Source organism: Helianthus annuus, chromosome 10 (assembly GCF_002127325.2).
Source record: "Helianthus annuus cultivar XRQ/B chromosome 10, HanXRQr2.0-SUNRISE, whole genome shotgun sequence".
Classification (NCBI taxonomy): domain Eukaryota; kingdom Viridiplantae; phylum Streptophyta; class Magnoliopsida; order Asterales; family Asteraceae; genus Helianthus; species Helianthus annuus.
In genome coordinates, this window is record NC_035442.2 from 106907362 (window position 1) to 106979450 (window position 72089).

Genomic DNA, 72089 nt, shown 5'->3' on the forward strand with positions numbered 1-72089 from the left:
CTCTGAATAAGGTATCCATGGATTTGTAAAGGAAATGTGTCATTTATCTGACACAGGCAAAGATAGATGAACCAGAGCTTGAGATTTGGAAAATCTCCGTAATCTCCTTGTGTCTTGATTATCTTCTCCTAGGACTACCCTAATTACCTCCTGAAAGGTAAGTAGAGTTAAGATTTATATCCCGCATAGGACTACATTATTTTGAAATCTCCACGACGATTAGCACCATCATTATTGGAAGAATTGGAACCCTGATTAAATGAGTTTTTAAGATAAAGGTTCGTAAAGCCTAACTCAATATTTTGAGGATTCGGTATTGTTAATTAAGAAAGACGGTTCGTTTTGCTTATGTAGTGAATACCGCAACCCTATTTAGGCAGCAATTAAGAACCGCCATAAGCTGCCCAGGATCGTCGATTTGTTCGACTAACTGTAAGGATTAGCTATTCCTTAAGATTGGTTTTAAGCTGTAGCTGGAATAACCATCTCACCTTAAATAAGCTATTTTATAACTAATAACTAGTATGTAAGCATCAAGGCTGCTCCCTTGGAGACCTTGTATAGATGGGATGTTAAACATCTATTGTTAGACAGAAATTCGGTAAGTCCGAATTAGTAGGACCTGAAATTACCTGGAAAACGACGAATAAGATCATACGAATTCGTAATCATCTATAAGTTGCCAGTAATCGGCGGAAAATCAAGGATTGATGAAAGTCGCAACCCTCTTAAGTCCTTAAAAAGGAAAAGGGTTCAATTGAAGGTATCGCCCTAAGAAGGGTGTGCTGAATTTTAATTTATCAGGGTAAGATAAGCTCTGAATATATAGAATCATTCGAGGAAATCGAATATATCAAGATCAAGTAGCTTATAAGTTAAAACTTACCTGCGGAGCTTGATGAAAATCAATGTGACCCACACTAGTGATTTAAGGATATGTTTCGCCGATAAGTCGAGAAGCATTATCACATAAGGATATGCAGATTTATGATTTAATGAGAAACCAGTATCGATTAAGGATCGACAGGTTAAGAAGCTCCAAAAGGATACATGTACCTATTATAAAGGTCACCTTGGGTGCTTGGAAAGGCCCCAAATATGCTTTGGAAGTTAAGTCCATGATACGACAGAAAGTACTTCCATTACTTTAGCAAATCTCGAGGTCGAGATTTCTTTTAAATAAAATTCATAAGTAATGATATAAAAGCAATAAAATCAGTTTTGTCACTTTAATAACTTGGTAAATATTAATTGAACATGTCTAGGCATGTTCAACCCGACAATTCTGAGTTTAGGCTCGGTTCGGAACCGAAAGTCGCAAAAGTTGACTTTTGCTTTGACTTTCAGTTCTGACCCGATTTAGCTTAGTTTAAATATGCTTTAAGATTCCTTTAGGACCATGTTATAGGTTAGTATAACCCTATGAGGTTATACAACTTGGATCCTAATTTATCCAATTCATTTGCATGTTTCCGTTATATGCCTAAATGTTGACCATTATGCCCTTTTGACCTTAAAACGAGAATTTTGAAAATGTGAAAGGACAATAACCTTTGTTACTGAATTATAAACATGTCCTTAAGTTTTTACATCAGTTTGAGGTCTAGATTAGGAGTTATGCTCAATATCGTAATTAAGAAACTTTTTATTAATTAAACGGCGTAATTAACATAAAGCCTATCTAAACCCAAATTTTGACACCAAAATTTTTACCCACTGATGTAAAATAATGTTTTGGGATTTTTGAAGATTTTTATTTATTTTTAGACTGAGCCTAACATAGGATTCTGGCTTTGATTCGGTAATTATCGGGTATACCTTTTCTTGCATAAAATGAGTTTTTCATAATATTTTGATACCAAACTTTTTGCTACTGCTTTTATATGATGAATAAAATATTTTAAACTTTATAAACTGATCAAAAACTTAGATTTCCTATTTTAACCCGAAAATCGCTTAAAACCGGCTTTTACGCGTTTTAAGCGCATAGTATGAGTTAAAACTATTTTCGGCATATGAAAGTTAATACCTACTGATATTTTAAGTAAATTTTTGTAATTAAACAGTAAGCAAAAGTTTTAAACTCAAATTTCAAGATTTGACCTTTAAAGCTTATGTGAAATTACCAAAATGCCCCTACGGTGCATAGTTTGGTTATAAATGATAAATTTCACATATATGCAATACCTTACTGATATAACTTATTAAATTGAGTATTTTTACTGATTATATCAGACCTGAATCTCAGATTAATATTTAAACTCTTTTATATACTTTAAAATGACCAAAATACCCCTACGGGGCATAATTTGAGTTTAAATCTATTTTGGGCATAATGGAAGGTATCCTACTGATATCACAATATATTTATGGCATATTAACCTAGGAAACCTGTTCATGACTCATTTGATTTCCCGTTGCGCATATTTCGTGTTTGGTGCGGTTTATGTAACTAGTTTGCATGAATTAGCCGAAACGGGTCAAACGTTATCATTTTTATCTCAAAATCCAGAATATGTTTAGTTTACCCATATTATACAAGTATACAAACTTGTTGGGTCTAAACCACATTCTAATCCGGTCTGCGCTTAATCTTGCGTTTCGAACCGTAAACCCTTCCTTAAAACTAACCGGTCTAAGTTACGACTTAAATAAGACCCGTTAGAAATCTAATAGGTTAATAAAACCTTCGTTCCAGATTAAGAGCCCCAGTCGAGGTACTTGTGCTTGCTGATTTGAATATACGGCTGAGAATAAAATTACATTTTAGCTCAGGTAAATACTCTTAACTTATTTTCCTATACGGGCTTGGGATACGGTATTATAATGATACCGCTTGGTCGGGTATTGAATGTTTAATCGGGTTGTTATTAAATTATTGAGGTAACCCATTTTAATCTGTATTGTTTGAAATAAAAGCCTTTTGGGGTTAATGACCATGTCCCGGATATCCTTGGCATCATTATAATAAAATGGCCACGTCTTAAGCACGGGGTGTAGGCATACGCCTGACAGTTGCATAAGGGAAACGGTATCTCACTCTCTTGTGGGCCTATACTTGTGGCGTGTCTGTTAATCTTGACTCGGTTTCTAACATCGGGCCCTGAATGTATAACGAACATGTAAATCTGTATACAAGATTATTTTTATATAATTGTCCCAAGTTATAAAAGAATATTTGTGCCTTGTGCATTTAAATCAATTTTCATAAATATTTTCAAAAGAGTCAGTTAATTGTATTTACCAGTGTAAACTGACGTATTTTCCAAAAAGATTAAGTGACAGGTACTGTACGAAATTGGCTAGGAGTTCAGGGCGTTAATAGGGAATCTTGCAAGTTCTAGACGTTTAAAGTCTGTCGAACAGTGTTATCTTTCTGTTTTAAGATCCGCCTGTGGATCCATCTTTCACTCCGTTGTAATATTTGATATTACTTTTGAATCGGTTTGTAATATATTTACTTCAGACTTCCGCTGTGTATTGAACTGTGATTATTTGACTATGATGATATCGACTACGTCACGATACTCCCCACCGTGCCGACCGGTAATATGTGGAAATATTGGGGTGTGACGTGGTCGTCCGCCAGAGGTAAGCGGGATGTCCTCGTCATCCGATGGAGAACAGCGGAGCATGACGGTAACCCGCCAGAGGTAGCGGGAGCGTATAGGTGATCCACTGAAGGTGGCCGGGATGTGTTGCATGTGGCGGTGACAGGGGGCACACGCGTGTGAAGAATGTAACAGGGTTGTCAATGGCAGGTGCGTAAACACGCCGGTGACACGAAGGCGGGTGGCACACACGGGTGTGGAACGAAGGCGGTCAAGGCCTTAGATGGCGGAACGAGTTGGTTCACGCGGGCATGCAGGTGTGAGCCGTCCGCTGGTGTGTTTATAAAACTTCCTTGTAATATTGAAAGGAAATGGTGTATCTTCGGGATTTGCTCGCCTGGATGTGGCGGCATGCAGGAAGCAAACCATTCGCACGACGCATATGTTGGCGGCAAAGCGGGTTGCGCGAAGGCAGAAAAAACTTCAACAAAGTTGCATCATAATGGTTCGCTACTCGGCGCCGCTATCGACAGTGTGAAACAGGTAGCGCGGGCGGGCTCTAATGATGCTTCATTATTATTGTGACAACCCGAGCTTTCAAGGTCTTTCCTCCACACGTTGCTTGTTTCACAACTGTGTTTTCATAATTCGTTGCATTGTAACGGGTGCACGTTTGCTATATGATTAATTTAATGGATATGATTATTGTATTATTGTTTGGTCTTATGATTTATGAATTTGATTAAGGTATTGAAAACTCATTAACTGTTTGAGATTAGATAGACTTAACCCTTGCACTCTCACATTTGACGAAACACTGGATTCTCGTCACAAACCTCTACTCGACGAAACATTGTTTTTCGTCATCATTCTTACTCGACGAAACATAGTATTTTCGTTATCACCTATATCGACGAAGGATTACTTCTTCGCCGGGAGGGTAATTCGCCGAGATAGGCTTGTGGCCCAGGTGAGGCCCATGTTCGAATCAGTTATATTTACCCTATTCGCATAACATTACGCAAAATCATAATCAACGAAACCCTAGACTCTCCTGCACTCGGCAGCAATCATCATTCCTCTCAAAGTTTTACTAATCACATCTCGTATCCGGTTAGTATGAGATAACCCGACTCGATTTGCTCGTTACACTGTTTGTATGCTTATCCGTTATCGTAATTGATTTCATATGTTAATTGATTATATTGCGAATGATTGTATTGAATTGAAGCAACAACAAGTCAGTATGTGCATGATAAAACTTTTATAAATCTGTCTGTGTGAAGGATTGGACGTGTTTAGGGTCTTGTAGATCGAAGTTAATGTTGTGGGGTAATAGTTCAAGTCATGAACGACTATTAGGATTGGGATGAACACGTAGAATAACTACCGTCAACTTAATGAATTATACCTAAAAAGGAAAACTGTTGTTGTGATCTCATTGGAGAATCAAACTTGGAAACCTGGTTAACTGTTATGGCAGTGACGAAGGTCCCCTCCCCACGAAATACCCCGTCGACGAAACACATTAGTATTTCGTCACACGGCATGTCGATGAAACACCCTAGTATTTCATCACCCAACATGTCGACGAAACACCCAAGTATTTCGTCACCCATCATGTCGACGAAACACCTTAGTGTTTCGTCGTTTGAAGTTTCGCCGCCCAGTGGATGGTTCACAGCAAACTGTGGTTTATCATGTGTATGAAACTTGAATGATTATTACCTGCCTGTTAATGATGTTAATTATGATTGAGGAAACACGAATTGCTTATGATGAATTGTTCACTTAACTGTTAAGTACTATTACAAAACATGCATGTGAATTGTGGATTTGTATGAGTTGGAATAGTTGTTATGTGTTATTCAATAACCGTTGCTTGAATGCACGCCATGATTATAATTTATACGTGAACCAAGCGAATGTAAACTAATTACGTATACATGAATACTATAGGCTTTGATTGATTAAGTGTGAACGAATATCTAGTCATACCGAGCAAATCAAGGTGAGTTCACTTCTCTCAAAACAAGCATGCATCCGGTGGGGACAATCAAACTGATAAAACTTGTTAACGGATTTTCGTAAACCCATATCCTTGTAGGGGATATGAGGCGCTTTCAAATACCCACATCCTTGTAGGGGATGTGAGGCGGATTTCACAAACGCATATCCTTGCAGGGGATATGCAACAGTTTTCAGTAAACGTTAATGTTGGATAATACACTCACTCTCTATCACTTAAGTCCCATCATACTATCGGGTTAGTTGCTTGTAGGGCAATGGGGTTATTAGTTGAAAGAAAGAAACAAAAGTAATATTTTTGGATTTTTTTTTATGCAAAACGAAAACAAACAAACAAAAGTAAACAACTACTAAGCGCACTAGCTCCCCGGCAACGACGCCATTTTGATGAGGCTGTCGTGGGCCACTCAAAAAATAAATAATAACCTAACTTTACCTATAGACAGGGTAAGTCGGGTGTCGAATCCACGAGGAGCATGTGGTTAGTGTTACACGTTTTGTTTGCAAATTTTACTAAACTAACTGATGATTATAAAACTGATATGAAATTAAAAACACATGAAACAAGTTGCAATTAAGAAAGAGATTGAGTTGTAACAAACAATGATGAGAAAAGATGATCACTTCGGGATTCAGATTCTGTAATTACTAATAACCTAGTTCTGATTTTTATTGAATGCCATTGATTGAATAGTAAATCTGTCACATCTACCAATTGCCTATGCAGTTCAAAATCTTAATATTAATTGATCAGATAAATATTAAAACAAACATACATAGGAATCATTCAATCAACAAAAGCATAACTGGATTCAATACATAATTATATCTCTGACTGTCACTTAGGATTTGTCTGTCAGACAAATTATATAATCACGCAAATAGTCGGCTGTCACCCGACTACAAATCCAAATCTCAATACAAAACAGAAACTAGAATTAAAAGTGTCTCACAAGAATCATTCACCCGAAGTGTCCACTAGAGATTTAGCCGCTCATGATACTCGTACGACCTTCAAAAGCCTGATGCGAGATGGAGTTCATGATCGAATCGCGGGAGATGTCTGCTGAATAGTGGTGTTCTGATGAGTTGGAGTTCGAAATCGTCCTGTACTGCTGCCCCCCCCCCCCCCCAATTTTCAATGTATGCGTGTGTATTGCTTGGGCTTCCTAACGAAACCAAGATATCGGCCCACTCTCAAAAGTCCCCTTGTGATTTTGTATGACAAAACCCTCTAGTCCACGTGATGTTTTGTTGTGTTCCTAACTGCCGTCGCATGTGCCTCTCAAAAATAATAATAATCCAAGATGATTCCCTCTGTGGCGGCCCAATCCAACATGATGTCTCACTTTTGTGTGGCGGCCCAATCACAAGATGATGTCTCACTTTTGTGTGGCGGCCCAATCACAAAAATCCACAATCTCCTTTAATTTGCGTGACTTCTTATGTGCCTATTTCGGCCCAAAAAAATCCACATGCAGCCAATCCAAGTTTGCGTGTAATGATGTGATGATATGTTGACTTTTGTGCCTCCAAAAATAATCCAACAAGCAGCTCCTTAGTCACGTGAATAAGAGCTGCCAATATTGTCATATGTATGATGTGATGATTTTTTTCTTTAGAAACCCTTCACGTGAGTATTCATATGATGATGATACTTTAATATTAAATTCTTAAAATATGATGCCAATTACTTTTGTGATCACGTGTTCTCTATGCCAGCCGCCACACCCCCTTTAATCTATGCATCTCCCTCCAAGATGTGCCGTCAAATGATGATAATTATTTGATGTTGTTGATTTTTTCCCAAAGCATGTGCCGCCATATATATTCACCCGTAACCTACGGATTAAAACCGTAGGCTACGGTACAAACCTGCTGTTAACTTTAATTCTGCTTCACATGAACCGTAGACTATATATCTTGGACCGTAGATTACGTTTTTTTTAATTCCCTAGACTTTAATACTTCCACATCTTGCGTGTTTCCAAGCTAATTCTTGACTCGACAACTCCCGAATGATATGATATCTCTCGCTAATCAACCTTGCTTGTTCTATTCCTCGTCGAACACTCTAACTTTGCCGGTATAAGCCATTTAACCTGCAACATCACAAGTACGCATAGTTATCACATTTGACGCATGTAATCAACTCAACGTTAATAAATACGTAATATAACATGCTTTAATAACCGGGTATCACACACTCCATCACATCCCCACACTTACCTTTGATTGTCCTCAAGCAAACCAATTTAGAACAACTCACCACAGTAACAACACTTCTAAATCCCTTAACCAATGCAACAATTGAAGTCCCAAGTCATACCCGTCCCATAGACTAACACAATCAAGATTGACAATCCAACAAGCAACTGGTGCAATTTCTAAAACTTAAGATTTGTCTATTCAAAACTAACATGCTTAGGAATGTAACACATGCTACACGCCCCTCACAATCAACTCTCCTCTCGGTTTAAAAACTGAACTAGCGTGTAATGTGCTAGTATGTATAACACTCAAAACCAAACATGAAATTCTGTAATCATATGCTTGTATAACAATCATACCTTCACTGTATCATCTAACACGGCACATATCAAAAGAACTTTTGGTTTTGGGCTTAGGCTAAAGGTAGGAGATTTTTTTTTGCTTATATTTATATTTTTTATGGCGAACAAACAAACAACCAAACCGTAACAACTTTATTTGCAAAACACATAACATACTTTTGGGTTGGTTTCTACCCAAGAACATAAACAATATTCACCAAACTCTGTTTTTTTCTTTTTTATTTCTATTTCCTTTTTCTATATTTTTTTTCTTTGTTTTGTTTTCTCTTTTTTTTTCTTTTTCAATTATTCATAAATTGTCGTTCACGGTCGGTATCAAACAATTCACATTTGGTGGAAAAATGAAAGGGCAAATAGGCTCAACAGGGCTACTAAGGGTAATGGTACGGTAAACATAAACAAACAAAACTGGTGTAAGGTATATCCTAGTGCCTTTATCATTTACGTGCACGTATTAAACCACAGTCTCAGCATGCATCAAATCACACAAGTTCTAACACAGAATAACATGCGGCCTGCTCTCAACAAATGAAATCATAATGTAAATCATTCTATCATGCTACAGGCTCAAAATTCTCACCAAAGAAGGGTAAAAGGCTGCCGACATGTAGCATATGCAATCTAAAGCATGTTACCCCTAAATAGACATCTCTTTTCAATTCTTTTTTTTTCTAAAAACACCTGTCGGACCTACTCTCATGAAACTTAAAGGAGCGACCATGAAAAGGGACTACGTTAGTTTACTACCGGCAAGGGACTCATTAGTGATTGAAACATTCGGTTTTCGTATCCATTTAGTTAACTTAAGGCGATGAAATTCTTTAAAATTTTTAAAATTTTCAATTTTTTCAATTTTCATCGTTATCAATCATTTTTCAACCTCTTTCAAACTCTGTCCCAAGCCTTCCCGGGTTTCCATACCCCCACACTTGGGCGACATTGTCCCCAATGTATAGTGCTTTTAAAACAAACCTGGGAATAACAACCAAACCATCCCATAAGCGGCCAATCCCTAACACAAATAACTAAAACACATTCCCTAACACATAGCGTTTAACACCACCAAAAACACGAATAGAAATGCAATAATAAAAGTGGAACATACTCCCCTGGTTTAAAGCATAGAAGCCTCATACGTCATGTTCCACCACGACCGTATAGCATTTCATTCGCGGTCGTGTCCAATAAGTACCCGGGTCAATCTCTACAATTAATGTGCAAATCATCCCCGTCCAAATGGAGATTGAGTATGGACAGTTCTGACTGAACTCTAATCCATGCATTGTCCGCAATTGCAACTAGAATGTACGGGGACTTCACCAGACATCCCCACACTTGGACCATTGCATCCGTAGAGATTAATAACCTGGTAACCTGCAAAAATACTCACGCAAAACAAAACAAAACAAATATACACTACTCTACATCCTCGGGCTGCCTCCCGAGAGCGCTAAGTTTATAGGTCTTCAGCCAGACCATACCTGATATGCTCAAGGTGGTTTAAATGGCATCTCCCATGCAAGGAACACTTGTACTGGTGAATGGTTAGTATCCCACTGCCATCCTTCATTCCATATGGCATCCAAATGATCCGGGTTATCGAAATCTATCGACTGTGAGAATTCACCCTTATTCACCTCAAGTGGTCTCTTCTTGGATTTGGTCGCATCCTTTGGTGACTCCTTTTCTAACTTGACTGAACGCTTTTTGTTTCTCATCTTGAGCCACCACGGTGATTTGACCACTTTATCCTTCACGACCTTTTCATCATTCGACCTGTCAATCATAGCAACACTCTTTTTTGGGACATCGTCACACATTGGAGAATGGTTCTTGTTAGTAACAAAAGACCATGGACAAGTATTTATAAGAGAATAATCAAAAGAATGTGAACGAAAATCAACAGAAAGCTTACGGCTCCCATAGGTCATATCAACTGTACCATTCCTGCAACTGATTTGAGCAGCTGCAGTGGCCAAGAATGGTCTACCAAGTATCACTCTCGGTTGTTCCTTCTCTATATACGGCTCAACATCCAACACAACAAAATCTTCTGGGTAATAAAAATCACCCACCTTGACAGTCAATCCCTTCAAAATCCCCCGGGGTCTCTTTCGTGAGTATTCAGCTAACACCATCATAGAAGCATAACATGTTGCAATGGACCCAATTCATATATGTCATAAACATACCCTGGGATAACACTCACTCTAGCTCCAAAATCCAATAAAGCGTTATCCGTCTTGAAATCCCCAAGTTGGATTGGGATAAGCGGTTCTCCTAACTCTCTATCTTTCTCTAATCTAACATCCTCAACCATACTAATTGTAGCAATGGAAATATTCTCTTTGAACCCTGAAGCAACATCATCAACCATTGTTATTACCGGAGTTACTTCCTCAACTTGCATTTCTTCTAATGTCTCCAACCTCTCGGATTTTCTTTCTAAAAACTCATTAAACTGGTCAGTTAGCTGTCCAATTTGTTGGGCAAGTGATTCATTGATCTTCTGTTGCTCATCGAAAGACTGGTAGATTTCCTTTAAACGCTTGACGACGGTGTTGATTACTTCTAATATCCTATCTACCTCGTTTGGGGAGTTTTTAGCGAAACCTACTTGATCACGTTCTTGAAAATAATCACTGCCCCCGTAACCATACTCTTCCAAGAAATCTGAATTTGGGTTACGATTGTGCCTGTCCCTGACTTTATCGGATTGATTGTAGTTTTGATATCCTCTGGTGCCATAATCCGGTTGGTAGTACCCTTGTTCAGAATGTGGACAATCTTGAGCCCAGTGATAATAGCTCCCGCAACATGAGCATGGGTCATAATCATATTTCGATGCCATTATTTCTGCACAAATAACAAACTAACAATAGTACTGAACAAAACAAAAAAAAATAAAAATAAAAATAAAAACTAACTAGAAAGAAAGAAAGAAAAAAGAAAAAAAAATATTTTTGGATTTTTTTTTATGCAAAACGAAAACAAACAAACAAAAGTAAACAACTACTAAGCGCACTAGCTTCCCGGCAACGGCGCCATTTTGATGAGGCTGTCGTGGGCCACTCAAAAAATAAATAATAACCTAACTTTACCTATAGACAGGGTATGTTGGGTGTCGAATCCACGAGGAGCATGTGGTTAGTGTTACACGTTTTGTTTGCAAATTTTACTAAACTAACTGATGATTATAAAACTGATATGAAATTAAAAACACATGAAACAAGTTGCAATTAAGAAAGAGATTGAGTTGTAACAAACAATGATGAGAAAAGGTGATCACTTCGAGATTCAGATTCTGTAATTACTAATAACCTAGTTCTGATTTTTATTGGATGCCATTGATTGAATAGTAAATCTGTCACATCTACCAGTTACCTATGCAGTTCAAAATCTTAATATTAATTGATCACATAAATATTAAAACAAACATACATAGGAATCATTCAATCAACAAAAGCATAACTGGATTCAATACATAATTATATCTCTGACTGTCACTCAGGATTTGTCTGTCACACAAATTATATAATCACGCAAATAGTCGGCTGTCACCCGACTACAAATCCAAATCTCAATACAAAACAGAAACTAGAATTAAAAGTGTCTCACAAGAATCATTCACCCGAAGTGTCCACTAGAGATTTAGCCGCTCATGATACTCGTATGAACCTTCAAAAGCCTGATGCGAGATGGAGTTCATGATCGAATCGCGGGAGATGTCTGCTGAATAGTGGTGTTCTGATGAGTTGGAGTTCGAAATCGTCCTGTACTGCTGCCCCCCCCCCCCCAATTTTCAATGTATGCGTGTGTATTGCTTGGGCTTCCTAACAAAACCAAGATATCGGCCCACTCTCAAAAGTCCCCTTGTGATTTTGTATGACAAAACCCTCTAGTCCACGTGATGTTTTGTTGTGTTCCTTCCTGCCATCGCATGTGCCTCTCAAAAATAATAATAATCCAAGATGATTCCCTCTGTGGCGGCCCAATCCAACATGATGTCTCACTTTTGTGTGGCGGCCCAATCACAAAAATCCACATTCTCCTTTAATCTGCGTGACTTCTTATGTGCCTATGTCGGCCCAAAAAAATCCACATGCAGCCAATCCAAGTTTGCGTGTAATGATGTGATGATATGTTGACTTTTGTGCCTCCAAAAATAATCCAACAAGCAGCTCCGTAGTCACGTGAATAAGAGCTGCCAATATTGTCATATGTATGATGTGATGATTTTTTTCTTTAGAAACCCTTCACGTGAGTATTCATATGATGATGATACTTTAATATTAAATTCTTAAAATATGATGCCAATTACTTTTGTGATCACGTGTTCTCTATGCCAGCCGCCACACCCCCTTTAATCTATGCATCTCACTCCAAGATGTGCCGTCAAATGATGATAATTATTTGATGTTGTTGATTTTTTCCCAAAGCATGTGCCGCCATATATATTCACTCGTAACCTACGGATTAAAACCGTAGGCTACGGTACAAACCTGCTGTTAACTTTAATTCTGCTTCACATGAACCGTAGGCTATATATCTTGGACCGTAGATTACGTTTTTTTTTAATTCCCTGGACTTTAATACTTCCCACATCTTGCGTGTTTCCAAGCTAATTCTTGACTCGACAACTCCCGAATGATATGATATCTCTCGCTAATCAACCTTGCTTGTTCTATTCCTCGTCGAACACTCTAACTTTGCCGGTATAAGCCATTTAACCTGCAACATCACAAGTACGAATAGTTATCACATTTGACGCATGTAATCAACTCAACGTTAATAAATACGTAATATAACATGCTTTAATAACCGGGTATCACACACTCCATCAGCTATTAGGTTTGGTACCCACACGATGTACCTGGATAGGACGGGCGTGTACTAATAACTTTAAATCATGACCAATGTTTGATAGAGCATTGGAGAAGGGCAAATAGGGCCGTGTGCGGTATCGAGTTATTATCAACATATCATGACATTACATATCATAAGTCACTACTTGGTATTAAACGGTTAGAACAAACTGTGAACTCACCAGCGTGTCTGATACACTTTTTCTGGATGCTTGCAGGTCCTTAGGTACACTGTTATGGAACTTGCTGTTTGGGAAGCTGGAGTGGTCATGGATCGTGGCATTTGGAAGGCTACTCAATGTTGCATTGTTGAACACTTTATTTAAACAAACTATTATGCTTCCGCCGAACATGTTGATTTTATTAAATGGTGTTTGAATTATACATTTACATTTAATGAAAGGTTTTATTTAATCTTATATATCTATGGTTCAATGTGATTAATGGCTAGATCCTGGTACGTCACACGCCTCGCGAGGGTTTCCGCTTGTGGTATTTTTGGGGATGTGACAGTTTGGTATCAGAGCCACTGGTTATAGTGAACTAGGTTTTAAAACGTTTTCATAAAACCAGACTATAACCAAACAGTATCGAAAACGACCATGACACTCAGCTCCAGATTGCAAGGTTCATCCTCCGTTTACTTTATGCATTACTTGCTTAGTAGTTACACACACACGACTTGCATGAAACAGCATATTAGATACCCTGATGTGATTACCTGCGCTGCATGTCTTAGTGAAGCTAGATAGTGTGGCACTACCCTTCGACTCCTGTGATTCTTAATCCTGTAATGCCTTTCGTTGTGCTATTTGAATGTGGGGAACCTTTTAGCACGAGTTAAGAGGCACTGAGATAAGCATGCAAATTGCCTTATTATTATGGGTGCACACATAACAATAACGTGGGGTGCATGTGAGTCCCAGTGAAGCTTAACGAGTGTGAAAGGGGTTCCGCTCTGATGTTTCATGTAAACTTTGTAGTTTGTAGATGTCAACGTGAGGTTTGACTCCTACCTTATCTCGATTCTTAAACTTTTTCCTCTTCTTATATAGAATCATGAGCGGACGAGGCCATGGACGTGGTCACATTGCGATGACTCAGGTTGAGTTGACAAACTTGATTAACACACGTGTGGCTGAGGCCTTGGCAGCCTATCAAGCTGGTACGATATGTGCCAATTACTCTTTATTCTTGTATCGCGCACCCAATTCTTACCCGTGTGCTGTAATTTCATTCGTCCTTTGGTCTCCAAGCGAATCAAAACTAGAACAATCCACCTGTGTGTACGTTCAAAACGTTCATGGATTGCAAGCCCCAAACTTTCAGTGGAGCTGAAGGTCCCGTGGGACTGCTCCATTGGTTCGAGAAAGCCGAATCCGTTTTTGCTATGTGCAACTGTCCAAAGGGGGACAGGGTGAAGTTTGCTTCTAGCACCTTGGAGGACGGTGGTTTGACTTGGTGGAATGCTCAGGTGCAGATGTTGGGCGTCGAGATGGTAAACACGACCACTTAGGATGATTTCAAAGAGCTGATTCGAGAAGAGTACTGCCCTCGGGATGAAATTCAAAAGTTGGAAAACGAGTACTATAACCTAAAGATGGAAGGATCTGAGATCGAGGCTTATACGAAACGGTCTCACAAGCTAGAAAACATGTGTCCCAATTTATCCCGACCACCACCTCGTAGGATCGAACTCTACATTAAGGGATTGGCACCACAAGTCAAGGGATTAGTCACTGCAGCAAATCTCAACGACCTACCCCGGATTATCAGATTGGCTCACAAGATTACTGATCAGGAGGTGGAGCGTGGCTCACTGCCACCCCGTATTGCTGCTACTACCACTGCTGCTACCCTTACCACCACCACAGATAACAAGCGTAAGTGGAACGACACAGATAAGACAACAAACTCGAATCAATCGCAGAAGAAGCTTGATAACAACAGCAGCCGCAGCTTTAGCCAATCGTCTTCGGTTAATTAGAATCAGAACCACAGCCAGACTTCCGGTTACGCAGGAAAATAGCCGAAGTGCAATAAGTGTAGTTTTCACCACTATGGCCAGTGTAGCCGAGCATGTCAAAGGTGTGACAAGCTGGGTCACATGGCCAAGGATTGTAGAGCTCCACATCCCAAGCAACAACAGCAACAATCTCAACAACAGCAACAGAGGCAACAACCCCAGCAGAATCGGGGTAATCAGAGGGGATGCTATCAGTGCGGCAGTGAAGGGCATTTCAAGAAGGATTGCCCGCAATTGAATCAGAATACCAACAACAACAATGGGGGTAATCGCTAGAACAACTACAACAATGCAGGAAATAACAAAAATGGGAATAACAGTGGGAATGGCGCTCGCAGTAGGGCGTTCACTATTGGGGCAGGCGATACAAGGAACGATGGCAACGTCGTGACCGGTACATTCTCTGTTAATGGTATTATTGCTTCTGTGTTATTTGACTCTGGTGCCGACTGGAGTTATATGTCTTTGGGGTTCAGTCATCAGCAAGGATTGACTCCCGCATCTCTTGTGAACAAGCATGTAGTAGAATTAGTTGATGGCAAGTCGATAGAAGCCACACATGTATTCTTAGAGTGTAAACTCGATTTCTAGGTCAAGTGTTCGACATTGACCTTCTTCCTATCACTCTTGGTAGTTTTGATATAGTCATTGGTATGGACCGTTTGTCCAAACACGGAGCAGACATATTTTGCAAGGAGAAGATCGTGCGTGTACCTCTCCCTAGCGGGGAATCACTATCTGTCCAGGGTCATCGAAGCGGTGCAACCGTTAACATCATTTCATCCATGAAAGCCCAGAAATGTTTACGGAAGGGCTACCCTGCTATTCTTACGCTTGTTACTGATATTCGGCCTGAAGAAAAGAAAATTGAAGATCTACCTGTTGTTCGTGAGTTTCCTGACGTTTTTCCCGAAGAACTTCAAGGTTTACCTCCACATCGTCAGGTGGAGTTCCACATTGATCTCACACCAGGAGCAGCTCCGATTGCTCGCGCACCATATCGTCTTGCACCTGGGGAGTTGCAAGAATTGTCCAATCAACTCCAAGAACTGTTGGATAAGGGCTTTATTCGACCCAGTTCTTCACCTTGGGGAGCCCTGGTGTTGTTTGTAAAGAAGAAGGACGAATCCTTTCGCATGTGTATTGATTATCGGGAACTCAACAAGGTGACGGTCAAGAATCGTTATCCCTTACCACGCATTGACGACTTGTTCGACCAGTTTCAAGGGTCGAGCTTCTACTAGAAGATTGATCTAAGATCGGGCTATCACCAGATGAGAGTTCGAGAAGAGGATGTTCCAAAAACAGCTTTCCGCACGCGTTATGATCATTACGAGTTTCTGGTCATGCCATTCGGGTTAACCAACGCACCAGCGGTATTCGTGGATCTCATGAACCCCGTATGCAAACCATACCTTGACGATTTTGTCATCGTGTTCATCGATGACATTCTGATCTATTCTAAGAGCAAGGAGGACCACGAACGGCACCTACGTCTTATCTTGGAGCTCCTAAGGAAAGAGCAGCTTTACGAGAAATTTTCTAAGTGTGACTTCTGGATTCGAGAAGTACACTTACTCGGCCACATCGTTAACGAAATGGGAATACACGTGGATCCTGCTAAAATCGACTCTATCAGGAATTGGGCAGCGCCAAAGAATCCTTCAGAGGTGCGACAATTCCTTGGTCTCGCTGGTTACTATCGAAGATTCATCGAGGGTTTTTTCACAGATCACTGAACCTCTCACTGCCATGACACAGAAGGGTGTAGTTTATACCTGGGGGATGAAACAGGAAGACGCTTTTCAGCTTCTGAAGCAAAAGCTTTGCAGTGCATCGATTTTGTCTTTACCTGAGGGTACCGAAGATTTTGTAGTGTATTGTGATGCCTCTATTCAGGGTCTCGGTTGTGTGTTGCGTGTTCCACGTGCGCGGGATGATGTATCCATCCAGAGTGCGCAACTTGTATGCCCCTTTCCCTAGCACCTCGTGTATTAAGTATGGGCCTTCCCATTTGGGTGCTAGCTTTCCTGGGCATTTATCGTTTGAAGCTTCATTGTCTCTGAAGACATACTCTACTGGAGTGAAGGTACAAATGCGCACTCTTGCATTGTAATACCTTTCCAGTTGTGTCTTGTACTTGGCTTCTTTAATTCGCGCAATTTCGCGCCTTCCTTCTAGTAAATCCAAGTCAAGACGACGCTCTGCCTCGTTATCGATTGTGTTGACTGCTATCAAGCGCGGCGAGGGCAGGCCAATTTCAACTGGGATAACCGCCTCTGAGCCGTAGACTAGGCTAAATGGGGTTTCGCCAGTGCTTGTCTTCGGCATGGTTCGATGAGCCCATAGGATGCTCGGGAGCTCATCTACCCAGCCTCTTCTCCTTGTGCCCAGACGGGCTTTTATCCCTTCAACGATACTCTTGTTGACACTTTCCACCTGACCGTTGCCTTGTGGGTGCGCAACGGAGGAGAAAGTGTGCTCAATATTCATTTCTTTCATCTATTTCTGGAGATCTTCGGAAGCAAAATTGGTGCCGTTGTCTGTTACGATTTTGAGTGGGAGACCAAACCTGCAAATGATGCTCCCAAATGAACTTGTGCACCATCGTTGCAGTAGTTGAGGCGAGTGCTTTGGCCTCCACCCATTTTGTGAAGTAATCTACGGTGACAATTATGAACTTCACAGCCCCAGGAGCTTCCAGGAAGGGTCCCACCATATCGATTCCCCACTGCTAGAAAGGCCATGCAGTGGACATAGGAATGAGATCATTCTTCGGGCGCAGGGTCTTAGGGGCATGCCTTTGACAGGAGTCGCACTTGCGCAATTCCTTTAGAGCGTCAACGTGCATCCCTGGTCAGTAATATCCAGCGTTCATTATCTTCGCGACAACCATGCGTGGGCCCGCATGTATGCCGCAGATTCCTTCGTGAATCTCCCTGATCAAGTAGCTTGCATCTTGGGGGTCCACACAGCGCAAAAATGGCCCCAAAAAAGATCTCTGGTATAAGATACCGCCATTCCCTCTTGCAAAAATTGGATTATAAGGGTCATCCAGGATGGCTGCCCTATCTCAATCACGTTTACTTGACGTAGCAAAACAGATGGGTTTTTTAGTACTTCGATTCGTACATCTTTGGCAAGGTGTTGGAAAGAAGTTGAAGCGAGCTTGCTCAAGGCGTCCGCTGGTTTGTTCTCTGAGCGATTGATGTGCACTAGCTTGTATGACTTGAATTTTTGAAGCAACTCTTTCGCTTGGTCTAAATACAAAGCCATAACTTCGCCCTTTGCATCATAAATTCCGTTGATTTGACTGGCGATTAAGAGTGAGTCGACATGTGCCTGTACGTTTTGAGCACCCATTTTGATGGCGAGGCGCAAGCCTGCCAAAAATGCTTCATATTCTGCCTCATTGTTGGTATTCTTAAAATCCAACTTGATGGCGCATGTAAATTCATGTTTCCCAGGGCTAACCAGGCGCAATCCAGCTCCTGCGCCATCCTCATTTGAGGCCCCATCAGTGTACAACAACCATAACCCATCGGACGTGTCTTCTCTAGGAGTCTCAACAACCTCACAATCCTTGATTTTGTCTTCTGGGACTTCGGTGATGAAGTCCGCTAAGACTTGACCCTTGATCGCTGGGCGCGGCCTGTAGAGAATGTTGTGGCCCCCCAGTTCGATTGCCCACTTCGCTAAGGTGCTATTTGTTTTTTGGCCAGAAGTACTTCTGGCCACTTATGTCTGCGCCGCGCAGACGAGGGCAGACGTTTGGATGCTGCAGATTGTTTGTTTTCTCGCAGACCTTTCATTAAAAAAGGTCTGCGAGACCTCTTCACCACGCAGACAATGACCCATGTCTTCTTGGAACCTCTTCACCACGCAGACCTCTTCTTCCCTGCCAACCTCTCCACCACCACATCCCTGCCACCACCGCCACCACCACATCCCTGCCACAACCTCCGACACCATCTGTTCCACCTCCACTCCGCCACCACCTCTGCTGTCCAGCCCCAAATCGACATCACAAACAAAACCCTAAATCGAAAACCCCCAAATCTGTTCCACCTCCACCTCCACCTCCACTCCGCCACCACCTCTGCTCCACCTCCACTCCGCCACCACCTCCGACATCCTCATCAACATCACAAACAAAACCCCCAAATCGAAAACCCTCATCATCATCAACATCGATCGCAAACAAAACCATAAATCGAAAACCCTCATCATTATCATCATCATCGACAACTGGAACGAAGAGAGAGAGAGATCGTAGAGAGAGAGGGGCGGCGGTGGTGGTGGTGGGTTTTGATGGCGATGGTCGATCTGCATCATCATCATCATCATCGATCTGTGGTGTAGTGGTGACGGTGGTGGCTGTGGTGCAGTGGTGACGGTGGTGAAGTGGTGGCCGTGGTGAAGTGGTGGCGGTGGTGACGGTGGTGGCGGTGGTGAAGTGGTGGCGTTGGTGAAGTGAAAGCAGAGAGAATAGTCTGGTGTGTGTTGTGTGTGTAATGTGTGTGAAGAGGTTTATGTATAAAAAAAACAAACCCTCTTCTCCTTGCCGACTGCAGACATTTGGTCCACCTCTTCTCCTGCAGATACCTGCAGATGTGGTCCGCAGACTGCAGACCTTTTCCCGCAGAAAAAACAAACAGCACCTAAGCGACCTGACGTTTCTAGCTTTTGTAACATAGTGCCGATGTGAAAGTTGGTGAGTACTGTGACCACATGCCCTTTAAAATATCTGCGCAGCCTCCTGGAGGCATGTAGCAGCGCAAGTACTAACTTTTCCATCGTTGAATATCTCGTTTCTGGATCTGTAAGCACCCTACTAACGTAATAAATTGGAGTCTGCACTCCGTTTCTCTCCACAAGCAATAACGACCCCACTGCCTTATCCGAAGAAGATAAGTACAGTATGAGTGGTTCTTTTTTGAACGGCGCAGTCAGAGTAGGGAGCTTTATCAAATATTCTTTCATTTGCTGAAAGGCGACTTCTGCTTCAGGAGTCCACTTGAATTCTTGATTTTTTACGCAGTTGCGCACGGTGCTGATAAAACGATATGATTTTGCGGCGTATTTTGATACAAACCAATTAAGCGCGGCTAGGCGGCCGGCCAATCGTTGCATTTCTTTGATTGTTCGTGGTGACGGCATCCGCTCTATGGCTTGCACTTTTTTTGGGTTAACTTTAAAGCCACCATTTATGACCACGAAACCCAAGAACCTTCCCTCTTCCATACCAAAAGAGCATTTGGCTGGATTTAATTTCATATACACGCTTCGCAGGGAGTGAAAAGTCTTCTCTATATCCTTTAACATCTAATCTTCCTCGGGACTTTTGATTACGAGATCATCAATGTAAACCTCGATGTGTTTCCCAATATCTTCGGCAAAGATTTTATCCATCAGACGCTGTATGTTGCGCCAGCGTTTTTGAGGCCGAAAGGCATCTTTGTATAACAGAAGATCCCGAGATCGGTCCGAAAAGTAGTCTTGTCTTCGTCCTCAAGCTTCATTTGAACCTGATGGTACCCCTTGTAACAATCTAAGAAGCATTTCCATCTGTACGGTGCGGGAGAGTCTATCTTTTTGTCGATCTCGGGCAAAGAGTAGCATTCTTTAGGGCATGCCTTGTTGAGATCTGTATAATCGACGCACATTCGCCATCCTGCGTTTGACTTCTCAACCATGACAGGGTTCGCGACCCAACTCTGATAGCGCACCTCTCTTAAGATCCCTGCTTTTAACAGCTCACACACTTGCTCATTCATTGCTTTCGTCTTATCCGCCCCTAAACTGCGCCTTCTTTGCACATTTGGTTCAACGGAGGGATAGGTGTTTAGACAATGCTCGGCAACGTCGCGCAGGACACCGGCCATGTCTGCCGGAGTCCAGGCGAAAATGTCCATATTCCTGAACAAAAGTTGCTTGAGGTGCATTCTGATGTTTGGTGAGATCGTGTGGCCTATCGTCACCGTTTGCTCTGGGTATTTGCGATTTAAAACCCACTTTTCTGGCTCGACCGCTGAAACCTTTGCCGCTTTGGTCGGGCGCACATCATCTGCTGACATTACTTCCTTCTTTGCATATATAATTGCCACACCCGTCTCGGTTGGGAACCCGATCGCTGAGTGGGGCGTGGAAGTTACAAAGTTTAGCTCTCCTTGGGTTTCTCTCCCAATCAAAACATCGTGCCTTGATTTGACAGGCATCACCATGAAGTTGACAGTTGTGGTTCTTGAATGCTTCCTGTCAGACAGCGTGACGGGGATGCTGATTTGGCCTAGTGGGAAGACCATTTCGTTGTAGAATCCTGACAGAGGGTAGTCGACTAGCTCGAGTCTCGTTTTATCTTCATCGTCAAATTGATTAAAGCATTGCTCATAGATGATATCCGCTGTACTTCCCGGATCAATGAATACGTATTCTGTTTCGTAATGACCGATAATACTGGTAATGACGACGGGGCGTGTGGCGCGCGGACCCCCTCGCACTACCGGGAAGATGACCTGTTGCTCTTGCCATGCCGGTTCGAAAGGTCACTTGCCTTTATCTCTTGCGCTATATCTTGGTCCATTCACCATGTGTGTTTCCAAGCGTCTAACCTTTTTCTCTGTTCCATCATCGTTGTGCTGAATTTGACGTGTCTCTTTGCGCACGTTCTTTACCAGATGACTTGTATCCTTGTGGAAGTCACAGTACTGGTTGGGGTCTTGCCCCTTCTTGTTCGTCAAAGGCCTGGGAGCCTTAAAATCATGGTTCTCCGTCATGAGCACCTCTTTTGGTGTCTTGATGAGCGGAGTCCAGTGTTTTTCTCGATTCTCGTTCCTGACTGCCTTTCGATAACCAATGTGATCGATTGTGTCCCACGCGTCCTCTCTGTAGTGATGTTTCTCATCATAACCGCTGGAGTGGCTGGCTTTCCACCCATGGTTTTTGCCTTTGTTGCGCCTGATATTATCGCGCGAGCTTCCTTTGGAGAATCGATATTCAGTGTAAGAGTTCTTGTTACCGGCCAATGACTCTTCAGTTTGCGCAACTATTTTCGCAGCTTCCATGAGCTCATCCCATTCTTTAGGCATTCCATCTTTTCCGGTGATAGTCCTAATGAGGCTATCACAGTGAATGGCTTTCTTGAAGTGAGCGCGCATGAGCTATTCGCTTACACCACCGATTTCCAAACACTCCTGGTTAAAGCGAGTGATGAAATCTTCTAAACCTTCGTTCTCTTTGCGCCAAATGTCGGTTACCTCAGCTGTGTCGCGCTGGTAACATCTTTGCTGACTGAAGTGGTTTACAAACTGCGTTCTGAAGTCAACCCACGACTTGATCTTTCCTAGTGGGAGGCTGTCGAACCAGGCGCGAGCAGCCCCTGTGAAAGTTTGGATAAACAAATGGCACCACATAGGCATATTCCATCCTCCCATGTAACCGACGCTTGTGAATACTCTAACGTGATCATCAGGATCAGTCAGCCCATTAAACTTTCCAACTGTTGGAGGCAATTTTTCTCTTGATAGCGGCGCTAGAGCAATCTTTGGGATGAACTTTGAATGTTCTGCAGCTTCAGCTGGCCGATAGGCGAGGCGGAAGTCTCGCTCTGCCTCTTCGCTGTATCCGACGAGCTGCCTTGGTTTGTAATATTCATGGTTCCTCTGTAAGCGGTTGAAAACTGAAGACCCTTCATCATCTTGCCAAGTTGGGTCGTTAGGGTTTGTGTCATCCCATTCATAGGTCGGGTCTGAACTGGGCCTCTTTGGACATTTGACAGATAGTCATAATAGCTTTCTGTCTCTCCCTGCGTGTCGCGCGTCTCATGCACGCATGGCCTTCTCGTGGGGGGATGTCTGTTACTTCTTCCTTGGAGGTTTTGTTTTATGGGGGTATCTGGCGTGCCCCCTAACTATGACCCTGAGGTGTAACCAAGGAAGGTTCTGCTTGTAAAACTGCTTGTTGTGTGCTCAAAGATTGATATGCAGCATTGATGGTGGCAATTTGCTTGGCGTACCAAGAGGCTGGAGTTTCGCCTTCAGGTAGCCCTAATAGCGCTGAAATGTTCTGAGGTGGAATTGGATTTGAAGGTCGAGCACCATTGTTTCCTGGGGTTACCGTCTGAGTGATGCGAGTGATGCTTGCGCGGGGTCCTCCAGTGTTGGTTTCTTCGATTTCACCGATTTCTTCTACATGTTGGGCTTGGACGTTTTGATTGTCCTCCCCCAGCACTGCATTAGAGTTTGTTCCAAAACCAAAATCAGAAATGATTCCTTGACCAGCCATGATCGAAGGACAAACAACTTAGAAAACTCAGAAAAAAAAAAGATGAGAGCGATTTTCAAAAAACCGGTGGGCGCCAATGAAGAAACAAGGAACTAATTTTAGGGTTGGATTAGTTTGGTTTATGTTTCTACCACAAGAGTTAATCTTCTTATCACTTTCTGAGCTTCTTAATGATCTGCTAATCCTGCAAAACAGAACACCATTAGCTCGTTAAGAGGGGAATATGAGGGTTTCCCTCTTAACCAGACTCTGGCCTGAGAATAAGTATCTGCTTTGAGGAGATTAAAGTGTGTAAAGAGTGAGAGTAGAGGGAATAGAATGTTTTAACCTGTGAACTGAGGTCTCTATTTATAGCCGGAGAGGTGTAAGAGGATGTGGGCTGATGGGCCTTGGGCCGGAAGGCGACAACATAGAGGATATGCTCCTTTTCTCACTGGTGTCGACCGTTAGTGGCTTCTAGAAGTTCTCCGGTGTTGGCGCACCATGATTGGAGCCACGTGTCATAGTTGTCGGCCTAGCCGTCCTTCTGCCATCAGCAGGTTAGTGGAGATCGTGGGGCAGGTGCCGCTGCCCCGTGATTGGTGCTACATAGGCGTCCTTGTGTACTCTCTGTCTCCTGCACGTCAGACGATCATGGAGCACGATTGAGCACTGCGTGGAGGACGCTGATTGGCTCTTTACTTCTGCCACTTGTACCTTTCGTACCTTCTGAAGTGGTCATGCGCCATAGCCCCGCGCGACCCTTGCTGGACACGTAACTAGCCCGCGCAGGGTATGGGTGGTTGAAGGCTCTTGTTCAGAATGCTAAGTGTTGAATGTGGTGTTTTCTCTTGTTGAGACCTCGCGCGAGATCAATGCATGATGACGTAACCCGCGCGAGGCTGGCTGTAAGCAACTTGATCAATAAGGAGTATGGTCCTGCGCGCGTCCTGAATGAAGGTCTGCGCGGCTTTTTGGGACCATACCCCTTCAGAAAGTGATAAGAAGATTAACCCTTATGGTAGAAACATAAACCAAACTAATCCAACCCTAAAATTAGTTCCGTGTTTCTTCATTGGCGATCACCAGTTTTTTGAAAATCGCTCTCATCTTCTTTTTCTGAGTTTTCTAAGTTCTTTGTCCTTCGATCATGGCTGGTCAAGGAATCATTCCTGATTTTGGTTTTGGAACAAACTCTAATGCAGTGCTGGAGGAGGACAATCAAAACGTCCAAGCCCAACATGGAGAAGAAATCGGTGAAATCGAAGTAACCAACAATGGAGGACCCCGCGCGAGCATCACTCGCATCACTCAGACGGTAACCCCAGGAAACAATGGTGCTGGACCTTCAAATCCAGCTCCACCTCAGAACATTTCGGCGCTATTAGGGCTACCTGAAGGCGAAACTCCAGCATCTTGGTACACCAAGCAAATTGCCACCATCAATGTTGCGTATCAATCTTTGAGCGCACAACAAGCAGTTTTACAAGTAGAACCTTCCTTGGTTACACCTCAGGGTCAGAGTCAGGGGGCGCGCCAGATACCCCCACAACAAAACCTCCGAGGAAGAAGTAACAGACCTCCCCCCACGAGAAGGCCAAGCGTGCATGAGACGCGCGACACGCGGGGAGAGACAGAAAGCTATTATGACTATCCGTCAAATGTCCAAAGAGGCCCAGTTCAGACCCGGCTTGGGCCGCACAACTTGAACAATGAATGGGATGACACAGACCCTAATGACCCAACTTGGCAAAATGACGAAGGGTCTTCAGTCTTCAACCGCTTACCGAGGAACCATGAATATTACAAACCAAGGCAGCACGTCGGATACAGCGAAGAGGCAGAGCGAGACTTCCGCCTCGCCTATCGGCCAGCTGAAGCTGCAGAACATTCAAAGTTCATCCCAAAGATTGCTCTAGCGCCGCTATCAAGAGAAAAATTATCTCCAATAGTTGGAAAGTTTAATGGGCTGACTGATCCTGATGATCATGTTAGAGTATTCACAAGCGTCGGTTGCATGGGAGGATGGAATATGCCTATGTGGTGCCATTTGTTTATCCAAACTTTCTCAGGGGCTGTTCTCGCCTGGTTCGACAACCTCCCAATGTGAAAGATCAAGTCGTGGGTTGACTTCAGAACACAGTTTGTAAACCACTTCAGTCAGCAAAGACGTTACCAGCGCGACACAGCTGAGGTAACCGACATTTGGCGCAGAGAGAACGAAGGTTTAGAAGATTCCATCACTCGCTTTAACAAGGAGTCTTTCGAAATCGGTGGTGTAAGCGAATAGCTCATGCGCGCTCACTTCAAGAAAGCCATTCGCTGTGATAGCCTCATCAGGACTATCACGGGAAAAGATGGAATGCCTAAAGAATGGGATAAGCTCATGGAAGCTGCGAAAATAGTTGCGCAAACTGAAGAGTCATTGGCCGGTAACAAGAACTCTTACACTGAAGATCGATTCTCCAAAGGAAGCTCGCGCGATAATAACAGACGCAACAAAGGCAATAACCCTGGGTGGAAAGCCAGCCACTCCAGCGGTTATGATGAGAAACCTCGCTACAGTGAGGACGCGAGGGACACAATCGATCGCATTGGTTATCGAAAGGCAGTCAGGAACGAGAATCGAGAAAAGCACTGGACTTCACTCATCAAGACACCAAAAGAGGTGCTCATGACGGAGAACCACGATTTTAAGGCTCCCAGGCCTATGACGAACAAGAAGGGGTAAGACCCCAACCTGTACTGTGACTTCCACAAGGATACAGGTCATCTGACAAATGACTGTATCAGCTTAAGGCAAGAAATCAAAAAAGCATTGAAAAGTGGAAAGCTAAGCCATCTGGTAAAGAACGTGCGCAAAGAGACACGTCAGATTCAGCGCAACGATGATGGAAGAGAGAAAAAGGTTAGACGCTTGGAAACACACATGGTGAACGGACCAAGATATAGCGCAAGAGATTAGGGGTGTTCAGGATTCGTTTCGAATTCGAAAAATTCGAAATTCGTTTAAATTCGATTCGATTATCAAGAATTCGTTTCGATTATAAGAATTCGAATTCGAGTCAAGTAAATCGAATACGAATCGAATACGAATTTATAATTTCAAATTCGATTCGATTCGAAATTCGAATAAAAATTATACATTTTTATTTATTATTTTTATATATAATACAGATATAACTTTTATTAAGCTATACTATAAATTATTTTCAAATTTTTTTCCAAGTATTAAAATTACCCATTACCAAACCCACTACATGACCCATAAGTAAAACCTAAGTATCTATCAATAGATTTCTAACCATAAAAATATTAACTTGTAATGTGGAGTGATTATTCCCGACTTCTCGTTTTGAAATTTAGACTTGTGGTACTTTATTTGAAAACTTTTAATGTGATATCGTGCTTTATGGCTGCTTTAAAATTTATGTTTCATTTTGATAGTTTTTTACATGTTTTAAAGAATCTGAATTAAATCGAATTTATTCGAATTCGATTCGAATTCGAAACTTTAATCGAATACGAATCGAATACGAATTGGGTTTTTTATTCGAATACGAATTCAAATCGAATTCGATAGGTTTTAATCGAATTCGAATCGAATACGAATTCAAGGAAAAATAAAAATTATTCGAACAATTCGATTCGAATAATTCGAAAATTCGATATTCGATTCGATGAACACCCCTACAAGAGATAAAGGCAAGCGACCTTTCGAACCGGCATGGCAAGAGCAACAGGTCATCTTCCCGGTAGTGCGAGGGGGTCCGCGTGCCACACGCCTCATCGTCATTACCGGTATTATCGGTCATTACGAAACAGAATACGTATTCATTGATCCGGGAAGTACAGTGGATATCATCTATGAGCAATACTTTAATCAGTTTGACGATGAACATAAAGCGAGACTTGAGCCAGTCGACTACCCTATGTCAGGATTCTTCAACGAAATGGTCTTCCCACTAGGCCAAATCAGCTTCCCCGTCACGCTGTCTGACGGGAAGCATTCAAGAACCACAACTGTCAACTTCATGGTGATGCCTATCAAATCAAGGCACGATGTTTTGATTGGGAGAGAAACCCAAGGAGAGCTAAAGATGGTAACTTCCACGCCCCACTCAGTGATCGGGTTCCCAACCGAGACGGGGGTGGCAATTATATATGAAAAGAAGGAAGTAATGTCAGCAGATGATGTGTGCCCGACCAAAGCGGCAAAGGTTTCAGCGACCGAGCCAGAAAAGTGGGTTTTAAATCGCAAATACCCAGAGCAAACGGTGACGATAGGCCACGCGATCTCACCAAACATCAGAACGCACCTCAAGCAACTTTTGTTCAGGAATATGGACATTTTCGCCTGGACTCCGGCAGACATGGCCGGTGTCCTGCGCGACGTTACCGAGCATTGTCTAAACACCTATCCCTCCGTTGAACCAAAAGTGCAAAGAAGGCGCAGTTTAGGGGCGGATAAGATGAAAGCAATGAATGAGCAAGTGTGTGAGCTGTTAAAAGCAGGGATCTTAAGAGAGGTGCGCTATCAGAGTTGGGTCGCGAACCCGGTCATGGTTGAGAAGTCAAACGGAGGATGGCAAATGTGCGTCGATTATACCAATCTCAACAAGGCATGACCTAAAGGTTGCTACTCTTTGCCCGAGATCGACAAAAAGATAGACCCTCTCGCACCGTACAGATGGAAATGATTCTTAGATTGTTACAAGGGGTATCATCAGGTTCAAATGAAGCTTGAGGACGAAGACAAGACAGCTTTTCGGACCGATCTCGGGATCTTCTGTTATACAAAGATGCCTTTCGGCCTCAAAAGCGCTGGCGCAACATACCAACGTCTGATGGATAAAATCTTTGCCAAAGATATTGGGAAACACATCGAGGTTTACATTGATGATCTCGTAATCAAAAGTCCCGAGGAAGATCAGATGTTAAAGGATATAGAGAAGACTTTTCACTCCCTGCGAAGCGTGAGTATGAAATTAAATCCAGCCAAATGTTCTTTTGGTATGGAAGAGGGAAGGTTCTTGGATTTCGTGGTCACAAATGGCGGCTTTAAAGTTAATCCAGAAAAAGTGCAAGCCATAGAGCGGATGCCATCACCACGAACAATCAAAGAAATGCAACGATTGGCTGGCCACCTAGCCGCGCTTAATCGGTTTCTATTAAACCACGCCGCAAAATCATATCCTTTTATCAGCACCCTGCGCAACTGGGTAAAAAGCAAGAATTCAAGTGGACGCCTGAAGCAGAAGTCGCCTTTCAGCAAATGAAAGAATGTTTGATAAAGCTCCCTACTCTGACTGCGTCGTTCGAAAAAGAACCACTCATACTGTACTTATCTTCTTCGGATAAGGCAGTGGGGTCGGTATTGCTTGTGGAGAGAAACAGAGTGCAGACTCCAATTTATTACGTCAGTAGGGTGCTTACAGATCCAGAAACGAGATATTCAACGATGGAAAAGTTAGTACTTGCGCTGCTACATGCCTCCAGGAGGCTGCGCAGATATTTTAAAGGGCCTGTGGTCACAGTACTCACCAACTTTCACATCGGCACTATATTACAAAAGCCAGAAACGTCAGGTCGCTTAGCGAAGTGGGCAATCGAACTGGGGGGCCACAACATTCTCTACAGGCCGCGCCCAGCGATCAAGGGTCAAGTCTTAGCGGACTTCATCACCGAAGTCCCAGAAGACAAAATCAAGGATTGTGAGGTTGTTGAGACTCCTAGAGAAGACACGTCCGATGGATTATGGTTGTTGTACACTGATGGGGCCTCAAACGAGGATGGCGCAGGAGCTAGATTGCGCCTAGTTAGCCCTGAGAAACATGAATTTACATACGCCATCAAGTTGGATTTTAAGAATACCAACAATGAGGCGGAATATGAAGCATTTTTGGCAGGCCTGCGCCTCGCCATCAAAATGGGTGCTCAAAACGTACAAGCGCATGTCGACTCACTCTTAATCGCCAGTCAAATCAACGGAATTTATTATGCAAAGGGCGAAGTTATGGCTTTGTATTTAGACCAAGCGAAAGAGTTGCTTCAAAAATTTAAGTCATACAAGGTAGTGCACATCAATCACTCAGAGAACAAACCAGCGGACGCCTTGAGCAAGCTCGCTTCAACTTCTTTCCAACACCTCGCCAAAGATGTACGAATCGAAGTACTAAAAAACCCATCGGTTTTGCTACGTCAAGTAAATGTGATTGAGATAGGGCAGCCATCCTGGATGACCCCTATAATCCAATTTTTGCAAGAGGGAATACACCCTGACAACAAAGCAGAGGCAAGGAAAGTACAGAACAAGGCCCTGCATTATGAGATGAATGGCGGTATCTTATACCGGAGATCTTTTTTGGGGCCACTTTTGCGCTGTGTGGACCCCCAAGATGCAAGCTACTTGATCAGGGAGATTCATGAAGGAATTTGCAGCATACATGCGGGCCCACGCATGGTTGTCACGAAGATAATGAACGCTGGATATTACTGGCCAGGCATGCACGTTGACGCTCTAAAGGAATTGCGCAAGTGTGCCTCCTGTCAAAGGCACGCCCCTAAGACCCTGCGCCCGAAGAATGATCTCATTCCTGTGTCCACTGCATGGCCTTTCCAGCAGTGGGGAATCGATATGGTGGGACCCTTCCTGGAAGCTCCTGGGCTGTGAAGTTCATAATTGTCGCCATAGATTACTTCACAAAATGGGTGGAGGCCAAAGCACTCGCCTCAACTACTGCAATGATGTGCGCAAGTTCATTTGGGAGCACATCATTTGCAGGTTTGGTCTCCCACTCAAAATCGTAACAGACAACGGCACCAATTTTGCTTCCGAAGATCTCCAGAAATGGATGAAAGAAATGAATATTGAGCACACTTTCTCCTCCGTTGCGCACCCTCAAGGCAACGGTCAGGTGGAAAGTGTCAACAAGAGTATCGTTGAAGGGATAAAAGCCCGTCTGGGCACAAGGAGAAGAGGCTGGGTAGATGAGCTCCCGAGCATCCTGTGGGCTCATCGAACCATGCCGAAGACAAGCACTGGCGAAACCCCCTTTAGCCTAGTCTACGGCTCAGAGGCGGTTATCCCAGCTGAAATTGGCCTGCCCTCGCCGCGCTTGACAGCAGTCAACACAATCGATAACGAGGCAGAGCGTCGTATTGACTTAGATTTACTAGAAGAAAGGCGCGAAATTGCGCGAATTAAAGAAGCCAAGTACAAGACACAACTGGAAAGGTATTACAATGCAAGAGTGCGCATTTGTACCTTCACTCCAAGAGAGTATGTCATCAGAGACAATGAAGCTTCAAACACTGAACGCCCAGGAAAGCTAGCACCCAAATGGGAAGGCCCATACTTAATACACGAGGTGCTAGGGAAAGGGGCAAACAAGTTGCGCACTCTGGATGGATACATCATCCCGCGCACGTGGAACGCGCAACAACTGCGCAAGTGCTATATGTAACTACTCTCGGCCTTGCGCCTTTACTCACTCATGTTGGCCACGCGCCTTTTTTTTCCTATATTGGCTAAACGCCCTTTATGTTACTTGAATGTGTTGTATATTGGCCTAAGCGCCTGTTTCTTAATCAATGAAAGCATATGCCTTATGTTTTCTTTTATCGTGATGACTTCTACGTTTCAAATACATGTTAAACTTTTGATTAGCACAAAGACACTTCAGTAAATTACGAGCTCTTGAGTTATGCCTCCAAGGTCCTCCGCAAACATAGCGCGAGACCGGGCAGTTACACTCGCACAAGAGCCACACTTACATTTATTAGCTCTAACTTAACCAAAGTTTCTAACAACAATGCAATAATTGTAACTGGACAAAAAGAAAGCAAACATAAACATCGTATTCAGCAAGCGCAACCGCGCAATGATTACATGACAAAATAACAGAGCATTATCAGTTCAAAATAAAATAAGCGCAACCACGCAACAGGTTACATTTAGCATCTAAAATTATAAGGCACAAAGCCTGTCAATACTACCTACTCGTAACCGTCACCACCATCATCATCATCGTCATCACCATCACCGTCATTTCCACGGACACTGGAGGGTCAAGAATCTGCTTCAGCCGCGGGCACTAGTCGTCATGCTCCAGTGCCTTTGCGACCAGGTCCATCACAGGCAGTGATAGATGGTCATAAGCCTTTTCAGCGCGGGCTAACTCAGGATCCGCTTGATTGGTCACTGAGCTTCTTAATGATCCGCTAATCCTGCAAAACAGAACACCGTTAGCTCGTTAAGAGGGGAATATGGGGGTTTCCCTCTTAACCAGACTCCGGCATGAAAATAAGTATCTGCTTTGAGGAGATTAAAGTGTGTAAAGAGTGAGAGTAGAGGGAATAGAATGTTTTAACATTGAACTGAGGTCTCTATTTATAGCCGAAGAGGTGTAAGAGGATGTGGGCTGATGGGCCTTGGGCCGGAAGGCGACAACATAGAGGATATGCTCCTTGTCTCACTGGTGTCGACCGTTAGTGGCTTCTAGAAGTTCTCCGGTGCTGGCGCACCGTGATTGGAGCCACGTGTCACAGTTGTCGGCCTAACCGTCCTTCTGCCATCAGCAGGTTAGTGAAGAACGTGGGGCATATATCGCTGCCCCGTGATTATAAGATTTTATATACACAACTTATTTTGCTTCTTTTTTTTTGTCTTTTTCTATAATGAATGAATTGTAGCATGTAAAATTAACTTGGATATTTAGATTATTGACGAGCAAATCGTATCAAATCCTATAATCAAACCAGTATCGTATCGGTACCAAATTTACTGTACCAAATCATTTTCGGTACCAATTTGGTACCCACCTTTTGGCGTTTTCAGAATCTTTACTTTCGGTTCGACACCGGTCTAGCACCATACCTGTATTTATTGATTTTTACCTTCAAACACCATACCGTATTGCACCGAGCATTTTCGGTGCCGATACCTAATTTCGATGATTTTCCGGATCAGTACTTTCGGTGCTGTTACCGGTACCGAGCTCATCCATATTTTAATGTGATAGCACCGTAATAACTGAATCGAAAACAACCGAATTTCCAACGTGTAGGACGTGTGGGTCCTATTATTATATATTAGGTTATTTAAAATTGTTTTTTTAGGATGGAGTGACTATCGTTATCACGTCATTTTTATTTATGTTTTGATATTCGGTATCTGCTTACCGTTGCTGACACACGTTTTATAGTTATTAGGTCCCTGCCGCAACGCACGGACGGAAAATCAACCAGTTTTATTTATACATAAATATTTTGATCACCAACAGAACTTCATTCTAGGGTTTTTTAGCCTCATGTATTGTATTATGATTATTAGAGAGAGAGCATAATAACATGTGGGTTTTTTTTTTTTTTTTTTTTTTTATCCAACTGTGTTTCTTAAACACCCATCATCAGTCCATCACTTACCTTCATTTATTTATCATATTTCTAACTTTAAAACTAATCCTCTACATATTTAAGGTTTTGGTTTGGTCAGCTAGTCTTATGAGAGGTGCTGTTGCTATATGGCCAATTTTTATAACCTGGTCAGTTGTTGCAATCTTTGAAGGTTTTATTATTATGTTTAACAAAATCACATTTCAAAGATTTACGATATGATTTCACCTTTACTAAACAAGTTTATTTTCTTTGCATGGCAGTTCACAAGGTTAGGTCACACAAAACTACATGGGAATGCAATCATCACAACAAGTACCATCAATCTTGTTCTGTTTAGTTAGTGGTAACTATTTTTATATTGTGATATAAAATGTGATAAGCATATGGACATTTTTTTTTGTGATATCTCAATTTTTTATTTTTTCAAACAACAAAACCGATATCACAGTAGCGGAAATCAACGTGTTGGTTGAAAACATACTGCATCGGTTTTTTGCTTCGGTATTTAATGATAAAATCAAGAAATAGAGTTAGCTTAGTATTTTATTTGAACAAGTTTTGTAAACTATGTATGTTAATTAAACAAGTTTATTATATTTGGTTTGTTAGGTTTTGGCATGAATATTCGTAGCTAGTTAATTTTGTGCAATTTAATAAAAAAGATTCGTTATTTTATCACCATATTTTGTGGTTTTCAATTTTGGTGGGTCCTGGTATTTATATTGGTGTTTTCATTTTGGGTTGTTTATTTATTCATATTTATTCATTTTGGGAGATATTATAGGATCATTATTTAAAAAACTAGCAACTACACCCATGAATATTTATATATGTATGTCGACATCTTTATCAAAAAGTAAATACTCAAAGATTAACCATTTAAAAAACTAGTTAGTTTCATGAACTTGATAATAACCATAAAAACACCTACTTGGGTGAACTTGTACATGAGAATTTAGTGCAAGTAGAAGTGTTTACTTACAAAAAAGCAAGCAAGGAGAAGGATTTGAAACTAGAACTTGAAACCTTGCACTTGAACCCTTGAGCTTAACTTGAATTCTAGTATGTGTGTGTGTGTATGTGGGTTTTGGTGGTTTCGGTTCTTGAGAGGGAAAACCGAATATGAAAGAGATGGAGGTTTTGGTGTGAGTTGAAAGTGTGGACCATGGGGGCTATTAATGGGCAGCAGTGAAAGGGTGAAGTGATATACTTGTAACTATGGGGTTTGAATGGTAAATTGGTGTGGTTTAGTTGGGGCTGATTTGGTACAAGAAATAGGGGTTCGGTTTGGGTCCAATGAGGGGTGTGAGGGTGGTAGATTGATGAAGTTGAGGTAGTTAATTATCACAAGTTTACACGGGGGAAAGTGGTTTACCACTTTGATGATAAGCATGTGGTTTCCATTTCCATGCAAAGTTTGTAAGTTGACTTTAAGAAAGTGGGTGTGTCTTTATATTAGTTTTAGGATAGATCGTATTTGAATGCGGATGGAAAACAAGGGCATTTGTTTTTCTTAGATATTAAAAAACAACGATAACTAGTTGCATGTGTGTATGCTTATCATGAAAAATAGTGATTCAGTTAAATAAAACATCCATCTAGAAATATATATAGAGATTAATTTATATATATAATTTGTATACATGTATACATAAAATTACTTATAGTTTGGGTGTTTGCCAAAATTTTTAATATGGTCATGTATTATATTAAATAAAAAAAATGGTGATATTGTTTTCTATGATTTGCATTTCGTGTGATGATAACTGTTGCTATGCGCAAAGCATTAATTTCTCACATAGAATGATGGCCCTATGTGTGTACATGTCTACGTGTACCATGACCTTGTTGGCATAAAACCAAGTCTAGAATGCTACAAACGCATGAACTTAAAATCTATATATATTAATAAATGAGATGATTTGGGCTATTTGTCATTGAATGGTGGAGCAATTTTGCTTATGTGACATCCATTGGTTGAGGGGAGTGTAATTTTAGGAGGGAATTCATTCTCAAAGCTCAGTACACAAAGAAACATACATTGGACGCGGGATCCGTTTTGATTTCGGGTTATCTTATACCCGTTCATTCGGATCTATATAAAAGGCACTACCCAGTAATTCAGACCACTTTCTTTCCTATTCCCTCTAAACCCTAGCCGACAAGTTCATCGTATTATTCGTTCTTCTTTGCCGATCTGAAGATGAAGATGAGCATCAGTCTTGATGTAAACTCCATGGCGTCCAGACATGTTTCCTTCCTGAATCTTGAATTTGATGTTTTTATTTTTTTGAATCTAATTTCTTTTTTCTTGAATAAACACTATGTTTTGAGCAAAAAAAAATTACCTGTAAAAGATGTAACCATCATGTGAAAGATCGACCATCAGCTAATCTTGATTTTGGTTATTCAGTCAGATCCCTTATAACCTTTCATCTCAATAGTTCTCATTCTCACTTTCCCCTTTTCAGCAAACCCTGACCGAAACCATTGTTGTATCCTCTTTTTGAGAGAAATTATTCCAATTAATCGAAGCAATGGTATGTTTCTTTGGATTTGATTTGTTTGTTTTATGATTCTAATCACATGAATTGTTTTTTTGTTTCCTTCTCAGATCCAATAATCACATTCTACAGCAAACAAAAAAGAGATAGATCGCATTCAGTTGCAAATCCGTCTTCGATGATGGCGCTGATGTATGTTTTATCCCTAATTTCGGTTACATTTCATTATTAATTTGTGTGAGTTTATTGTTGATAGTTTATGTTGTGTGTTGAATTAGGGTTATTTGTTGGATGCACATGTTTATGCTTTTGTAGACTTCTAACAATGTCTGAAATTGAAATAAAGTTTAGTGTTGGCCTTTATGTTTTATTTTTGTTTGTGGGTATTTTTTTTAATTTTATGGTTTTTTTGTTATCGGCATGTCACAAGTGATTTTGTTGTTGGATAGCTCCAGTTTGTTTGCTGGATAATTGGTTAGTGGCGAACCGTTATGTCATTTTATGATTGATTCATAACTTTCATTCAGTTGATTTGGTTTACATTTTTTTGGCTTCATTTTTATTGGTGTTAACTTCTTAGCAGTCTAATTGGCTATGAGGCCTTTTATGGGGTTTTTTGAACATGGTCTTAATCATAAGCCCTTTTATTATATTCTTTAATCTGAGGCAATTTTTGGGGTGTTTTGTTTACTAATATTTGATTTTAGTTTATGTGCAAGGTCACCATTAGAGCCTGGACCTACAACAACCTTGCCAGATAGAAAGTTGTTGGTGTTCATTCTTGATAGGCTTCAAAAGTGTGTCATTTTTGTTTTTGCTTTTATGAATAGAATACATCTTATTTGTTGTATTGTTTCTTGATACATAGAGCTTTATTTATGGTTATTTAAACTCTTATGCAGGAAGGATACTCATGTTGTTTTATCTGAACCTGTCAATCTGACTGAGGTGCGTTGTTTTGATAGTTTACAAGTGTCATTCGTTGTTTTTTATTTAGATTTTTACGTATCTGAAGAGGTTTATTTTTATGCAGCCCATGTACTATGTGTTTTAGAATCGCCACTCTTCTTTTGATTCTTGATTATAAATGTAGAATTGGTTTGTAGTTCATGACTTCTTTAAGAATAACATAAGCATGTTCATTCAATTCAATTGTTCTATCGTTGAACTAATTTAGTTTTTGGATTTCTATTTTATGCATTTGTAAAAGACATGAGAAAAGGATTTGGACAACCCGACCCGGTTCGTTTCGAGCAAAAAAATTACCTCTAAAAGATGTAACCATCATGCAGTCATCCCGCAGGTACCTTAATGACCTGAATTTAGACCCTTTAAATGAAAATGACAAGTTTCACTCAAATCCAATTTTTGTTAGGGGTTAAACTGGAGGCTCAAGAAAACAAAGACTTATCAAGGAATTCTGCGCGCGAATATAAAGCGTCAATGATGGTGTTTTGAAGACCAAGGCGCCGCCTCCGGCGATGACGTTAGATTTACGGGGACGCTCCGGCCGACTTTTGGTTAGTCCCATCTTCACTTGCATGTTCCATTTGTTGTTAGATCAGTTTCTGCAGTCATGATTGCAACTGTTTCCGGTCGTTATAGTTTTCCAACAACGGATCAATTAAATATTTACTAAAGTTTCATGTGTTTAGATAGTGTTGATTATTAATATGAGGTGATAAGGCACGGCCTGTGTTGGCATTCATTGCCTCAAACTTGCAACAAGAATTGGAGAAAATCAACTCTACAATAGGTATACTGTTTGGTTTATCACCACATATATTTACAAAAGTTTTATGTGAGTTGATATGTTTTTGATGTTTGAAGTTGTAAGAAAATTATTACTGTGAACCAGACCTACCCAAGACATATAGCATTTCATAATATTTTATTTATTTAACATTATATCTACTTCTAAAGGTAGCATCTTTAGATCACCTTCAAAATATCATCCACCTGTCCCATGAAGCACACAGGTCAAATGCAAAACAAAGCTAAAAAACACTTTATAAACCAGTGATTTTCTTTTCTCCTTTTGGTCATACCTAATTCAACTTATAATTAATTAATTGTGTTATATTTGATTAATCATTCCAACATTGATTTGGGTAGAGCCCTAAAATGTGTCAAACATGGAACATGCCTACATTGGGTTGAACAAAGCAGTGGCTATAAAGTATGTGTGTTTTACATGCTGCAGCATGTTTTTCTCTTTGTATATTACTTCAAAGTAACTTAACTAACATTCATACCTTTTATTTTGTAGAGGATTAGTTGTCATACCTTTTATCATCCTTAGAAATACCTTCGTTGTTGCACTTAGCAATCACCAGGTATACCTCATTTGTTATTTTTTCCATTTTAAATTAGGTTCAATTTTCTTTACCAAAAAAAAAAAAAAAATAGGTTCAATTTTAGAGTAAATTGTTTTTGAAAATTTTTAGAGTTGTATATTCCAAGTGGCATCTCACGTGATATTTAAAAGTTATTTTTTAATATAGATTATAAAATAATCGTTATTTCTATCTATTAAATAATCTATTATAAAATGAATTTCACATAAACATTCTTAGAACATGTAGCTACTGTACATATAGAAATTTATAGGTGCTACAATTTTAATATCAGGTATATTTAGAGGGTTATGCTTCGCTTGCGATATGCTCATGTAATGCATATATGTGTGGGCGCTCGGGGGCAAAAGTGAAAGTGCTCTAATTTTAACGTTATTTTACTAATTTCGTGAAAATAACGTTAACAGAGGGGATGGTTAATCATGCATCATGTGGTGGTGCTGATAGCCGAAAGACAAGGGGTACATGCACTAATCGGCGTTTGTCTCAATTGCTGAGTGTTATGTGCCTTATGTCCAAGGCTTGATACAAAACTACTATCGAGCCGGAGGTCTCACTGGAAGCAGCCTCTCTATTCCTACGGGGTAGAGGTAAGGCTGTCTACATCTTACCCTCCCCAGTCCCTGCCTTAGCTTTGCTATTGGTGTGATATATTGAGTATGATGTTGATGATTAAAGAAGCCTAAGCTCAACAAGGGTCAATTAAACAATGGCCTGATTTCATTGTGCTTCTCATTGCTCTTACTTATTGTTGTAAATATGGTTCTACTGATGTTAAAATTGTTTTGCATTAAACAGGTTATGGTGAAGCTGTAAATAATTTGGGAAAGTGGAAACCAACCAAGGCCCACACAAATGACTTCTTTAACCATTCTTCTTGCAATTAGGGATTTCCCAGGTTTGTATACAATATTATGTTCTCAATTCCCTGCATCCTAATAAAGTCCACATTTTGACTCTCTGGTGACCCTAAAGCGTTTGGTTTACTTTTTCTCAAAACTATTTTAGCAAGTCATTAAAACTTTAAAAGAGTAGGTAAAAGGAGATTGGGTCATATTGTCATACTTTGGAATGGAAGACCCATAAAGTCTATTTTTATGCATATTTCAAGGTTTTGATAAATATTTCAGCAATAGTGTTTTATAATCATAATTCTTTGTTTAATAAAGTGCGAGGTGTATTGAGATGTTTTGGTCCAAAAAAAGACAATGTGCATGAATAATCAAGCAACCCTTCTGATTAAAATTAATACTAACAATTGTTTCTTACATTTTTAGGGACTGGATATGAATCAAAGAGACATTATTACCGCTAGGTAGATCTAAAGGTATGAGTTCTTTTAACATTTAAGTGTATTACATTTATGATAACAGTTGTGGACAAATAACTGTTACTATTACTGTTAAATATGTTTATGATTGTTAATTGGATTTGTATTTGATATATTTGATTTTATGTGTTAGGTTATTAGTGTGTAAGGTGTGGTTTTAGGTTATTAGTGGTTGAATAATGGTTGTTATTGATGTGCTAAAGTTATATGATGTGCTATAAGGATTGGAACTGATGCAAGACACACGTGAACGATAAATGAAAGTAAGACTGTTTCTTTTGAAACTTCAATATTTTTAGAATTATTTTAATAATGACATGTTTGAAATTCTTTTTTTTTAAGATTGTTTTTCATGTTTTAATGGGGATACTGTTTATTTAAGTTTGTTTGATGATAGGTAATTAGTTTTAAAATTAAAACCTAAGAAAAGGCCTAAGTTGTGTGATAGAAACCTCACCACTTCAAATCATAATGGGTTGAATCTGTTTAGGCCGAATTGGAGGAGCCTAGAACGTGGATCTGAAATTTTAAAGGGTGACAAATAATCCAACTAACCCAGATAACCCAGTCAATTAGAAGTCAACAACATGGGAAACCGTATTAGTGGGGAGGGTTGTTATATGGGGTAATCAGTTAGACATGGTTTTATTTAATAAACGTTGTTAGATTAGGGTGGCGATGTTTTATTATCAAATTAGGGTTCTTTCCTAAACATTGGAGATCAAGCCTATATTGACGCTAATTGGAATCGTTCTTTCACAATCAAAGATTTCAATTTCCGATTTTTATCACTGTGTTCTTTAAAAATCAACTTTTAATTTTAATTGTATATGTGATGGTTTATTAAATCTATGGGTCGGCGGATCGACAACCGCGAAGGCGGCGCTGTTACACTCATGAAGAAGCTTCTCAAAGAACCTGTATTCCCAATCTGCCCTTTGACTATTAATTCTGAGTGTGTCTCGAAACTGAAGGAGGAGATGCAAAGTAATTCATGTGAAAAACAATACGAGTCAGCTCTGATATTGTTTGGACCATCTCATATATTTTCAAGTTTTATGTGATCCAATTAATCATTGGTATAAAGGTCTTTTTATTTTTTTCTTTATATTGTTATCTTTTTAGTAAATGATGAAGTCAAGTATAGGCTTTAAATTTATAATATGCTATAGTTAATTGGAGTTGCGGTCTCATATTTTTTTGTTTTGTAAGTGATGTATTCAAGTGTAATACCTGACATAACAACTTCATTTAAGAACAAATTTCGCAACAAGGTTATGTTTATGTTTATTATATGAGATGTTTAAACATTATACATTGTTTGCCGATTTATATACTGTCCGACTAAACTCAGTTATGGTTTTGGCGCACTTTAAATTTATCATCGGATAATGGTCACCGTCTCTCTCTCTCTCTGGTAATTTTTTTCTCCATGGTTATGTATAAACTTTGTTAAAAATTAGTTTTATTCAAGATAATAGCGTGATGAACCAAGTTAAATAGATACTGAGATCGCTATCGGTATTGTTATAATCGGAACCTATATTGGTATTCGTTTTTTGATTAGTATTGTTATTGTTATTTCATTTATACATTTATGATTACTTTAAATTAAATTTTCCTGCCCGGGAAGTTCCCGGGTTATAACCTATCCTTTATATATACAAAAAAAAACATTACATATACTCATCTTGCTTTTATATGTTTTTATGGCTCTTTACAACTAGAAAAACTTCAAGAAACCGAATTAAAAGTTCCCGGGTTATAACCTATCCTTTATATATACACAAAAAAACATTACATATACTCATCTTGCTTTTGTATGTTTTTATGGCTCTTTGCAACTAGAAAAACTTCAAGGAACCGAATTTAAAAATTTGTGGTGGAGATAAGGGAAAGATGATACGTTAGAGGTTAAAAATCTTATTTATATACTTTTATTTATTGTAAATTAAATTTTCCTACCCGGAAAGTTTCCGGGTTATAACCTAGTGTTTATTATATGGATAATGACCCGAAATAGGCGGTTGTCACACCACTCGTATCTTTCAATGTGTAGTACCAATTTTTCTTTTTTAAAATTTTTAATTTAACCCCTTATACAATTTTATCTAGAGTAAATTACAAAAATCGTCCTTTATGTTTGTCACTTATTGCAAACTATGTCCTTTATCTTTAAACATTACAAAAAACGTACTCGATGTTTGCAAACGCTTGCAAATTATGTCGTTTAGCCTTAACTCGGTTATTTTTTATGCTTAAATTCGACCTAGTAGACCCCACATGAGGGTATTTTAGTCATTTTACTCTAATTATCTCTTTCTCTATTTCAACCTGCCACTCCCCTGTACCACTGTCAACCTCATCACTAGCGGTCTCTTATCTCTCTCTATTTCAACTCTCTCTCTCTCTCTTTAACTTATGGTGGTCCGGCTGGTGGTTTCAGGCGACCACGGCTGCAGACTCAACCACGAGTGCTGACGACGGCCCACAGTTACCGCATTCACGACGTTAGGGTGGTTCAGGTGGGCGGCAGGTTAGGTGACGATGGGTGGTAGTGGTTGTGAGCGGTGGCAGCCGATAATGTTTTAGGGTTCCGACTGCAGGTGGTGGTTCAGATGGGCGGCATGTTAGGTGATGGTGGATGGTAGTGGTTGTTAGGGTTTAGCGTTTGTGAAATGATATTTATCCAAATTTTGTTCTCTGTGATGGCTTCTGATAAAACTCTAGGATGGAGTGGTGATTGCTTCGATGGAATATAGGTATGCATGCTTCAATTTGGATCAATTTTGAGTTTTGAATTTTTACTTTTGAAAACAAACATCGGAGAAATGTTGCTGGCATCTGGAATCGGGGTAGCGGTGTTTCTGGTCATGGGTGACACAGTGCTTCTAGGTCGTCGCCGCTTCTCCGGCGATGATTTTTTACGAGTGAGACGGCGTTACGCCACTTCTTCAACGCCGTTTCCGACAGATGTTTCACCGGAACATCAAAATCTTTCAGGAAGTCGTCCATTTCTGTACCGCCACTGTAAGGTAAAGGTTGTGGTTATTTTTATAGTCATGATGACAAAAGTACAAGTCTACAAATCGAAGAAATGAGGTGCAACCTTTACTTTTGATCGGTGAATTTGATGGGTTCTTGTGGTGGTTGTCGGATTGTTGTTGTTAGGTGGTCGCCAGACTTAGTGGTTTTGGTGGTGGTTACAGGAGGTGATGGTGGCATGAATTGGTGGTGGCTGGTGGGGGCAAAAGTTAGAGAGAGAGAGAGAAGGAGGTTGGGCTGAAGTTAGAGATAGGGGTTTTGTTTTGAGTAAATAGGGTAAAATGACCAAAATACCCTCATGTAGGTTTCACTTGGTCAAATTTAACCATAAAAACTAACTGAGTTAGAGTTAAAGGACATAACGTGTAAAGGTCTGTAACCATAGAGTGCGTTTTTTGTAATTACTGAAGACAAAGGACACAGTTTGCAATAAGTGACATAAATAAAGGACGATTTTTGTAATTTACTTTTTTTATCTAACTTAATTTTATGTAGAGTTAACTTCCACTTTGCTCCCTGTGATTTGGTCATTTTAACGGTTTTGGCCCAATAGTTCAAAAATAGCCGTTTTCCTCCCTGATTTTTCTAACTTATTTTGCTCCCCGCCTCTAACTCCATCCAAAAAATCCATTAACTAGAAGGTTATTTTGGTAATTTTAATAGATAAAAGCAAGGGGGTAAGTCTTTTCATCTAAATAAACCTATAACTTGTTTATTTACATGTATATAAGTAATTTTTTTCTGATCCCCCATTTTTCCAACCACTCTTTCTACCGGCCACCACCATCCACAACTATCCATCACCACCTGCAACTACCACCTGCCGACCACGAATACTGCGACTTTTAACTAAACGTTTTAATTGAGCTAGAGAAGGGAGTAAACTACCGAAATACCCTTACTTTTAAATGAACGTTTTAACTGAGTTAGAGCCAGGGAGTAAACTAGCGACAAACTCGAAAGATCAGGGAGGAAATGGTCATTTTTAAACTATTAGAGCAAAACCGTTAAAATGACCAAACAAATGGGAGCAAAATGAAAGTTAACTCTTTTATGTATCAACTTACATTCGCGAATCTCAAAAAAATTAATACATAGTTGTGTATATTTTTCATTCTGATACAAATTTGGTTGAAAACGAAGTTGTATTCAAAATACAATACTTCTTTTGTATATACTTGGTACCATGATCAGCCAAACCATTTCTAATAGAACAAGATTCATAAGGCCAGGGGTGTGGCTTCGGGCCACCCTGCCACATAAGCTCAATAGCGCCCTTTGCCCCCCCCCCCTGTTAAAGGGGGTGCTATCGATTGATTTCGCCAAAGGGTTAGCGCGAGAGGATTTGATCAAGGGGCCCCACCTAAAGTCAACCTATCAACTTTATTTTATTTATCTTTTTTTAATATAGTTAAATGAGGCTTTATAAGGAGCGTTATTTCACACCGTGTAAGTTAACGATAAAGCTCTCTGCTTATGTGTCATCTACGTGGCGTAATAAAGCCCATAAGGGTCTGTTTGGTATGGGGTAATGTAATGGACGAAGGAATGGAATGGAATGGACGAGGTAATGGAATGGACGAGGGAATGCAATGGATCATTACCATTCCATGTCTTGTTTGGTTACCATGTGAATGGAATAAATTATTATTGTGTATTGTTCGATAGGCAAGAAAAACGGAGTAATAAATTTAGCGGTGAGTGGTGGTGGTGGTCGGTGGTAGTGATTGTGGGTGGTTATAGGTGGCGGTGGTGGGTGTCGGCGGCGGCGATGGGTGGTGGTGGTGGCGGTGCGGCGGTGACGATATTGGTGGTTGCGACAAGGTGGCCATTGGTGGTGGGTGGCAGCAAAGGTGGCGGTTGGGGCGGCGGTGGCGGTTGGTGATGGCGGTGGTGGTGTCGTCGACGATGGTGGTGGGCGGCGGCGGCGAGTGGCGTTGGCGGTTGGTCGCAGCTGTGGGTGATAACGGTGGCGAGTGGGTGGCGGCAGTGGTAGCTGTCGGGGTGAGGTGGTGGCGGGTGGCGGCGATGGCGTCGGTGGTGGGTGGTGGTGGTGGTGGTGGTGGTGGGTGGTGGGTTGTGGCGAAGGTCGTGGGTTGTAGTGTTGTTGTTGAATGGTGGAAGAGGGGATGGAATGGAAAAAAAATATGGGGGTGGAAGGAATGATTTTGAGGGAATGGAATGCCTTTTGGAATGGGTGATTCCATTCCATTGACCAACCAAACACTCTTTTCTTCATGAGGAAATTACGAAAATAGCCAAAGAGCAAACCCACTTGCGAAAATGGCCAGCTCATGCGTCATTGGAACAGGGCATCACCACTCTTATACGTCCTTCTTTCTTAAATGGACACGTGTGAAAGTTGGAATTTGATACATGTGGGACCCAACATCTGCCACCCCACCCTAGCCACTACACCCCTACACTCCAGGTCTGTCTCCTATGTCTTGTCTCTTTCAATCCCTGTTATTTACCTACATACATTCATACCATTACAAACCAAAACCTACTCTCATTACAATTTCCAGTTTACCTCTTCTCTCCACATAGAGACACAGGGAGAGAAACAAAGAAGGCGGAGATGGAGGGTGGCTGGTCGGCCGACTACGACGGTGGCACGACGGATCTCCACCCCCAAATCCCAACCGCCGCCATGGTTGCCGGAAAAACGATCTGAAATCGAGCCCCTAGTTGCAGGTGTCGGAGACGAAGCCGGAGGCGTCTGCAACTCGCCGGAGGTGTCGGAGACGAAGCCGGAGGCGTCGGCAACTCGCCGGAGACGGAGCCGGAGGCGTCTGTAACTCGCCGGAGATGACTGCAACTTTCAGACGCATCCCGTGCACTTTCAGACGCATCCCGACACTTCCCAGACGCATCCCGACACTTCCAGACGCATCCCGACACTTCCCAGACGCATCCCGGCACTTCCCAGATGCATCCCGGCACTTCCAGACGCATCCCGCGCATCTGACAATTAAAGACGCAACAAGGGGCTTTGCAGACGCATAAACTACCTCGGGATCTGTGATGCGTTGTTCCAAGAGCGCATGAGGTGGCCATTTTCGCAAGTGGGTTTGGTCTTTGGCTATTTTCGTAATTTCCTCTTTCTTCATTCTCTCGTAATCACTCATTCCATTCCAACTCTCATTGCTATCTTAAGGCTTTAAACCACCTCCTGTAGTCTAAATAGTACTGAATTATCGATATAATCAAAACCGGTACTTAGCTGATATGTTTTTTATTATATCGCGACTTCGTTTGATATTTCAGTTGCAATAGACAATGCTAATATCTAATCCCAACTGCCACTTCTCTGTTCATAATCTTGAAAATGAACAACATGTGTTCAACATTTGGGTAGTGTAGATGATTTGAGCTCAATGAACCCTCTTCGTTACCAGTTCCATCGAGCTTCATTTATCTTCCACAATCATTCACGATCACCAAACTTCATTTCCTCTACGTGTGTATGCATGATATCTACTCTTTCAGTCACCAATCTCATTCAAGACCACATTCGCAATGGTAACATAAACGATGCACGCCAACTGTTCGACCAAAATCCCACTTGTGACATCGTCACATGGAATTCCATGATCACTGGATACATTAAAAACAACCAAATGCAGTGTGCACATAACCTGTTCGACCAAATGCCTGTGAGAGATGTTGTTTCATGGAACACCATGATGTCCGGGTTAAACAAGACTAAAGAACCACACAAACTGTACCAATTCTTCTTGCAAATGATCAGAGCTGGGGTAATCCCCAACCAGTTCACATTTTCGACGGTGATTAGCGGATTCATGAACGCGTTTGATGTCTTGGTTCCACAGCTTCATGGTCTTATAGTTCACTTAGGACTTCATTCCAATGTCTTTGTGGGATCAGCATTGATGCGGGGCTATACCCGTTTAAAGGATAACGAGGCCTTACATCGCGTGTTCGATGATGTTGTTGTAAAGGACGTTAGCACATGGAACGCGTTGGTTGTAGGTTATATGGAACTGGGATTTACAGTTGAAGCACAGGTAGCCTTTGACAACATGCCTGAGGTTAATATCATTTCTTGGACCACCTTAGTTAACGGTTACATTAAAAATAGAAAGATCGATCGAGCAAGGTCGATATTCGACAACATGCCATACAAGAACGTTGTTACATGGACCGCGATGATAAAAGGGTATGTACAATATGATAACCACATAGACGCGATACATTTGTTCATCTTGATGCTCAAATCAGGAACGGGTCCTAACCATTTTACCTATTCTACACTCCTAGATGCGTGTGCGGGTTGCTCTACATTTCTCCTTGGGAACCAGCTGCATTCGTGTATTTTGAAATCAGGTTTAGATCGTGAAGTGGTCGTTTCGACTGCACTTATCGACATGTACATGAAATGTGGTGACCTTGAAGCGGCATTGTATGTTTTCGAGTGTATGGAAACGAAGAATACGGTGTCATGGAACTCTGTGATCGGAGGTTGTGCGAGGCACGGATTGGCAAACCGAGCGTTGTGTGAGTTTGAGAAGATGATAGAAAGTGGAGCCAAGCCCGATGGTGTCACATACGTTAATTTACTATCGGCTTGCATGCACGGAGGATTAGTTAAAGAGGGCGAACGGCATTTTAACTCGATGGGAGTAAGATACGGAGTTAAAGCAGAGATGAAGCATTATAGTTGCATGGTGGATTTATATGGGAAGTCCGGTGAGCTTGAGAAAGCAGAGAAACTGGTGAAAGATATGCCGTTTGAACCCGATGTGGGTGTGTGGGGTGCATTGCTTAGTGCTTGTGGTTTACACTCGCGATATGAGCTAGCAAACGGGCTTGAGAATCTGGCACACGATTATCCCACTATATACTCGATGCTAGTAAAGCTCCATGGTGAAAAGGGTGAGTGGAGTCGTGCCGTTGAGATGAGGAACAAGATGATGGAAACCGGTGCTAGAAAACAAAAGGCCGGTAGCAGGACCGATTAACCGAGTCGTGCCTGATAATTTTCAGGCTACGATATTGAACCCGCTGATGTTATGTATTTGTAGTTAAATTTATTAATGCAGAAGCAACTCAAATGAATCATACACATTTTTCCCTCTCGCGGTTAATGACAAATATAACCCTCACCCAAAAAAATACGAGGGACAAATTTGAATTCTTATACTCCATTTATGTACGAATGTGCCGCGTTCTTCTACGCATCTGGCGCGTATGACGGTGTTAAATAGTGTTGAGAGATGAACAACATTAGAAGAGAATCTCCTTGAGGATTAAGAGAATCAACATTACAAAGCACATGATCACAAGTACTGTAGCACACATTACCATTCCCCCTTGTTTCTGATTTCTCTCTGCCTGCAAATATGAAACATGTAAACAACTTCATGTATTAGATCACTTAAAAATGGATCATGGTGAAAACAAGTAATTTCTTGGTATGGGTCAAACGTGAACATGACCCGTATAATCTGTGTGTTTAAACGATATCGAACCTATCCCAAGGCACACTTCAAATCATGTAACCTGAACATGACCCGTATAATCTGTGTGTTTAAACGAGACAGGTTGACTGGTTGTAAACAAGTTGTGTAAACCCATTTATCTACAGAAGCCAAACGAGTTGTAATTATGTTGTAAATGGGTTAAAGGGGGATGATGTAAACGGGTTGGTGGGTTGACATTATAAACTGTATTTTTTATTTTGATTTCTTTTTTTTTTTAAATGGTTTAAATAAGTCAACCTATTTATTAAACTGCTATTTAGATATCACAACCCAAAACCTTATTATTTTCAGTATCGTGTCTGGAAATGCCACCCCTAATTTAAACTCAACTGATTGGTTTTTGTATATATAGGTTTAAACTGCAAGTTCTAATTAGATGAAAGAAGATTTGAGGAAAGTGCAACCTTCTGCAGCTGTTTAAGGCCTTGATCCACAGTCACTGCAACATTCTGTACATTGTAGTCTATTCTGTCAATGATAGTTCCCTGCTTGTGAAATTAAGTTTCAGTTAACAGACTATTATAAGTCTAGAACGATTTGTAAAAGATGTATATCGCGTCTTGACCTGGTCGATTACAAGGACCGATAGATCCTTCATGATTTGTGCCAACTCATTGACTGATTCTGCAACCTATAGAGGTTAATCAAATTATTACAAAGGGCTGAAAATAAAGCTATCTAGTAAAAAAACTGTTGTTGGACCAACCTGTTGAATCTCTTTCTCCCTTTCAGCAGCCAAAGCCTCACTTTTCTTCAACTTCGCCATTTGATGTTTGTTAAAACTCTATGGAAGTAATAACCCCAAATTAAGTAAAGGATTATAGTTTAAACAGGTGCGGAGTAACTTGCCGCAAAAAGGAAAATATGAGACGTACCATGCCATCAAAACCGTCATCATCCTCCCTCATAGAATGCTTTCTGTTTAAATTCATTTCTAAATCAACCCCGTCTGAACCCTGACAACGATGGTTCATCGATATTACACATTCATAACCGTATATTCCAAAAACAGATATAAATAAAAAATAAAGGTAAACATCTGGTTCGGTTAACACAGCCTGTATTTACAATTTTACATACCTCTTTTTGTTGTTGAAGGCGCTTGAGATAATTTGATTGCTTCCTCCGGAGTTCCACTGAAAGACTTTGAAGATCAGTGGCTAGAGACCGCTGCACGTTTTTCCTGATCGTTGAATCCTCAAAAGGCCCGCCAACAGATAACCTTCTTAACCGCTTCTCTGATTTCTTTAGAAGGTCAGTTACTTCATAGGTGAGAGTCTCAATTCTGTGCTGATCTTCTTTACCATCGCCAAATGAGGGCATTAAAGCCTTGGCATGCGCTTTTGCTAGGTCTGCCATTTTAGCGCGTGCGCGTTGGATGTTTGCTGCTATTTCTTCGGATACATCGACCCAAGCAGGAGGAAGACCCACTGTTGGTGCCCCTACACTGTCAAAAAAGAAAAAAAAAAAAAAAACTTCACTAGATAGATCAAGTCATCAAGCTCAATTGTATCTTTTCATGTGACCATGAAAACACAACTACATAAATGTTGGTCACCGAATCCCTATAGTAGTTTAGTGTATCCTAACCAGGCATCTTAAGGACTCAAATACCTAGTTTTATATGCCTTCAAGGATCAAGAAACACGTCAAGGTTGACCTGGTATCCAATGGCGAAGCTTGAGATTTCCGACCGGGGGAGGGCAGAAGTCATCGGACCTAAAAATTCCTATAAAACCGCGGGATCGAAATCGTATATACTCCAAATTTTCTATACGAAAACTACATACTCTCCACTCCACTACTGAGCGAAAATTTTCTATACGAAAACTACACACAAACGGCAGGATCATGCATGGATAATATACGTGATATAAACTACTTTGTACCAGGAAAGGAAAGGAGAAAATGGGACATGAACATACGAGGACGTTCCAGGATCATCTGTACTAAGAGGAGCATAAGACCGGGTTTGCTTAAGCCCAGTGGCGTTAGACATTTCCATGACCGGAGGACCACCAGCATGATGAGAACGACCGGATGGAGCCCTAACGCTCTTCAATGCATCTCTGTATCTCCTGAATAAAAATGTTCGGTTCCTTGTCGCCATTGACGATGAAGAAAAAAACAATTACCGGTTCAACGCAAGCAACGAATGGATCATTCTTAAATTTCGATTCCGCTTAAGATCACCATCGACTTCGACGAACAATATATGGCTGAGTTATCCGCATCCCTATGGTCCGAGTTCGTACCGACGGGAAAAAGTAATTATTTATTCTAGAGTTAAAATGTCATATTGTGGTTTGGATTTTAAAAAAGGTTTATTTTTCATCTGTTATTTTAAAAGGTTTGTATCGTTGTCATCATCGAGTTAACTTTATTCATTTTTTCTGTTAATAAGAAGGACAATTCAGTTATTTTATATGTAATTCTGTTAACTACAAGGGGCAATTCGGCCATATAAAATGACCGAATTAGTGGCTGAATTGCCCTTCTAGTTAACAAAAAAATAGATGACGTTAACCTGGTGGACTGAAATGGCAACGGTGAAACCTTTTTGGATCCACAGACGAAAAATGAAACTTTGGACTAAACTGACAAAATGACCCAAAATACAGGGACTAAATGGCATTTAACTCTTTATTTTAATATATATAATTTGAGTAAATTACATGGAAGGTAGTTCGTCTCTAGTCCCATTTTACTCCCCATTTTTCTAAAAGTAGAATTGATTCTTCGCATTGCGGGAGTCGGCGATCCGGTTGTGTTGTAGCGACCATACCAAAACTGGAAAAAAACATAAAAAAGCAAATTTATAATTCCAAGTGACTCATGTGATGTAAAACGTAGATCACGAAGTCGGACACAAATTAAAAAATCGAGGGAGTCAAAGAGATATCGTATAAACTTTTTAGAACAAAAATCACGAATTTATAAGACCAAATGATTCACGAGACATAAAGCGTAGACAAACTTGAATTTATACGGACACGTATTTGAAAGTCGATAGGGTTTGTATAAACTTGTTAGAAAGTGGGAGGCAAAAGTAACAACTTTGAAACCAGAAAAAAAAAAGATAAAATTATAACGCTAAAAGACAAAAAAAAAATAAAAAATAATAAAAAAGCAAAAATGGAAGGACCAAAAGCACCGGTCTACCATGCTTTTTATATAGTAGTGGTAATGGTAGTAGTAGTAGTGGTAGTAGTTATCCATGTGTTGTGATGAAGCGAGTTACACACATGTATATATATAGGGTTAGGTTCATGAGTGAACAACATTCTTGTTTGCGAACTGAGTGAACTAATCTCAACCATCCATTTGTTTTCTTGATGAAAAGGATAGGATGGTAATTTTACATTAATTCATTCTTTTTTTACTCTTAAATAATCAGTTACACTTCCTATATTTACGAAATTATGAGATTTTTGTTTTTTTATACATTGATTCGTTCCTATCTTGAACAATATTTGCAAAATTCTTCATATCATCTATTCAATTCTTAGTTATGAACATCCAATGGAAAACTCAAATACTAATTAATCCCTGAATCAAATATCCAAGATGCAAGACGTAATCCAAGACCCAAAATCTGCTCCCACCGAAGAACAAAAATTGGCCATGCTTTGCTGCTCTCTTAAGTAATCAAGGTACACAATAATGCACGTAATGGTTTCATCTTGCTCTGATGTGTGTCCGATTGTGTTTAGGTTTCTTGGTTTATCCCTTTTTTTTATTCAAGTTGAATCCAAGGTTTGAAGTTTATATTTGGTAAAAAAAAAAGGTTGAATTGTTGATTTTTTTGTGTATTAGTTGCTGGATATAAGTTAATCATGCCTTTTTGTGTAGATTTTTTTTCAGATGTCGATTTACAGTTAATTGTACAAGTCTGTATACTCTGTTTTTTGGGTTCATTCGATTATACACATACGTATACTCTGTTTTTGGGTTCATTAGATTATACACATATGTATACTCTGTTTTTTGGGTTCATAAATATTCTGCCTTTATGTTATACGCTTGTGTATTTTGGAGTTAGGTTGTTGCTTTGTTAAAGAGTTTGTGTGTTTTAAACACACATATGTATGCTGCATATTTGTTGTACCTTTTTCCTATTTTTTATGTGTACATAAGCGATTTCGCACAAGTATACCCAATTTACCTTTGTTTTATATTCCATACGTTTGTCTAATTGTTTGGCTAATCTAAAACGTGTAGAGTCTGTTGCTACCAATTGAAGATGCAAGATTTAATACAATTAAAGTAGCAATTGCAATGTACGAGGAATATGCACAACTGGCAGGACGTTGTACGGGTAGGGTACTTCAAAGAAAGAAAAACATGGAGACAAAGTGGCAAAAGGGTAAGGTGATACTAGGAATTGTCCGCTAAAAAGGGCGACGCAACTGTGGATGATTCGTCGACCGAAGAAGAACGTGACGAAGAAACGGAGTTCGGAACTGAAGAATTAGAAAGCGAAGACAATGTGAGCGAAATATAGATTCATTAAAAACCTTCATTTATTTAATTCCAGTGTTTCTTTTGTGTTAAAACTCATACCTGTTGGTTATATACTAGTGGGAATGCCTGCGCATTGCGGCGGGTGTCCCGACTCATATTAGATTCAGTTATGATGTCTATCACAAACCACAACCCATTCTGGGTTTGTAACACTTTGTTCCTTTGAACCAAGAATAGCCTAAGTTTGTATTCCGGATATACATGTATTTCTAGTATGGACATAATGAGCATGAAGTTTTGATGAGTAGCAAAGTAATTAGACGATAGCCCACTTGGTAGATGCTTATGTCTCTTAGAGGTAAAGTCCTAAGTTCAAACCAAGGCAAATGTGTAATTTATATTAGGAGTAACATTTGCCATTAAAAAAGTAAAGTAATTAGACTTTTGTATTTTAAGATAAAGTAGGGTTTCAAAACTAAAAACGACCACCTTGCAATGATTGCAACAAATTACAATTATTGTAACAAAGTATGGGCGTTTAGTGTTGTTTTATGACGACGCTAGTCTCTTTGTATAAACAGCTCCTAATAAGCCATGATAGTAAACCAAAGGATAGTAGCATGTGTCACCATTCTCAGCGGTACCTATTTCATGAGTATCTCCATAATCTGAGACCGCCAAAAAACTGCCCATGTGAATCAAGTATGTAATGGTGCACCCAAAGTAAGTTCTTTTCTGACATTGAATTCTATTGTTTCTACAAGTCATTTTATTTCAAATTTCATGCCTATCAAATATCTTTTGATTCATGAAACTTAGTCAAACTTGTTAAATGATATTATTTCATCTCATTTGGTTAACATCAATTCCTGAAACTAAAATTTTAAAACCATTTGAATTCCAACTATCCTATGATATTGATCTTTTGATTCCATCCAAGACACCATGATATATTGTTTTTACTAAAAGAAGTGACGGAACCCCAAGAAGATATCATAGTCCAAATCTCGAGGACGAGATTTAAAACAAGGTGGGGAGGATGTAACGACTCACCCAAAAATATCCTAAAATGCCCCGTAAGTGGAACCCGAACCCCTGAAACCCCTGGAACCCGAACCCCTGAAACCCTGACGTAAGTGGAACCCGAACACCATGATATATTGTTTTCAATCCATCAGGCAGGCCGCGTAAGAGTAAGCTTAAACTTACGCGGGCCGCGATGGATTGAAGATCACCAGATAAGCATGAAGGCTTCATACGGACCGCGTAAATGTTCCTCCAAGTTCACGCGGGCCGCGACAGCTCTTGAAATCTCCGGATAAGCTTTAGGACACGTGTCGTTACACGTGTCACAACCACCGATGACTCAGCAACTCTACTGCCGTCCTTATGACCCTCGCGGGCCGCGTAAGATACATCAAAGGGTTTACGCGTAAAACCCATATTTTTGCTATAAATAGCCTGGACATCGAGCTTTCATTCTGTGTCGAAAATTTCTTTCAAATACGAAGTATACAGCTCAAAAATCACAAATTCGCATAGGGAGACGCTGCTACGGATACCGGGTAGTAACTCGATCACTGCTCAATTCCTTTCTTTCTCTTATTTTCCTGTTCTGTCATTCTAATGTCAGAACTTCTAAATCCCGAAACTCTGCCCATTATTAGGGTAATAACTCTAATCACTGGTACGATACTTTATCCGATCGATTGAAACTATCTGATGGATGTTTAAGTGCTGCTCAAACTCGGGTTATACTTTGTCATTCGTCGTGAATTCGATGGATGTTTAAGTATCGCACTTTGTCATTTGTTGTGAGGGTTTCTATCTCGTGATTATTGTTAAAGTTGAATTGAGTTAATACACTAATACGAGTTCCATTGTATCTGGAAATTAGAACTCGTAAGCAGGAAGCTGCTAGAATACCTAATAGTAAATAAACTTAATAGTTAATTAAACTTAGTAGTTAAATAAACTTATTTAACTTACCAAGTACACTTAGTTGTTAAGGAAACTTAGCAATTAAGTTAGCTGAGTAGATTAATTAATCTGCTAATTAAGTTAAGTATGATTAATTAAGTTAAGTATGATTAATTAATCAGTAATCAAGATTAATTAAGTTAATTAAGATTAATTAAGTTAATCAAGATTAATTAAGTTAAGCAAAATTAATTAAGCTAAGACCATGTGTAATGGTTAATGCCCTCTAATGGGCATTTTTCGCCACATCAACATTATAACGCCCCTACAGAAAATGTGTAACGGTTAATGCCCATTTTCATTAAATGCTTACCATTTTTTTCCTTATCTTTGGGCATTATTCTAGAAATGCCCCTCCCTTTTCATGCCCCTATAACGCCCAAGGGGATGGTGTTGGGGGCTTTATCAAACTCTTTCATGCCCCTATAATGCCCATTACACATGGTCTAAGTAAGTTAATCAGCTAAAGTAAGATTTATAAATCACCTAAATAGATATACATGAAAAATAGATATATATGGGGTAGATATTATCTAAAGAAAGTATTACATAGGGAAGTTATTATCTAAGGAAAGTGTTATTCAGGGAAGGCTTTATCTGGGGAGAACTTATCTAGGGAAAATCTATAAAGGGGTAAGACTTATCTTCTTACTTATAAATAGGAAGCTTAGGAATTCATTTCCTTTGTTCATTTCTTCTATTCTTTTCTCTATACGTTAGTGTTCTAACCAATAATCACCGATGCGATGTTCTGTCCGATCGATTCAGGAACCACCTAACAAATCCCAAAGTGTTGTACTTTGTGAATTTCGGTAAACGGAATCCAAAGTGCTATAATTTGTGAATTTTGTTAAGGTTCGAATCTCGTGACTACCGTTAGGTTTGATTTGGGTTTTACACAAATACGTATTCCATTTTGTTAAACTATATGTTTAACTATCAGAATACTCCCAAATATACAATCAAACAAGCTGTTAAATCATCAGAAGATTCAGAACAATAAAGTATACGCTTAATTATGAGAAGGAGTAGAATCAAGAAGCTTGTTAAATCAATACTGCATGCTTATGAAGTGAGTCATTCTCTTTTTACCAAACTTGCTTTCAAAATCATGTTTGTTTTCAAAGTTATAATTACAGGGATTAAGTCTTTGTAGTCTCCCATTACAGCCGGTATGTGGGGTTTTGTATACATTACTTGATAACCGTCATCATTGGACAACGGGCTAGCCAAGGGGTGATATGACCATAGTCACAGACACCATTGGACAACGAGATAGCCAATAGGTGGTCGAGTGACAAATACCGTGGGTAGATGGTTGATATATATAAACATTGTAATCGCTCTTAATACTGTAACTTATAACACTGTTTTCTAGTTATACTTTGCAGTGATTAAGTCTTTGCCAATCTTAAAGAAGCAAATGTAAAAACTCTTAATGCTGTGAATTATAACAAATATGTTTTTGTGCAAAAAATGAATGAACTCACTCAGTATTTCCTGCTGACAAAACCTTTTTAAAACGCGTTTCAGGTAATTACAGTAGATCGGAATAAGATACGGCACCAAAAAGGCTTACAGAAGTGGCTTAATTTATCAATTCAATTAAATTATGAAAAGTTGTTTTATATATTCGGGTTTATCCCAAATTAAAGCTATCTTTGTAAAACATGGGTTTGTCCCATCTATTTAATAAATAAAATACGGTGTTTCTAAACTCTGATATTTTTCCTAACTCACGGTCCTGATGAAATTTCCGCTGCAATGTTTTTCTAAATAACCACCGGTACCACTTGGCTGCTCACGGCTCCCGATTCCATCCAGGGTAGGGTCGGGGGTCGGGGGTCGTGACATAGTGTATGGCTGTGGATATGTAACTATGTGTATAGGCTGCTTTGTGTTGTCATATTTGTCTTGTTTTTCTCTTTCGCATCTCATGTTACATTGGTAGCTTCATACACACACACACACACCTCATGTTCTATTTATTTCTTTCCTGGGTGTTGTGGAGCCGAGGGTCTCACTGGAAGCAGCCTCTCTATCCCTAGGGGTAGAGGTAAGGTGTGCCTACATCCCACCCTCCCCAGACCCTACAAATAGCTTTGCTATTTGTGGGATTTTACTAGGTATGATTGATTGATTGATCAAATTTTTACAACCAAAACTAAAGAACCAAAATTTTATGTTTTATATCTTTTGCTTTGAACTGAGTAAATGCATGATATATGAATGAGGAAAAAATTGTAATAGTGTATGTGCCTGTAGAGTAATAAGAAGTTGGTAACTTCATGCTCAATCCGTTTGATCCGTTTGAGATTTCATTGAATCGTTAGGCTAGATGATTATGAGATTGATGGTTATTGTAATGGGATGTTATTTACGTTATTGGGTAATCGGGGAACTTCACTTTTCTAACAACCCTCTAGTTTCCAAGACACGAGGACTATATAATGTGAGTTCTACTCGCCCTATCTTTTTTAAACACTACTGCTTGCCTAAAAAAGGTTGTGGGTCACCTGGGTCACATGTTAGGAGGTTAGGGGGTCACGTGTGATGGGTCAGATAAGTGGTACGTATTAACGGGCCAGTCTACCCGGTCTTGGTCTCCATTTGACTTGGTAGTCTCTGACCGAGTTTAATGTGAAAAAGAAGTGAAATTGGAAAGTTGTTGCTGATTTTAGGGATATGTGGGCTGAGTTTTTGCATCTGATTTCTTTGTATTTGGTATAAATACGCTAGCACTATTTTATTTTGAGACGTACCCCATTTTCATTCGACAATATATTTCAACCTCTCTATTTTTATCTTCTGTATATTGACGTATACTATGTGAGTGTGTATTATCAAGGGGCCTGAGGCAACGTCTATCACATGCTATATAGCTCCCTCAACAATCTACAAGTATAAAGTCGTTGACTTATCAAACCCCTAAGTTCCACAGACATTATATGTAACCTTTGCAACCCTGATTGCAAGGATTTTTGGAAAAGCATCCAGCAACATTCTTTCATTCTTTGAGTGGTGTTGCAAATAAAAACTGACACAAAATATTAATAAAAAATTCAAAGCACAAACCTGCGGAATTATGTCTTTAAAAAGTGGAGGTGGAGGCAAATCTTGTCCAAGCATCAGAAATGGCATTCAGCACCATTAATCTCTTTCACAGCCTCCGCCTAGATTTCCATCAAATTATAAATGAACTAATGATAGAAATATAGGAAAGGAGCAATAAAAAAGAAGTGATGCCTGAAAACACTTATGTATAGTGGCTGCTTATCTTTGTCCTTGAACTTTTAAGGTCTATACGATAACCGTTTTTTTTCTCATTTTCGTAACCACTTGCAAAAATTCATGAGGACTAACCTATAGCTCAAACAAGTAAGTAACTATTAGGTTGCAAAAGACATAAATATAAAGACAATTCATAAGATTATGCGGAGTCTCAATCAAGTAAAAGGGTTCGCTTTTCTTTAACTAACAAGTCAGATAATCATAATCATAATCATCTCATTAGAATGTGTTTGAGTGAGAATGCATACCTGGTCCGAAGTAGCAATGTCTCTTCTAAAATTAGGCTAGCCCAGTGCAATATAAATTTTTTTTTAAAGATATAATTTTTTATTATTATTTAGTATATAAAACTATATTATTCAACCCGTGTAATACACGGAGTTCTAATCTAGTTAATAATAAAGTATTAGTATATTACTCAATTATATCTATGTAGTTTTATCAACTTATTTCAAACTCACGTGGCGTTCAGTTAATAGAGAATGTGATTGGGTATTTGATAGAGCACTCGGGCCAGCCAGAAATTGTATTAAGCCCATCCTGAAAGAAACAAATAAGGTTATGACAATTATTTAGGGGGGGGGGTGGGTGGGTTTCGATACTACAGTGGAATACGTTGGGCTGAATTAATTAAACGAGATGATATTTTGGGCTGGAGTGCATTGTGATCACCGGATAATCAATGTAAAACCTAAAAAAAATTACACCGCACAAGAGAAAAGAAAGGAGAGAATTTTGAGGATTGACGGCAGCTTTGAGAGGAACAGTGGGCACACACGGAAGGCAGCCGCCTTTTGACGGCTGTACACGGTACAAGCATGATCGGCTAGGTGGTTTTCTTCGATTCGTAGGGTTCAACATTTTTCTCAGTTTTATTTATATTTGGATTTGTTTTGACATTGACAACGTCACAATTTGATGAGTTGGTTTATTTATACTATTTGCATGTGTTTGAGTTCTTGATTTACAACTTGCTCGATTGATGACAAGACCTTGTAACTTGTTGGGTGACATAGAGTAGGTTGACTCACATTGGTAAATAGGGTAATTAAATTATAAAAGATCTGATGACAAAGACCTGTTTTTGATTACCACTTAAATTAACCGACTTTTCAGCACCATGTCTATGTGGTGTCCAATTAATGATTAAATTGAGTTTGGTGTGAACCTAGAATCTGAAACTTGTAGGACTTTACCTTTATCTTATATGACTTTCCCCAGATGATTGATTTCTAGATTTTCACATTAAACTTTGTTTTTCTAATTCTTATTAACTGGTAAATCTTGACCACTTGTGTTGATTCTGGGAAACGTTTATTATATTTGAATTGTTTGTCATTTATCAAGCGTATTGGTAACATACTTGCGTTGTTAGCGGGTTGGTAAATTGGTGGGTAATTGGTATAATTAAATGGGTTATTAGGTTGTATGGTGAATCTTAAAAACTATCTCTAATAATTAATCAAAGTCATTAATTCCAAGGCCATGTCTATGTGGTGTTATGAATCTGTAAACGGGTTTTTGTGTTAACCTTGCAATCGGGATTCTGGGTGGGAGTTGCTTTTCTTTAATATATAATAATTATCTAGTTAAACACTAACCACAAATTCCCCATGGATACGATACCATACTTACGTTATCTACGTAGTTTAATTAGGTTTTTGCATGACCCTTACGACAGTCATCAAAATGGCGGCGTTGCCAGGTAATTAGTGCGCTTAGTGTTTTTCTCGTTTTCTAAACAATACAAAAAAAAATAAATAAAAACATACAAAAAGTATATAAAAAAACAAAAACCAAAAAATATCTTTCTTTTTATTTTATTATATATATATTTCTTTAGTTCGGTATTACGCTTGGGTTTTCTGTTTGAGTTTGTATAGGTGAATTCTATTCGAAACATGGATAGAGCTTATCAGATCAAGATTCAGTCAGAACTGTCCATAATCAATCTCCATTTGGACGGCGATGATTTGAACATCACTTGTAGAGAGAAACCCGAGTTTTTGCTAAACGCTGCCGCGACTGAAATGCTATACGGACGCTGTGGAACACTCACGAGGATCTTGCTTCTTTATCTAGGCGAGTTTGTTCCAATCTTTTGTATATATATTTTTTTGAGTCACCTTTCTTTCCAAATTGGGGAAAATGTAGATTTCAAGTGTGGGGAGGGGAGATTAATGTCTAAAATAATAAAAAAATGAAAAAAAATCAAAAATAAAAAAAATTGAAAAAAAAATAGATAATGTTTCCAGAAAGTTTTTTCAATAAATGGAGAATGATAGGTATAATCAGATTGTTGGCTTTCAATTACTATATATAAGAGATAATGAACGGTCAAAAACGCGTCTAACTTAGGATATGTGGGTAAGCCCAGCTGGTTGAAAGGTTTCCTAGGATCAATATAATCTACTTAAATATTAGGATTCTTGTGCGTTCTCGCCTTAGGAGCTATAACAAAACCGAAACTGTTGAGAATATAAGGGTACCGTTATAAATAAAAAGCTTATAAGTATTCTGGTTAAATGACACATCTGTTTCTTTTTAGAAGAATAAATCCGAAACAAGGTGTTGCTCAATATATATATATATATATATATATATATATATTCCATCTATCCATTCATTTGAGCTACTGTGTATTGACGAAGCCTATGGTATTGCCACGGGGATGGTGTCTCGTGTGGTACATACCCTCTAGATAGAGTTAGAAAAAGAAAATAAATATGTGAGACTTATGGCATTAATCACTGGGATGGTGACTCGGGTGGGGTATGTCCGGTAAGTTGATCGTATACAAAAACATGTAAAGCTCGCAATATCATCCATCTATCCATCATAAATTTAACTGGAAACATATAAGATAAAAAAAATTGAAAAAACAGAAAATGTTTCGAGAAAGTTTTTGCAATAAATGGAAAATGATAGGTATAATAAGATTGTTGGCTTTCGATTACTATATATAAGAGATAATGAACGGTCGAAAACGCGTCTAACTTAGGATATGTGGGTAGGCCCAGCTGGTTGAAAGGTTTCCTAGGATCAATATAATCTACTTAAATATTAGGATTCTTGTGGGTTCTCGCCTTAGGAGCTATAACAAAATCGAAACTGTTGAGAGTATAAGGGGTACCGTTATAAATAAAAAGCTTATAAGTATTCCGGTTAAACGGCACATCTGTTTCTTTTTAGGAAAATAAATCCGAAACATGGTGGCACCCAATATATACATATATATATATATATATATATATATATAGGGTAGGGTTCATGCGAGAACCATCTTTATTGCGAGAACCATGAGAACCAATGTGAACAGGGGGCAATTTTGTACATAACAAACAACTTTTAAAAAAACCTGCTTACCTGATTCCCTTTACCATTGGACTTCAATCATAAATTAAACTACATTTAATAAAAACTTTCACGTCCACTCTCTCCAACCTCTGATTAGATCTAGATCTCTCAACATTTCTAAACCTTCAGCCTGAATCTCTCAACATTTCTAAATCTTCAACTTGAATCTCTCAACAATACTCAACAGTTCGTCCCTGAATCTCTTAACAGTACTCAACAGTTCGTCGATTACATCATCGTCTCGAATACATCATCACTTCACCATCATCAGTTCACCATATCGAAGCATCGAAGCATCTGGATTGAGATTTTATATCAGATTTGAGATTTTACCTGCATATAGTCATATATCGAGGTTATTTCCCAAATTTCATCCAAAGTCAGTCGTATAATATATATTACGAACATAATCATCGATCGTACATTCTTCATCCATTCGTAATTAGGGCAACGTGATTATAAGCATTGTGGATTTTTAATCCATTTGTAATTAGGGCAACATGATTATAAAAATAGATGATTCAATGAGTGTGTCATAGTGAATTTGAGCAAATAAAGTTAATAATATCATTCATGTGCATAGTGAATTTGAGCAGATTTGTTTAGGATACGTGTAGATGATTTTGTGTAATTAGAATATGCTGTTGTTGTTGTTTTTTTAGGTAAAGCAGACGTGCATAGTGAACTTGAGCAGTTTTGTGTGAGATACGTGATTTTGTGTTATTAGGATATGATGGTGTTATTGTGATTTTGTGTAAATAGAATATGATGGTGTTATTGTTTCATGCGCTGCACATGTGCATAGCGAACATGAGATTATGTTGATGTTGTTGTTTAAAGTGATGCATATGTGCATATTGAATTTGAGCCCATAACATTGAACTTTACATATGGATTGATTTTAAATATCATTATAAGAATATGTGATGCACATGTGCATAGTGATTCAAAAGTGCATAATGATAATGACATGTGATGCACATGTGCATATTGATGCACAAAGTGCATATAGATGCACAAATGCATATCGTTTACGGTGATGAAAAAAGGTGTTTAATGCACATACTAATAGAAATTGCATGTTTGGTTATATTATGTTTCCATTATTATTGTAGGTAAAAAGCTGAAAAAAAGCGAAGAAAATAACATTTGTGTTGAGATAGAATGACAAAGGGGCAACAAAACTGTCAGATGATAAGGAAGGTGAATACAAAAGTGTTAAACGAAAAGCCAAAAAAGGTTGGTAATTAGTCAATGATGCAGTTGGTAGTATATGCACACGTGCATCAAATTGTTACTTTCATTTTGAACGATGTTGTTTGATGTCATGTGCAGTTATTGCAGGATAAATAAATACAAGGAATAGGACAAGTAAAAAGCACGATGTTGTTTGATTTGTTGAGTGTTAGGGTTTTTTTATTGAAGCAAACCTGTTGATAAGGTCCATCATGTTAATGCACATGTGTATAGCTATGCACATATACATATCTTGCCAGATTAGTTTAATAAGGACAATCATATTGATGCATATACGTATAATTATGCACATGTGAATAATTTGATATAATAGGTTAATAATTGTCACACCCTGGCTTTTGCGGAAGCGTGGTTATTTTGGTGTGACTTCTTAATACCATAACAACAATCATAACAACGCTATATGATAAAATACGAGATGTTCATCCATTAATTAAAGTGAGAAAATACCACAACACCATTGTTTGAAACATCGACACTTAATATAAGTTACAACCCTTGACCGGTTTAACTGAGTTCACAAGGACTCAACAAAAGTACGTAAATAAAAACCTGAGTTTAGAATTATGTATCCCGTCCAGGAAAGGGATACACCTCCTAAACTCAACAACCCCGGATGACATCTTTATTTCACTACGCAGCTTGACGACACATTGCATACCTTGCCAGATCCGTTTAGTTCCCTGAAATACATGTAGTTTGAAAAATCAACAAAAGTTGAGCGAGTTCATGTGTAAGTGAGTATGTAGAAACCTTTGTAAGCAATGTATGTATGTCCCGGTATGATTGCAAACAAGGAAAAGATCACCAATGGTTTGCAAGGCCACTGATATGTGTGACGGTGTAGGAAGACTCAAACCTAGCATAGTTGTACCGGGCTCCCGGCTGGAAGACATAGTCAACACAATGGGCCACCCTGGCCACAGGGGCATGGGCTCGCTATACCCAAATAGATCTATCACTCATGCCCCTCGGTCCTGATACGAGGATTAATGGTCCCAAGTATCCGCCTACCCTATCACATGATCTATGGTTCTTTCCAAGGCTAATCATACCAATAGTATTGTAAGTATCCCTTTGTAACATGTATTTCACCCCCGAAGTAAGTAAACAAAACAGTTTAAGGAAAAGGGGGACATGAACTCACCGTAGTGCGTCTCGTACCGGCAACTCAAGCTCTGTCAGCTACACGACAACCTACAACGTACTAATGTCTATTAGACGAACGGGCCGTGCCTTGGCTTAGAGTTTAATGTTTTTGAGTTGCGTTTCTTGTGTCTCCGAATATTATTCCAAGTTAAAATTATTTGTTAAAATAATAATTATTTTAACTTTAAATTATATTAATTTTTGGAATAATTGTGTAAACAATATTTCACATTAATACTTCTCAAGTATTTTAATTTCCGTATTTCCTTCCCCAAGGATGGGGGTATTTATACATGTATTTTGTAGCTCCAAAATATTATATTTTTAAGTCCCACTTAGAAAATATATATAACTTAATTGTCAAAATAATATATTCCAAAATATATATTTTCCCAAATATAATATATTTTCACTTCTTAAGTTTCCAGAATAATATTTACCAAAAATATATGTGTAAGAGTATTTTCTGGAATATTTCATAAGTTACGTTTTAGCATTCGGTTTCACAATATCAAGCGCGAAACTTAAATATTTATTCCGTGAGATTTTTGGTATTATTTTGGGGTTGCAATTTCATGGTAAATGTAAGTTATATTATTTTACCCTAAAATAATATAACTATTCCACAAAATAAACAAATATTCACACAAGTGTTTTAGTATAAAATATATATTATAAATATATATTTATCCATTTTATTTGTAAACACTTGTTAGAAAATAATTTCTAAGTGTTGGAATTTTTTAGAAAATTTCGCCATAGTCTCCTTTGTAAATGGAGGTGTCCATGCTAATAAGCATATCATTTTCTTTTCGAAAAATCATTCAAATCAATCAACAACCATACTCTAAACAATATTACACTTACCAAGTGCAAAATTATTCTATTTATAACACAACATGAACTTGAGGTTTTATAAAAACGCGTAGTAACTCGGTGAAGTGTTTAGTGGGTTTAGTTACCCTCCAAAGTGTGTTTACTTTTGCTAAAATCTCATTCTCAGGATTTTTAGATGTTCACAACTTGTGAACATATTTTTCAAAAATATTTATTTACAACATTTTCATGTGTCACTAGCATCCATATACTTATTTTATTTCCAAAATAGTGTAAGTATATGTAAGAATCATGATCTTTCAAAAACTGTCTTTTAAACTTGGTTTATTTAGGAAAAACCCTTTGTAAACCTCGGATCCATACGATCCTCAACTCACTTTGTTTACTTATATTTAAGAAATCACTTTGTTATCAAGTTCATGTTTAAATATGAAGGTGATCTTTTTATGTAAACCCCTAATCACCTCCTAACTTGTTAACTCATGTTTTCAATCATAATTTAACAAGTTTCATATGATGACTATCATCATACTACCAAGAAATCACCAATCAATCATCAACATAACAAAGACAATATCATTCTAGTAATATTTCATTATGTTTCATCTATTTTTCATATTATGTAAAGCTTTATGTTCAAAACTTATGTGCATGATCTTTAGTGTTCTTGTAAATTTCAACATACTATATCTATTAACCACAAAAAATATGAAGTAAACAAGGGTTAACAAGAAGCTTACAACTAGCTTAAAGCTAGGGAAGATCAAGATGAAAAAGTGATGGATAAAAGCACACTAGAGAGGTCCTTGATGATTCGTGAGTTCCACACTTCCTTATTCACCTTTGTGCACCTTGTGATAACCTTGGAATGGTTGATGGAAAATCGAAAATGGATGTGGTGTAAGGGGGGGGGGTGTTCGGTCGAAGGTTGTAAGAGGGGAGAAGAGAGAGTGTTGTGGTATGTTTAGTGAAGAAGATGAAGGTACTTATAACACTCTAACTCTTTTATCCATAGGGTCATGTGTCCAAGGAAGTACAAACAGGATCTTCACATAATCTTGTCAAAATCAAAGTGGGATTACATGGGGATTGTGCAAGATTTAACTAAATCTTGTGGTGTGGGGCCCCATGGGCCGATTACTGGGGGGGGGGGGGTTAAATGAAAGTTGAATGATGAGTAGGTGATTAGTGAGGGGTGTTAAGTGTAAGACTTGTGTTTAGTGAGTTACATGCTTTATGTAATATGTTAGTGTGCTCGGGGACCATAACTAGCTCAGAAAAAGTGAAACAACGTTTCTGGTAATATTTTAGTGTTCCGGGTAATGTCCGGTTGTTCGGTTAGATACCGTTACGTTAAAGTGCTAAGTTATTCCCTATAGTGTCTTTTATGTACCTTTTCGTGACACTTTTAATTCCCGACACTTAGGAAAGCATACAGGACCATTCTGCCATATTTTTGCACATTACTAGCATGTTAAAATGCTGAATTATGTTGTTAAATGCAGAATTCTGCACTTTGAATGGGTTTTAGGCACTTTCCGGCACCTAAACTATCACCTAGTGACGCAGTTTTATGGTCCTTACTTCCCTACACTCCCTACTAGCGTAGTACCTTGTCTCTGGCTCATACTAGGCCTCAAAACACTGTCTGTCTATGTACTGGCATTGTCAGTATATTTCTGAGTTATCCGCTCACTGTGCTAACTGTGCTTTGTGCATCAAGTTTGTCACTAAAGTTTGTATGTAATAAATGGAGTGACAATATGAAATGTGATGCATATGTATGTATGTAACAGAAATCAGAAAGCAGTTTAATCATCAGTTGAAATCAAGCACAGTCATTAAGCGCAAATTTAATATTAATTAATTGTACGGATACCTGTAATTGTGAGGGTTGTCACAATAATGTCATTCATGTTGATGTACATGTGCATAGTTATGCACATGTGCATAGTTATGCACATGTGCATAGTTATGCACATATGTGCATAGTTTGCAAGAATATCTTAACAATGTCTTTTATGATGATGTACATGTGCATAGTTTGACAGAATAAATTTGTTACTAATTAATGGTAAATATGATTGGTCATAGTAATACGAAATTTGATTTGGTAAGGATTAAATTTTTTTACTGAAGCAAACCTATTGATTAGGCCAGTCATGTTACTACACATGTGCATATTTATGCACATATGCATATTTTGTCAGATTAAGTTAATATGAATGTATTACGGCATATGCACAACTGTATTATTACTTTAAAACATAAACATTGTACATATTGTATGTAATATGTTTACTGCACATGCGTATACATGAAATAATTGATGTACTATATGTAATGTATGCAGGAAAAAATATATTCGAAACGGCTCATGGATTGACAACAAGGACATATTTGATGAATAGGTTGACATATGAAAAATAGCAGAAAATGATAGACTAAGAGGCGTTGAAACAGGAGGAGTGTCGGAACATGCTTAGTAACTGGAAAGAAGAGCAGAAGGTGTGAGGCTGTGAACTAATGCAAATGTTATGTATAGGTAGTTTGTGGACATGGAATACAGATGATAATGTTTGATAATATATGATGTATTATGTTGTTTGGTAGAGAAAATATTGGTACTGCACATGTGCAAAGATTGATATAGCATACATATTCGTATTGTAGTATTGTATAATGTATTACAATGGTTATATTTGTTAATTTAGGATGTAATATGTTGTTTAGTATAGTATATGCCGGTGATGCATATGTGCAATAATGATTGTTGCTCGGATTATGTGATTCCTTATGATAAGGGTGTTATATATACTGGTTGTTACACAAAAGTTGTGTGATAGTGTGTTAATGTTGGTAATGCACATGTGCATTAGTAAAAAAACAATAAACATGTTAGTAATGAATATGTGTATATTTTGAAATATTGTATATTTGTTCATATCATATTACTTATGTGGTACCTTATTACGTATTATGGGGTACCACATTACATATGTTGTGGTACCCTATTACGTATGGGGTATCGCATTACATATGTTGATGTATATGTAAAGGAAAACGGATTATATGTAGTTAAAATATTCATGTATGCACATGTGCATTGGTCGAAACAATAATAATGTGTAGTGAAACATTAAACATGTATGCACATGTGCATTGTTCGGAACAATAACCATGTGGAGTGTATGTGGTACCCTATTACGTATGGGGTACCACATTACATATGTTGATGCATATGTAAAGGAAAACAGATTATATGCAGTTAAGATATTCATGTATATTTAAGATATTCATGTATGCACATGTGCGTTGGTCGAAACAATAACAATGTGTAGTGAAACATTAAAATTAAACATGTATACACATGTGCATTGTTCGATGGGAAAAAAATGAAAACGTATTCTAGGCGGGTAATTAAATGCCCAAAATGAATCATCCCACCTCCCAAAAACACCAAAGTAAACTCCATGTGAGCCACCTAATATGAAATAATAAAATGCGCAAAATGAAAGTCCAAAACAAATAACATGACCCACCCAGCTACAATTTACGCCAAAACAAACAAACCAAATATATAATTCTGTTTAATTAACATTCATAGTTTTTCAAAACTTGTTCAAATACAATACCAAGCTAACTCAATTTCTTACTTTTATCTTTAAACTAATGTTAAAATAATCTAGCGCTTTGCGGCAGGCAGCGATGAAGTGTATCATCGTCATAGACATTGTTCGATTACTACTAAACACATACTGATGCAGAGATGTTTCTCTTCGGATATATAATAATACTTGAGGCATAAAACATTTAGAGAGAGCTTGCTTAATTGAAGCGTCCTGAAGATATTGTGTTCCAATATCTGATGTCAAAAGTGTTCCTCTAAAACATCTCTGATTGATGCACCTCCAGTTCATCTAAAAAACCATAAAAAATAGGAAGCCAAAAGAGTACAAAATTAGCATGAAAAGCATATACTCACACTACTCGTATATTATTTAGTACCTGCACTTTAGTACCTGCAATGTTAAGGTTCTCATTAACTGTGAAAGGTTCTTTCTTAAAAACAAAAAATAAACGAATTAATAGCTTTCCATATAACTGAAACTTCTAATTATGGTTCAGTAATAAAAGTGAACCATTCACACACTCGTATTCCCTCTTTTTTTTTTTAAAAAAAAAAAAGAAAAACTCAAAATTTCATAGTGAACTAAATCGACCTTACCTAATATGCATACCTAATATGCAATGTACGAGGAAAGTGCAGAGAGCTCAGCGAGCTCGGCTGTTGAAACCTCGGGACTTCTTACCAATCTCAAACATTAAGAGAGGAAATGCAAACACGTCCAAACATTATCTACTATTTTATTATGGTTATGTATCTGGCCTGTTTAATATGATATAATATAGTTTATACTTTATATGTATAATTTTGTACTTAAAAGGATTAGAAAAAAGAAACAGAATGTTAACAATAGATCACCTCACAACAGACTCCCATGTCCCTTCAGCCATGTACATGAATGATGACACTCTGAAATCTGGTTCATCTCTGAGTGTTGAACCCGATTTCATCCATCACATACCTACACAACCGCATACGTGTCAAAATAAAATCACTTTCCTACTAGGCTACTACTAACTGTAGTACAAAACATGTTTGATATTCTATTCAAATGGGCACTATGTCGAACACATCAGTGGAATCGGTTTTGTTTACTTATTTACTTTTGTTTACTTGTTTACTGGCCCAATTCAAAACATATCATGCCACCATCACCACTATCTCACACCTCTGGTCACCACTTTTGATAGCCTCCAACAGCCCTGGCATGATGTAAAATAATCATGTAAATAAAACTTAAAAACAAATTGAACAGTAAAGATACATGTGATTAAAAAACATAAACTAAATCAAGCAATAATATAACTAATTCAGATTCAACAATAAAACTTACTCACATGAACTAGCCGTGTACGGTGGTTAGTCAACTGAAGTACGTCGATGATGGAGTTATAGTCAGAGTATTGTCGTTGTGGTGGTGGGAGTGATGTGTTAACAACGATTAGGTAGCCATGGATGCCGCCGTTGTGGATGCAGCCGCCGTGGACGCCGCCGTGAATTGGTAATGGTAAGGTGCTGCACATGTGCAAGATGTAGATTATTGGTGATGGTTATAGGCTAATGGTAAAGTGTTGCACATGTGCAGGATGGTGTATTTATACAAAAATAAAGTCCGACAATCGAATTGCATCTGCAGTTCTCAGTTCTCAAGCATCAGCAATTCTTTGTAGTTCGTCTTCGTCTCGATTACATCAGTAGTTCGTCTTCGTCATAGCGATAACAATACACCATAAACTGTTCGTCATATGGATTTTACCATCAGACATTTCAAAATTCGTCGTATAATTGAGGTTAATGCTACAAAATTCGTATTATAATCGATATTGCTGCAGTAAGAACATAATCATAGATCATATATTCTTCATCGATTCGTAATAGAGTATTCCATTCGTAATTAGGGCAACACGATCAGAATCATCGAGGAGTGTGGCACAATTAGGGTTCCAGGAGGAACAATGGTAGGAGGAATGACACGATTAGGGTTACAGGAGTAACAATGTATGAGGAGGATCATTAGATGTATGAGGATCGATACCAGATGAATCAGAAGACGCCATATGCCACCGGAAACACTGTGCCGAATGCCTCCACCGTGAAATATGTGAACGCCGATTACCTCTCTGCCGTGAAAACCACCGTGAACGCCTCTACTCCGCCGTGAAACCACCGTGAATGCGTCTCTGCCTTGTGAAAACTGTGAACTAATGAAACCCTAAAATGGAGAACAGTAACAAAAAAAAAAAGAATGCGCGTGTTTTATCCTAAACACATTATAATTACAAAATTGCCATGTGTTTACACTGGTTCTCGTGGTTCTCGCAATAAAGGGTGGTTCCTAACGATCCTTATCCTATATATATATATATATATATATATATATATGTATATATTCCATCTATCCATTCATTTGAGCTACTGTGTATTGACGAAGCCTATGGTATTGCCACGGGGATGGTGTCTCCTGTGGTACATACCCTCTAGATGGAGTTAGAAAAAGAAAAATAAATATGTGAGACTTATGGCATTAATCACTGGGATGGTGACTCAGGAGGAGTATGTCCGCTAAGTTGATTGTATACAAAAACGTGTAAAGCTCGCGATATCATCCATCTATCCATCATAAATTTAATTGGAAATATATAAGATAAAAAAAACTGAAAAAATAGAAAATGTTTCGAGAAAGTTTTTGCAATAAATGGAAAATGATAGATATAATCAGATTGTTGGCTTTCGATTACTATATATAAGAGATAATGAACGGTCGAAAACGCATCTAACTTAGGATATGTGGGTAGGCCCAGCTGGTTGAAAGGTTTCCTAGGATCAATATAATCTACTTAAATATTAGGATTCTTGTGGGTTCTCGCCTTAGTAGCTATAACAAAACCGAAACTGTTGAGAGTATAAGGGGTACCATTATAAATAAAAAGCTTATAAGTATTCCGGTTAAATGGCACATCTGTTTCCTTTTAGGAGAATAAATCCGAAACAAGGTGGCGCCCACACTACTACAAAAAGAGGCATTTGCTATGAAATTTTGCTACGGAAAAAAATGGTGGTAAATTTTGCTACGAGTTAGCTACGGATTAGCTACGAACACATTTCGCTACGAATTAGCTAAGGATTAGCTGCGAACTTCTGTCGCAAATAAATTTCGTAGCAAAACTCGTAGCAAATCCGTAGCAAAATTGACGAAATTAATATAAAACATATAATGTAGCAAAACCAGTAGCAAAATCTGTAGCAAAACCATGAAAATAAGTATTTACAAATAAACTAAAAAAATAAAATAGAATCTGTAGCAAAATCGATAGCAAAATTGTGAAAATAAATATAATAAAAAAACTTAGTAAAATTGGTAGGAAAGTCCTTAGCTAAATCATAAAAATAAATATTTAAAAACTAACTAACTGAGGTTTAAAAAACTGTAGCAAAATCGGTAAGTAAATAGAGTCCGTAGAGAAATTGGTAGCAAAATCTAGAAAAATTCTTAAAATCTAACGTAGCAAAATCTGTAGCAAATCCATAGAAAAATTCATTGCAAAAAAAGAAAAAGAAATTATTCAAAAAATAATTTACAAATATCCATCGCAACATCCATAGCAAAATACGTTGCGAAAAGAAAAAAAAATTAATTAATAATAGTGGTAGCAAAATCCATAGCAAAACTAACAAAATAAATATTCAAAAAAACAATAAAAAGGACGCGTAAGAAAATCCATAAGCAAAAATGAACAAAAGAAATATTAAAAAATAATTAATAATAATACAATAGAAAATTTAAAAGAAAAAATATTAATTACTTAAAAATAGTTAAAAAAAGTCAATTTTACACGGACGTATGTAAACATAAATACATTTAATATAGCTATCTCATATAATAATACAAATAATACGTACTAAATTAAGCATATGGATGAGCAAATGGTGTTGGGTACAGGTACCGAATATATTTGGTACCAACTTTTGACGTTTTTGGTACCAGTTTGGTACGGTACCTGATACGTGGTCGGATAACTGTAACACCTCGTAAAATCACGACCAATGATGTATCGACACGTGTAATGAACCCTAATGAAGTCAAACATTGAAATTTAGGGACTAATTTTTTGAAAAATCAAAAACTTTGATTATGAAAGGACTGGAAGTGTTAGCATACCTAAAATAAGTTTCTAAATAACCTCTCACAATGATTATATTCACAAATGAGCTACTTGTCGATCGAGTGTAGCCGTTTGCGTAACTAATTAAAAGTTTGCGCGATGAAGGGTTAAAAGCGTCAACATGTTAATTCTTACCTCTGAGTGACCTTTTAACAAACCGGGAGCTTCATGATATTTGATTATACTCTCGGGAATGCTAACTATTGGCCGTCTAAGGTTTTTATGCCTATAAGTAAAGTTACGCGCAACTTTGCAAGCTAGAGGGACAAAAAATGTCAATATGTTTAACTATACCTCTGAATGACCTTTTAGCGAACCCGAAGCATCGTGATGTTTAATAATACTTTCAAGAATGCCTAATATGGATTAGATGAGGCTTCAATGCTATTAAATGATGAGATGCGCAAGTTTGCGTAATAGAGGGACCTAAAGCGTCAACTTTTGAATCTACGCCTTTCGGTGACCATTTAAGTGAACAGGAGCGTAATAATATTTAAGTATATGTTTGGGAATGAT

The 72089-nt window shown here is 39.0% G+C and overlaps 3 protein-coding genes and 2 long non-coding RNA genes across 16 annotated transcripts; 3 read left to right on the forward strand and 2 right to left on the reverse strand.

The window, feature by feature from the left end:
- Positions 1-28580: 28580 nt before the first annotated feature.
- On the forward strand, positions 28581-29978 carry LOC110881593. Its single transcript, XM_022129807.1, has one exon. It carries the CDS (start codon positions 28581-28583, stop codon positions 29976-29978), a length of 1398 nt encoding a protein of 465 aa, XP_021985499.1.
- A 1163-nt stretch (positions 29979-31141) lies between these two features.
- Positions 31142-33960, reverse strand: LOC110884973. The gene is made up of 2 exons (XR_002561796.2): positions 33687-33960; positions 31142-31534 (listed from the first exon to the last, which is right to left on the reverse strand). It is a non-coding gene; the product is annotated as an uncharacterized LOC110884973 (long non-coding RNA).
- A 777-nt stretch (positions 33961-34737) lies between these two features.
- On the forward strand, positions 34738-40185 carry LOC110884974. Of its 12 annotated transcripts, XR_002561808.2 has the most exons (12): positions 34739-35244; positions 35319-35400; positions 35916-36005; positions 36111-36156; positions 36419-36511; positions 36584-36728; positions 36864-36964; positions 37478-37544; positions 38364-38463; positions 38843-38892; positions 39099-39158; positions 39775-40185. It is a non-coding gene; the product is annotated as an uncharacterized LOC110884974 (long non-coding RNA). The 12 variants fall into 12 exon arrangements; XR_002561806.2 differs by adding an exon at positions 36242-36306 and having other exon boundaries at positions 34738-35244; positions 38843-40185; XR_002561800.2 differs by having other exon boundaries at positions 34738-35244; positions 38843-39158.
- Positions 40186-45100: 4915 nt separating this feature from the next.
- On the forward strand, positions 45101-47104 carry LOC110884976 (pentatricopeptide repeat-containing protein At4g02750). Its single transcript, XM_022132655.2, has one exon. It carries the CDS (start codon positions 45321-45323, stop codon positions 46923-46925), a length of 1605 nt encoding a protein of 534 aa, XP_021988347.1. The 5' UTR covers positions 45101-45320; the 3' UTR covers positions 46926-47104.
- LOC110884977 (syntaxin-43) lies at positions 47087-49707 on the reverse strand. Its single transcript, XM_022132656.1, has 7 exons — positions 49373-49707; positions 48528-48894; positions 48323-48403; positions 48154-48231; positions 48013-48078; positions 47852-47932; positions 47087-47298 (listed from the first exon to the last, which is right to left on the reverse strand). The coding sequence occupies exons 1-7, from the start codon at positions 49555-49557 to the stop codon at positions 47191-47193; spliced, it is 966 nt and encodes a 321-aa protein (XP_021988348.1). The 5' UTR covers positions 49558-49707; the 3' UTR covers positions 47087-47190.
- Positions 49708-72089: the final 22382 nt, after the last annotated feature.

Bases quoted from the DNA above. Each gene is read 5' to 3' on its own strand.
- LOC110881593 (XM_022129807.1), top strand. From the start codon at position 28,581: ATGAAAGAATGTTTGATAAAGCTCCCTACTCTGACTGCGTCGTTCGAA.
- LOC110884976 (XM_022132655.2), top strand. From the start codon at position 45,321: ATGAACCCTCTTCGTTACCAGTTCCATCGAGCTTCATTTATCTTCCAC.
- LOC110884977 (XM_022132656.1), bottom strand. From the start codon at position 49,557: ATGGCGACAAGGAACCGAACATTTTTATTCAGGAGATACAGAGATGCA. The intron at 48,232-48,322 runs GTACGTCTCATA...TTACTTCCATAG, and splicing joins ATGACGGTTTTGATGGCATG to AGTTTTAACAAACATCAAAT. The intron at 47,299-47,851 runs GTTGCACTTTCC...TCATATTTGCAG, and splicing joins GCCTTAAACAGCTGCAGAAG to GCAGAGAGAAATCAGAAACA.